The sequence below is a fragment of the Odontesthes bonariensis genome, chromosome 21, assembly GCF_027942865.1.
Source record: "Odontesthes bonariensis isolate fOdoBon6 chromosome 21, fOdoBon6.hap1, whole genome shotgun sequence".
NCBI classification, from domain to species: Eukaryota; Metazoa; Chordata; class Actinopteri; order Atheriniformes; family Atherinopsidae; genus Odontesthes; species Odontesthes bonariensis.
Window position 1 is genome coordinate 5,194,877 of NC_134526.1, and position 55,558 is coordinate 5,250,434.

The 55,558-nt window shown below is 42.7% G+C and overlaps 2 protein-coding genes across 3 annotated transcripts; both read right to left on the reverse strand.

Moving 5' to 3' along the window:
• Window positions 1-551: 551 nt before the first annotated feature.
• Window positions 552-12,344, reverse strand: LOC142372165 (polyserase-2-like). The gene is made up of 10 exons (XM_075455007.1): window positions 12,263-12,344; window positions 8,791-8,811; window positions 8,493-8,661; window positions 7,504-7,772; window positions 5,905-6,053; window positions 4,931-5,222; window positions 4,672-4,843; window positions 3,314-3,567; window positions 3,135-3,232; window positions 552-1,565 (listed from the first exon to the last, which is right to left on the reverse strand). Exons 1-10 carry the CDS (start codon window positions 12,315-12,317, stop codon window positions 1,254-1,256), a joined length of 1,791 nt encoding a protein of 596 aa, XP_075311122.1. The 5' UTR covers window positions 12,318-12,344; the 3' UTR covers window positions 552-1,253.
• Window positions 12,345-23,026: 10,682 nt separating this feature from the next.
• On the reverse strand, window positions 23,027-52,799 carry fus (FUS RNA binding protein). Of its 2 annotated transcripts, XM_075453366.1 has the most exons (15): window positions 52,669-52,799; window positions 51,287-51,311; window positions 50,903-51,069; window positions 49,715-49,865; window positions 49,180-49,400; window positions 47,868-48,051; window positions 37,218-37,252; window positions 35,188-35,238; window positions 29,012-29,121; window positions 28,609-28,738; window positions 28,430-28,528; window positions 26,525-26,648; window positions 26,356-26,453; window positions 26,128-26,272; window positions 23,027-24,235 (listed from the first exon to the last, which is right to left on the reverse strand). In XM_075453366.1, the coding sequence occupies exons 1-15, from the start codon at window positions 52,679-52,681 to the stop codon at window positions 24,196-24,198; spliced, it is 1,593 nt and encodes a 530-aa protein (XP_075309481.1). In that variant the 5' UTR covers window positions 52,682-52,799; the 3' UTR covers window positions 23,027-24,195. The 2 variants fall into 2 exon arrangements, with proteins under 2 accessions (XP_075309481.1, XP_075309482.1); XM_075453367.1 differs by lacking the exon at window positions 35,188-35,238.
• Window positions 52,800-55,558: the final 2,759 nt, after the last annotated feature.

Here is a 55,558-nt window from a genome sequence, read left to right on the forward strand (position 1 = left end):
TGAAACCAGATCCTGATAAACTAATTGATTGATTAGATGTCATTCATGATATATATGTGATGGAAAAAATGACTCACTAAGAATCCAGATTGAAAAATTCTCTAGAATTTGGACCAAGTGGACTGCGTATATTGCATGTATAAGAGAGGATTTTTGTTAGCTGGCGTTATTTTGTTTTATCCTCTGTCTTTTTTTTTCTCTTTCTCATTATAGTAACATTTTCTAGATGTACATATTGAAATGGAATATAAAGTGTAAGCTTCCCATGTTGATGTTCTTTATCTTTCTCTTTTTTCTTATTTCATTTTTTTCATTATATAAAATGTATATATCCATAGGCCATAAGCTAAAGATTGATTGCTGTAATGTATACATTTATTTGCCTCAATAAAAAAATAATGTAAAAAAAAAAAGGGTGTAAAGCTGTATTTAATGTCTTTACGAAGAAGTTTTTAGTTAGTATCATCTGTTACTGTCTTCTAAAGAAACTGGTGGGAAAACATTTAATCTTTTATTACCTGTTAGGCACGAAAAATGAACACAAACACGAGAACAATCATGTGTTTTTAATGGTTTCAATCTGGGAAGTTCTAACATGAAAGAACTCGTTGGCCTGATGTTGATTCTGATCAACGATGATCCATTCGTGTCAAGTTTCCACAAGGAAAACGCTCTCTTTACCTCTGCAAAATATAAATCTGAACCTTCAGTTTGGAATCATCATGGAGATACTAGGAGAATAATACAAGAATAAAACATCCATTTAAGTTCAGTTTTCAAAGACCATCCCAAAGTCTATTAAGAGGAAGTTATTTTATAAAAGCTGGAGCTTTTCCATGAATATTTGTCTGTATATGAGGGCAGGACGGGTCACTGCAGCCCCCTCATGCCTCAGGATTATTATATCTATCCAGCACCAGGAAATGGAAATTAATGTATTTATTTACCTTCTTTTGTCTGACATCACTTTAATGTTCAGATCTGAGGGCATCTTGAAGACTTAATTACTTGCTTTAGTGATAAATGAGAAATTCTACAGTATAAACTACCCTGTTACATGCAAAAACTCCTGATTTCAAAATTTCTCTTGTGCAAAGTTCTGCTTTTTTGATCAACAATCAACTCACTGGATTTAGGTTTATCGGGTCCCGAGGGGTGAAAATTAGCTTCAGAAAACCTGACAGAGTTTAACTCGTTTGTTCACATTCATTTGTGTATGACACGTCGTGTGAATCGGGTACAGATGGACGCCTCTATGAGAAGAGTTGGAGACAGAAGGCAAAAACGAAGAGAAAGAGGCCGAGGGAGGAGGAGGAGTGAGCTGCAGCGCCCCCGGTGGTCGCGGTCGCGTTGGTGGTGGCTGCGGCGGCGGTGGCATTGACGTCTGGTGGAGACAAGAACGCCCCCAATGTGCGAACCAGGAAGGACTGAAAGCGGCTCACTTTATCAAAGACCTTCACTGGATCCTCTCGTTTTCTCCTGGCAGAGCCGTTTGCAGCAGACAACACGGCCGCCTGGAACCACGAGCCGTCCTGCTTACACATGAGCGGGCCGCCAGAGTCGCCCTGAGCATACACATGGGAAATCTTTCATCAGTTCATCTCATTTATTGAAATAACATGGAGGTAGTGGTTAAAATACTGCATATAAAACATAAATTTACAGTTTCCTGCCAGTGTTAATTTCGTCAACCAGGACGATGAGGAAAATATTTTGTTAACGCCCCTTTTTCCCGAGACGATGACGCACAAAATTGCTTCCAGAAAATAAAAATATGACGAGAATAAAAAATGATTTTCGTGAACGAGACTAAGACAAGACGAAATTTACAAGCCATGGACGAATGGACATTAAAAAATGTAATTGTTTATAATAATAATTGTTAATATAAGTGTTTCTTGAACTTCATAGAAGATTACGCGCTGTTGCCCTGTTTGTCCCTGCACGGCGCCTGTCCCACAGTGCCTCGCACGGCTCAATATTAAATAATAGTAAATATTAGTAAATAGTAGTTCATTGAGTCGAGTTCAGTTGAGTTTAGGCCCTTCCCATGTCAAGTAACGTAGCCGGTAGCTAGCTATAACATAACTGTATCTAGTTCAACTTTGCAGTCCAGTCATGGCGTCGGGCTCGGATACCGGTATACGGTTTGTTGGAGCTGGGCGAAAACAACGCCTGGATGTATGGAGCCATTTCGTTTACAACGCGAAGGACAACAAAACAACCTGCAGAGAAGGTTTATTCTGTACAGTGTGATATATGTTAAAAAGAGAAGCAGTGTGCGGAGAAGTTCTATTATGTACAGTGTTGACTAAAATGACTAAAATGACTAAAATGACTAAGACTAAAATTGATTTTCGACATTGTGACTAAGACTAAGACTAAATTAAAAAAAGCTGACGAAATTAACACTGCTTCCTGCTCAGTTTTATGAGAATTCTGATTCCAAGGAATCGCTTCGCTTAGCTTAGCTTAGCTGAGAAAAGGCGGGAAACGGCTAGCTTGGCCGTCGGGTAACAAAGGTAAACTTTAAAGTTTGTGCGACTTTTCAGTTTTTATAACAGCTCAGATGTTCCAACATTTAACAATAATGTGGGGCAGACCGCATTTTCATCTGGTCTGTGTGATCCATTCCACAAGAAGAGACCAGGGTGCTAACTGCTAACAAGAGCTAGCCTGCATGCGTATAAATGATTTAATTTCATCAAATTATTTGTTTTATTTAGATTTCACCAGACATTCTTTGTTTATTTAGTCTTTGTAATCTTATTTATAGATGCATTTATTTCTGTCATTTCCACTTAGAACTTTCTACCCGTCTTTTTATTCTCCCGTCTCTGTTCTTGCGTTCCTGTTCGCATTTCTGCTTCTTTATGCAAATGAGGGCGTCGCCTTTCTCATTAAAAGCAAAGAAATGGCGACATTAAATAGAGGCTTAAATCAAAGCAGTTCCAAATGAAAGCTTTCTCTGGGTAAGTCATGTTTTTCCTTTCAGAGGGAGCCATCCTGTCAGGAAACAGTTTATATGAGAGCTTCCCACTAGCAACTGGATCCAAAGTGTCTCCTTTTTAAAGAGACACAAATGAAAAACAAGGATATATAAACAGCTGGTGGATAATAATCCCATAATGTACCTGCTCCAGTGTAAACTCTCCTGTACAGATGCTGTCGGCTGCTGATGCATTCCCACAGGCTTGTACCGTGGTCTGGAACTCCTGGAGGACTTGCTCTTCTGAAGTTGGAGAAGAAAAAGTTTAAGGTGATATCTGAGAGGTTTCTCTTTACCGTGTCAGTATTTGCGCGGTGGACTCGCCTCCTCCTCGCCCAGAGCTCCAGCCGGCAGCCCAGCACCTGGAGCTCACAGGGAAGCTCCGCCCGGTGTCCAGGCAGATGGGCTGGATGTATACGCTCAGGGTGGGTCGGGCGGACAGCTGCAGCACGGCGACGTTGGACCCCGTCTGGTTGCTCAGAGTGATGTTTGTTACACTTAGTGACACCTCGAAGGGGTTTGATCCGTTCTGCCTCAAACGACCCAACACGACCGTCCACTCAGACGCCACCGGGGAGCTGTGGGTGACAACAGCCTGAGTCCCACTGCTTTCTAACAAATACTGGAACTTTGCAATTTCAGCTACTTGGGATCCGGTTTATTATCATTTGCATATGAATACTTTAAAGGGATAGTTCGCCTCTTCTGACATGAAGCTGTGTGACATCCCATATTAGCAACATCATTTATGAACATCTTCTTACCCCCTGCTGCGTCCTGTGAGCAGAGTTCCAGCCTCGTTTTGGTGTTGATGAAGGTAGTCCGGCTAGTTGGCTGGGGTTTAAAAAATAAAGCGTTTTGCTTCTCAAAACAATATGCGTTCAACAGAGTAATACATTTGCATCACAAAATGGTTCTCCAGGAAAAAGTCAGACCTCACAATCTCTTGGCCCTATTTTCTCTCCCTTCGTATCACTGCCTGCTGTGCAGACCGAGCAGCAAACACCGTAACAGGTGCGGCTGTCGGCAGCAGGCAGTGATACGAAGGGAGAGAAAATAGGGCCAAGAGATTGTGAGGTCTGACGTTTTCCTGGAGAACCATTTTGTGATGCAAATGTATTACTCTGTTGAACGCATATTGTTCTGAGAAGCAAAACGCTTTATTTTTTAAACCCCAGCCAACTAGCCGGACTACCTTCATCAGCACCAAAACGAGGCTGGAACTCTGCTCACAGGACGCAGCAGGGGGTAAGAAGATGTTCATAAATGATGTTGCTGATATGGGATGTCACACAGCTTCATGTCAGAAGAGGCGAACTGTCCCTTTAAAGAGGATTAAACTGTCGATATCTATGTTTATAGTAACAACGGTGTGTAAAGCCAAACCAGCAGTGAACAAGTTTTTTTTTTTGGGGGGGGGGGCTTTTGTGCCTTTAATGGACAGGATAGTTGAAGAGAGACAGGAAGCAGGGGGCAGAGAGAGGGGGAACAACATGCAGCACAGGGCCGAACTGGGGCCAGCTGCAGCGAGGACTATAGCCTCTGTACATGGGGCGCCTGCTCAACCCACTACGCCACGGACCACCCCAGTGAACAAGTCTTTTGAGACTAAGAAGGTCAGGGAATTGGCTGACATTCTTTCATGGCGCGTCCACTACCCATCAGCCTCGGCGGTGACTCACCCTGAGAAGCAGTTTGCATTGCTCATCACCGAGTCCACAGCCACCAGCGTCCCACCGCACATATGCCGTCCGTTCTTCTGCAGGCTCGCCATCCACGGCCACTCGCCGGCCCTCGCCACCGAGCTTCCCCCCAAAATACGAGAATTCATGGGGGCTTGTCCGCAGACCACCGCTGGAGAGAGAAGCCACAGGTAGAGACCATGAAACTGAACAAACGGGCTAAACTTTAAATCCGTCCACGTGTTGACGTGATACTCACGTCCGGAGGGAGGGGCTGTTGGCGTGGGCCCAGCTGTGGTGTTTGATGTGGTGGGGGGGGCTGTAGGTGGAGGGCAGGTGAAGTTGAGGTCGCCGTCAGTCCCGTCGGACGTGAAGGTGACGAAACCCGGCGGGTTTCCGGTCAGAATGCTGCTGATCCACATCTCGTACTGGGACACTCGGGTGTAGACTGTCGGAAAGTTTGGCTGAGCACAACCGACTCCGAAACTTGTGATTCCCGCCTGAATCCAGCGATCGCCCTGCTTGATCACCAGAGCACCTCCTCCGTCGCCCTTTAAGGCCAGAAACAGTCGGTTTAGAACAGGTGAGAAGGGAGCGTATCTATGTTCCCACGGCCCATTGGTCCCACATTGCTAAGACTTTTTTATTCATTTTTAGGCCCATTGGTCTAAAATTTAGAATTTTAATGAAAGTTTTCACTAATCTTTATTGTCACTTAGCACAGTGAGGGAGGCCCATACATAATTTTTATGTGGGGTCTGTATGGGAATGTTCCTCTACATAACTACATGAAGAACACATATATCCAATAAATAAATTTTATTTTATGGCAGCTTACCACCGGGTCATGAATGACACTGGTCAAGTGCGCCACCCCGGACTGTGATGATATTTTATAGGCCACTTTTTTTGGTGTAAAGCTAATTTAGCCATGAAATACATATTATTATTGTTATTATTAGTAGTAGCAGTAGTATTAGTAGTACCAGTGCAGTTGTAGGTGTTTTTATACTTTTGGAAATGAAGCTAAAAAAACAGCTGAGGAAATAATAAAAAATAAAAATAAAATAAAAAGGTTAGCATGTGCAGGCCAAATGTCTTTACACCTTTTTCGCTATTAGTTTACTCAGAAATGTGAGAACATGGAGTTGTGGGACATAGGGCTGTGGGAAAATAGAGCTGACCCCGGTGAGAAGGTGGAACGATTTGATAGAAACGGGAAAAGATGATCACCTGACAGGGGCCCTTCCCTCCAGCACGCAGTCCGGCACACATCATGTTTTCAGTGATATTTTGGATGTTTCTGTAATCACAATCGCACTCTCTGTTTCCCACAACGGGCACCTCCACCTCGGTCAGGTTTGGAGGAGAAAGAAGTGGCACTAAAGGGGCACAAATCCAGTTTTATAAACAACACGTTTGATTCATCTGTGACAGGTGTCCAGGATGTATGCAGCTCATTAAATATAATGGGGAAATATAATTGATTCCAAGGAAGTGGCTAGCTTAGCTTAGCTTAGTGCAAAGCTTAAAAAAGGCGGGAAAAAGCTAGCTTGGCCATGCGTCATGGTAACAAAGATAAACTGTAAAGTTAGTGCGACTTTTCAGTTTTTATGACAGTTCAGATGTGCCGACATTTAACAATAATGTGGGGCAGACCACACTGTCATCTGGTCTGTGTGATCCATTCCACAAGAAGAGAATACAGATGTGCTAACTGCTAACAAGAGCTAGCCTGCATGCGTACAAAAGATCAGATGTTCGTTATGGAGGACTGAAACTGCCAAAATAAATACAATTATATAAATACCTACGTTTAAAAGATAAATGCTACTAACAGAAAACAAAATAGTAATAAATGATAATAAGAATAATTAGAGCTGGGCAACGATTGAAATTTTTAATCTAATTAATCACATGATTTCCCTGATTAATCACGATTAATCGCATTTGTACGCAAAATCCAAAAATAGTCAAATAAATAAATAAATAATAATCAAAAGTAGTGTATAGCTTTTAGCATTTAGCTTTATTTTAAATGTGCTGCCATATGAATGAAAGTGCCATAACATTTGTTGTGCAAACACACTTTTAACATCAGCATCTTTCTGTAGTTTTTATGTAGAAGCCTCGCTCCACTGTCTGTTTCCTTGAATGACTTGCTGCTATCAGTTGTGTGTTTTGCCTTTAAGTGATATTTTAGACTGGAACTACTACGCTGAGAAGACAATTCAACTTGGCAGTGTTTACAGATGACTTTGGTTCTGTCGACTCCGCCGTCTGGAAGAACTTTAAAATGAAAATGGCCGAGTAAAAGTTCCGTACCCTTCTCCATGTTTGGTGGATCCGCCGATTACTTTCTTTTCCGGTTCCACAGCAGACAGCAGCAGACTTTTACAAAATAAAAGCCTGTGAGCAACAGACTTTTACAAAATAAAACCTGAATTAATGCACGCTAAAATTTTTCTCGGCATTAAATAATTAACAAGTTGACGCGATAATAACGAGTAAACTTGCCCAGCCCTAATAATTATATATTAATTTTTATATATTATCGCTATTTATTTATGTTGCCACTCAGTTTTCGATTTAATTTTTTTTCATGGAATATATTGGATTTCTTTCTTTGTTAATTTCTTACTTTTATTTATATATTTATTGTCCTTTGCATCGTATTGATCTATTCATTTCCTCCAAATTATTTCTCAATTTCGATTTCATCATTCATTTTTTTAACGATGTATGTAAATGATTCTGAGGAAACGTTTGTCTGGAGTGCTTCAGCTCCACTTTCTCTTGACATTACTGTAAATCTGTTGCTTCATGACCCACCTTCAAACTGAATGTTTCCCCAGCCGGTGACCCAGGCATCAACACCTGAGTGGAAGGAGCTGTTGGTGGCTGCCAGGCAGACCGGTGCAATGAAGTTGGTAAAGTTCACCGGCGCAGAGAGCCTCAGCATGGCCAAGTCGTTCTCATTAGTTCTGAAGTTGTAGTTGGGATGAATGATGAACCCTGATAAACCCCGAGTGACTTCGTTTGGGTTTGGTCCCGCCTGACTCTGGCGTCCCAGAGTCAGAGTCAGACCCGGCAGGAGAAAGCTGAGGTCGTCAGAAGAGACAGAAAACGGAACATGTGAAGTCCAGATCTGCTCAGGTCGTCTTTTGCCATTTTAGTTTTAAACAATATTATCTGTGTAAACGAGCGAGAGACGGGACAGGATGAAACCACACTGCCATAACTCCAAATAAATACAAAATTATTTCAATGACTTATTGCTCTCAATGCTACATTATTAACTTATGTATAAGGAATGTTCTCTGTGGTGAAACATGGCCTCCATCCATTTTCTGCACCCACTTTATTCATTTCAGGGTCGCTGGGGGGCTGCAGCCCATCCCCGACTCTGCACACTCTCATAAGTTATAGCCGCTAATTAACGACACAGCGTGCTGAGGGGAAAAGGTATGCCTGTATGTATGGCTATGGATATTATATGCACAAAAATATAACTTTTATAACCTTGCTGTCTTGCGCAAAGTGGAAAGTCAAGCACAAATGCATTTAAATACATGATTTCTATAGAATTTCATTTTTTTTAACTTTATTATCAGCACTACGAATAATAACAGGCAGATTATGAATCTGTATAGAGTTTGTGTCTTGAAAAAAGTATGAATGGTCACTATGTGTGTGTTTTATGTGTATTAGATTATAGTTTATCAATCACATTTCATTCTGCAGAGATGCCTCGTAAGGAGAGGACGTTAAAACAAAAACAAGCCGATTGCCGATTGCTTTTCTATGCCCATGTTGCTCACGCTGGGAAGCTGATGCAGTGGGCGCCGGTCAGCACCCACTGATTGTTGATGAGGGATCCTCCACAGATGTGAGTCCCAAAGATGTTCATGCTGACCTGCCAGGGCCAGCTGCCCGGAGGGGCATCCTGGCCCCCAACAATCCTGGAGTTGAGCGGCGCCCGACCGCACTCTGAGGAAACAGTAAAACACTCCACCACGTAAACTCCTGGACGTCGAACTGATTTTACTTTGCCAGAAATAATGATGAAATGTAAAGCTGTAAACACGACCTGAGGAAGTTATTAAGCTGGAAACTTACGAGACAGCTGTGAGTCTGACTCTGAAAAACAGAAAAATAACATTTAAATTCACAGTGATGGGTTCAGTGTCTGCAGTGTTATTAATCCATTTGGAAAAGCACGTTTTTCAGTGACTTTACTGTATTCTGCTTCAGATCTAAAGAAGTAAACCAACCAAAACCATCCCTACCATAAGACTAACCACTAACCAAACCATCCCTACCATAAGACTAACCACCAACCAAACCATCCCTACCATAAGACTAACCACCAACCAAACCATCCCTACCATAAGACTAACCACCAACCAAACCATCCCTACCATAAGACTAACCACCAACTAAACCATCCCTACCATAAGACTAACCACCAACTAAACCATCCCTACCATAAGACTAACCACCAACCAAACCAACCCTACCATAAGACTAACCACCAACCAAACCATCCCTACCATAAGACTAACCACCAACCAAACCATCCCTACCATAAGACTAACCACCAACCAAACCATCCCTACCATAAGACTAACCACCAACCAAACCATCCCACCATAAGACTAACCACCAACCAAACCATCCCACCATAAGACTAACCACCAACCAAACCATCCCACCATAAGACTAACCACCAACCAAAACCATCAATACCATAAGACTAACCACCAACCAAACCAACTCTACCATAAGACTAACCACTAACCAAACCATCCCACCATAAGACTAACCACCAACCAAACCATCCCTACCATAAGACTAACCACCAACCAAAACCATCAATACCATAAGACTAACCACTAACCAAACCATCCCTACCATAAGACTAACCACCAACCAAACCATCCCTACCATAAGACTAACCACCAACCAAACCATCCCACCATAAGACTAACCACCAACCAAACCATCCCTACCATAAGACTAACCACCAACCAAACCATCCCTACCATAAGACTGACAACCAACCAAACCATCCCTACCATAAGACTAACCACCAACTAAACCATCCCACCATAAGACTAACCACTAACCAAACCATCCCACCATAAGACTAACCACCAACCAAACCATCCCTACCATAAGACTAACCACCAACCAAAACCATCAATACCATAAGACTAACCACCAACCAAAACCATCAATACCATAAGACTAACCACTAACCAAACCATCCCTACCATAAGACTAACCACCAACCAAAACCATCAATACCATAAGACTAACCACCAACCAAAACCATCCCTACCATAAGACTAATCACCAACCAAACCATCCCACCATAAGACTAACCACCAACCAAACCATCCCTACCATAAGACTAACCACCAACCAAACCATCCCTACCATAAGACTAACCACCAACCAAACCATCCCACCATAAGACTAACCACCAACCAAACCATCCCTACCATAAGACTAACCACCAACCAAACCATCCCTACCATAAGACTGACAACCAACCAAACCATCCCTACCATAAGACTAACCACCAACCAAACCATCCCACCATAAGACTGACCACCAACCAAACCATCCCACCATAAGACTGACAACCAACCAAACCATCCCTACCATAAGACTAACCACCAACCAAACCATCCCTACCATAAGACTAACCACCAACCAAACCATCCCACCATAAGACTGACAACCAACCAAACCATCCCTACCATAAGACTAACCACCAACCAAACCATCCCACCATAAGACTGACAACCAACCAAACCATCCCTACCACAAGACTAACCACCAACCAAACCATCCCACCATAAGACTAACCACCAACCAAACCATCCCTACCATAAGACTAACCACCAACCAAACCATCCCACCATAAGACTAACCACCAACCAAACCATCCCACCATAAGACTAACCACCAACCAAACCATCCCTACCACAAGACTAACCACCAACCAAACCATCCCACCATAAGACTAACCACCAACCAAACCATCCCTACCATAAGACTAACCACCAACCAAACCATCCCAAGACTAACCACCAACCAAACCATCCCTACCATAAGACTAACCACCAACCAAACCATCCCTACCATAAGACTAACCACCAACCAAACCATCCCACCATAAGACTGACAACCAACCAAACCATCCCTACCATAAGACTAACCACCAACCAAAACCATCAATACCATAAGACTAACCACCAACCAAAACCATCAATACCATAAGACTAACCACTAACCAAACCATCCCTACCATAAGACTAACCACCAACCAAACCATCCCTACCATAAGACTAACCACCAACCAAAACCATCAATACCATAAGACTAACCACTAACCAAACCATCCCTACCATAAGACTAACCACCAACCAAACCATCCCTACCATAAGACTAACCACCAACCAAACCATCCCTACCATAAGACTAACCACCAACCAAACCATCCCACCATAAGACTAACCACCAACCAAACCATCCCTACCATAAGACTAACCACCAACCAAACCATCCCTACCATAAGACTGACAACCAACCAAACCATCCCTACCATAAGACTAACCACCAACCAAACCATCCCACCATAAGACTAACCACTAACCAAACCATCCCACCATAAGACTGACCACCAACCAAACCATCCCACCATAAGACTGACGACCAACCAAACCACCCCTACCATAAGACTAACCACCAACAAAACCATCCCTACCATAAGACTAACCACCAACCAAACCATCCCACCATAAGACTGACGACCAACCAAACCATCCCTACCATAAGACTAACCACCAACAAAACCATCCCTACCATAAGACTAACCACCAACAAAACCATCCCTACCATAAGACTAACCACCAACCAAACCATCCCACCATAAGACTGACGACCAACCAAACCATCCCTACCATAAGACTAACCACCAACAAAACCATCCCTACCATAAGACTAACCACCAACAAAATCATCCCTACCATAAGACTAACCACCAACCAAACCATCCCACCATAAGACTGACCACCAACCAAACCATCCCACCATAAGACTGACGACCAACCAAACCATCCCTACCATAAGACTAACCACCAACAAAACCATCCCTACCATAAGACTAACCACCAACCAAACCATCCCTACCATAAGACTAACCACCAACCAAACCATCCCTACCATAAGACTGACGACCAACTAAACCATCCCTACCATAAGACTAACCACCAACAAAACCATCCCTACCATAAGACTAACCACCAACAAAACCATCCCTACCATAAGACTAACCACCAACAAAACCATCCCTACCATAAGACTAACCACCAACAAAACCATCCCTACCATAAGACTAACCACCAACAAAACCATCCCTACCATAAGACTAACCACCAACCAAAACCATCCCTACCATAAGACTAACCACCAACCAAAACCATCCCTACCATAAGACTAACCACCAACTAAACCATCCCTACCATAAGACTAACCACCAACCAAATGATCCAGGTGTGTGCAGAGAGTCGATTCTTACCCTGTGAGAGGAGAGTCAGCACGGCCGCCACACAGATCAGCTTGTAGAAAGCCATCACGGTAACTATGCATGACCAGATAATCTGCAGCATAAATAACCCTCCCGTCATTTAATCACACCTCCTTCTGACAGTCACCTATCCAACGACACGCCCAACTCCTCACCTGACTCAGGCTGTGTTTTGTGGCCTTTTCCCCACATCAAAGAGGTAGTTTCCCCTCCAAACTTGCTTAATCTCACCTTTACACCGTTAGAATGTGAGTTTCTTCCTCTGAATATTACAGTTTAAGACTGTTGGATGAAGGTTGGAATAGTTGGGACCAACATCCAGGTGGGGTTAATGACGAGAAGAGGGACCGAAAGAGGAGTTTATGCTTGAGTTACATAACTTTTGACTAGGGCTGGGCAACGATTAAAATGTTTAATCTAATTAATCACATGATTTCCCTGATTAATCACGATTAATCGCATTTGTGCGCAGAATCCAAAAATGAATCCAAAAGTAGTGTATAGCTTTTAGCATTTAGTTTTATTTTAAATGTGCTGCCATATGAATGAAAGTGCCATAATGGCTATAGTCCTCGCTGCAGCTGGCCCCGGTTCAAGTCCCGCATCGGACGGCCCTGTGCTGCATGTTGTTCCCCCTCTCTCTGCCCCCTGCTTCCTGTCTCTCTGAACTTTCCTATCCATTAAAGGCACAATTATTTTTAATTAAAAAAATAAATAAATACATTTTAAAAATGCGTTAATACGTGATAAAAATATTTATCGGCGTTAAATAATTAATGCGTTAACGCGATAATAACTCGTTAACTCCTACTTTGGACATATCACGGCCCAGGCGAGGCTACCTTGTGCAGAAAAACAGGTTCAGTGTCGGCATCACAGAGCTCCGACTTTAAGCTTTTGGGGCCAAAACCGTGAAAGTTCATGTGAACCAATAAGCTCGGCTTCAACACATTAATAAAGGAAATTAATGGTTACCTCGGTCAGCATTTACGACCTTTAGGAGTTGGCCCTGAGCCCCATGTCCCCCCAATGTGCTCATCAGTGTAAAAAGAAGTAATTTATGAGTGTAAATGTGAATAAGAGTCGCATTTAAAGTGCTTCGTTGAACAGCTTCACTGAAAAAGATCATTTTACCAGCTGAGAAAAAAGGGAAGTCACAGAGAAAAGTGACAAATTCAACTCAAAACTTACTTAAAATCGTCTTACTGTTAGTTTATGAACGACTTTCAAATGTTGAAATGGTGGATTGTTGTTTACATGATGAGTTCGGAGAGTTTCTGCTTATTATCTGATGTCTTGTCATCAAGAGAGAGTGAATGAGGAAGCGAGGAAAGTACCTGAAACAACAGCCTGGTGCATCACGAGGAAGTCTGTGAATTACAGCCGACCGTTTGCCAAAAAAGTGCGTGATCAGCCACAAGATTAAAACCACCCCCAGCAGAGAAGCCCTGAGGGCGGCCTCAAAGAACAGCCCGAGGTGTTTGTACCGGGAGGGCAGAAAAAGATGCTGCTCCTGTGAACTGTGGCACAGGATTTCAGCAGTTCTTTAACTGGACGGATCCTTCATGCCCACAGAACCATTTCTACTTCTGTGTAACTGCTCATGTTGCAAATACTGAACCTGTGGGGTTAGGGTTAGGGGAGTATACACTAACGCAGGTTTTATTATTGTAAAAGTCTGCTGCTCACAGGCTTTTATTTTCTAAAAGTCTGTTGCTGTCTGCTGCGGAACCGGAAAAGAAAGTAATCGGCGGATCCAGCAAACATGGAGCGAGGCGATTAATCGCAAGTTAACTATAGACGCTCGTGCGATTAATCGCAAGTTAACTATAGACGCTCGTGCGATTAATCGGAGACATTCCTTCTTAAAACACAATGATGTCAGAGACATAGATTTGGGGGAATCATGAAATAAGCACAATCTGAGGAGCATTTTTAAGCTTTAATTCTTTCCCATCTGAAATCCTTCGATCCAGTCGACTCTCCCAGCTCTGCCTGAGCTAAGAGGGATTGTTCGTCCGTCAAAGCAACGTTAGAGATGTTTGTGAACCTTAAAATGCCGAGCTTCTGACCCGGCCTGAAGTGCACTGACCTTTGTCGTGCACATTCCCGGCCTGAATGGGCCCAGCAGTGCCCGGGGGGCGCAGGTGAATAGGATAATATTTTAAAATAATAGATATCACCATGAAACTTCCTCAGTTGATTACTTATACAAGCATGAAAAAAATATATATTACAGGTTTTAGAAATTTGTATGTTTAATTATGCAAATTATCTCATTAAATATGCGTACATTTGCGTATATTTCCGGAAGATAGATCTGAACATATGATAAAGCAAGGTGCAAAATTACAGAGGGATTTCAGGATATCTGCTTTCATTTCCTAGGAAATCAAAGTATACTGTCCATTGTCTAAAAAACATCATATTTTTTTTATTATATTGTCACATAAATGAGGCCAGGAATGATTTATCAACAGATCCTTCTGTAAATATCTTCAGAATACTGCTAAGTGTATAACTGGAAAGTTTGGTGTTAGCAGGTGCTCCATAGGCTGAGATATTGATGCTGGAAAAATACAAAAAAATGATTTTGAGAAAACGGCATTTAAAGATTTAAATAGGGGGGCGAAACGTACTGCTGCGAGTAAACAAAATGTGATGAAATAAACATTTTAATTTATGTTTTCAACGTTTTCTTTATAGCAGGTTGAAAGAACACACAATGAAGGAGTAGATCTAAAATCTAAAAATTGACCACTGCATGAAAAATCCCTGTTTTTGCCTGCCGTGTCTCGTATTAAAGGCTGATCATAAAGGAAGTGTCCTAAACATTTTCACAGCAGACATGTTGCCAGCGCCGGCTCTCAAATTAACTTATTGTATTTTATATCAAGTTCCAGTTCGAAACCAAGTTATGTTTCCATGTGATGACTGTGGGACTTTCAGGGCATTACTGTTGGCCCGAATGTGAAGGCGAACTGGATCCACCTGTTCCACCTCACAAGGAAGCGTCTGGGTTTAATAACATGTGGGATTAGCGGTGAAATATGAGGAAGTGTTCTATGGTTGTGCAGAAGAGGAAAAATAATCTATGCTGGTGAAACCAGATAACTAGCGACAAACAACCAGGAACGGAGCCAATAAAGGCACATTCATCTTCAAATGAAAGCCGCCTCCTGCACCGTAATAACCTGAAAAGTCCCCATCGGTGTTGTTTAGTCACATGAAACTATATTTAGTAACAAAGATTTAATTAAATTCAGAGAAAAGAAGGACGCAGGTGTCCTGAAGAGAGTAATGCTATAAAAATAAAGTCAGTAATGCTGTTATAAATGATAACAGGGTGTATACAGGTATAAACAAGTTAAATTTAAGACTTTTTAAGACCTTTTAATACCACTTCTAAATGAAATTTAAGACCAAACGTACGATGGAAATACCAAGTGATGCGAAAAGATCACAAAAATGTCATCACTGTCCTAAATTAAATTTATTACAATATTTTCAGAACATTTAAGTCCCATGAACAAATACTTATAAAATCAAGTAAATATATATATTAAAAAAAATACTGTTCCTTTAGAGCAAAAAGAAAAATACACATATATTTAAGACCCATGCAATCTGAATTTAAGACAATTTAATACTTTTTAAGGTCTTATTTTCAGGAAAATTGATTTACGACTTTTTAAGTCTTTTTAAGGACCCGCGGCCACCCTGGATAAAAGATCATTTTGAAGTGTTTGTGGTTCCAGCGATGATAAACCTTTAAATCCCTTCTGTTTGGTTAGCTTAAAAGAGACTGAAAGATAAGTTTGGTTTAACCACAAATCAGGCAGAAATAATGACTAAATATTACAAAAGCAGAATTATGGTAAATCGCATAACCCAAAACAGGGTTTCCTTCTGGTCTTCTTCCCCTGTGGAAAAGCATGTTCTTGCGTTTATGTGCATTAAAAGGAAATCAAACTCGGTCCAGAGCTGAACCTCCTGATGCAGGCCTGGTGTTGGTGACCATCCATTAGATCCGAGTGTGACGGGTTTATGGGCCTCAAAAGAGCCAAAAAAAGGCTCACTGCTGCATTTAAAATCCCCCCAAACACCTGATTTCATTCTGACTACAACCAGGTAACTCTCAGATGTTAATTACTCCGCCTGAAGAGGAAAACATGAACTGGAGGAAAATTAACGGATTAATAATTCATGAAAATTCCTCTCGTTGACCCTCGTAGCTTGAGCTCGTGGTTTTAAGATAAAATGGAGAAAGAAAAATTAGGGCTGGGCGAGTTAACTCGTTATTATCGCGTTAACTCATTGATTATTCACGCCGATAAATATTTTATCGCGCATTAACGCAGGTTTTATTATTGTAAAAGTCTGTTGCTCACAGGCTTTTATTTTTTAGAAGTCTGCTGCTCACAGGCTTTTATTCTGTAAAAGTCTGTTGCTCACATGCTTTTATTTTGTAAAAGTCTGCTGCTCACAGGCTTTTATTTTGTAAAAGTCTGTTGCTCACAGGCTTTTATTTTGTAAAAGTCTGTTGCTCACATGCTTTTATTTTGTAAAAGTCTGCTGCTCACAGGCTTTTATTTTGTAAAAGTCTGTTGCTCACAGGCTTTTATTTTGTAAAAGTCTGCTGCTCACAGGCTTTTATTTTGTAAAAGTCTGCTGCTCACAGGCTTTTATTTTGTAAAAGTCTGCTGCTCACAGGCTTTTATTTTGTAAAAGTCTGTCGCTCACAGGCTTTTATTTTGTAAAAGTCTGTTGCTGTCTGCTGTGGAACAGGAAAAGAAAGTAATCGGCGGATCCACCAAACATGGAGAAGGGTACGGAACTTTTACTCGGCCATTTTCATTTTAAAGTTCTTCCAGACGGCGGAGTCGACAGAACCAAAGTCATCTGTAAACACTGCCAAGTTGAATTGTCTTCTCAGCGTAGTAGTTCCAGTCTAAAATATCACTTAAAGGCAAAACACACAACTGATAGCAGCAAGTCATTCAAGGAAACAGACAGTGGAGCGAGGCTTCTACATAAAAACTACAGAAAGATGCTGATGTTAAAAGTGTGTTTGCACAACAAATGTTATGGCACTTTCATTCATATGGCAGCACATTTAAAATAAAGCTAAATGCTAAAAGCTATACGCTACTTTTGGATTTTGCGTACAAATGCGATTAATCGTGATTAATCAGGGAAATCATGTGATTAATTAGATTAAACATGTTAATCGTTGCCCAGCCCTAAAAAAAAGTCTTAAAAGTGCAATTATGTTGTGATTAATAGTGAGTTAACTGGGTAATAATGCGATTAATCGCGATTAAATATCTTAATGCATTTTCAGCCCCAAAATGATTATGAATGATTATAGTCGATATTTGTACAAGAATAGTAAAATACAACTTCAGGAATGGTGTGTTTCCTGCATGCAGTAGGGCTTGTTTGAGGTCACAGCAGGTAAAGTTGACTTAGTTTAACTGAAGAATATAAGCCAGTAACTAATGAAATTAATCGCATCTTTATGTATATTTTGTTTTTCTGAATCAGCTGCTGTTGCTTCTCCTGAAATGTGATTGTTGTTGTTGTTGTTTAGATTAACAGACGTTGAGCAGGATGAAGTGTTTATTTGAACAAACTTTCACTCAGTGGGGTCACATGGCACTGAAAGGATCGGATTATTGGCTAAATTACAATCAGACTGAGTTATTAAGTGCATGTAGACACCTTAATCTGACTATAAATTGGATCGGATTAAGACCCCGAGATAACTGGGTTGAAAGTCACTCTAAACCTGCTTGTAGACGCTGAAGCACGTGGTGAATCAGACTTTGCGTTCTGCGCATGCTCCAGATGTTTTCCCGGGGTCGTGACCCGGAAGTCAAAGGAGACGATATTCCTGTTGTTGTCGCCGTCAGAAAGAAACAAACAACGCGATGGAGAATGCTCCGTTGGGCATCGAGTTTGTGCAACAAGCAGCTCATCACAGACCAAATGTAGAGGGACGTAGCTTCATCTGGCTCTGCGTTCTCCATCTTTCTCCAATGCCTGAGTTTGTTGTTGTTGTTGGTGGTGAAGAGGTCAACAGGAAGTGGCTCTATTAGCAACAGCTGGAATGGGTACAGCGCCACCTATCATACCGGGGTATGACACGCTTTGTGCCTCTGATCCCATTCATTCACCGCCATATATCCAAGGAGAATTACCCTTATAACTCAGTCTTTTTGTAATTTAGCCAATAATCCGATCCTTTCAGGGCCATGTGACCCCACTGAGTGAGTTTAAGCTGAGACCTCCCTCCCATCACTGAGGACAATAGCCTCAGACCCGGAGGTGTTAGTTCTCTGCAATGAAAGCAAAGATTCAAAGTTTCCTAACAGGAAATCCTCCGGCCCTTTGCTGTGCCTAGAAATAAATAAAAGTTATGAATAGAAACGGTGACCAAGGGCAGCTCTGGTGGAATCGAACACACTCCGGAGATGCGTCCGACTTACTGCTGGCAGCTCAAACTAAGCTCTCACCTCTCAGAGGCCTGATGTTCCTGGAACTCCTCCCATAGGACACACGAGGGACGCGGCCCGAGCAGAATATGAGGAATGGTTGGACAAGCTCCCACACACCCTGTGATAAGTTGAGAGGGTAAAGAGCTGCTCCGGTGCTCCACGACCAGGACATCTTCTCTCCAGCTCTACACTTTCCCTAGGAGGCGCGATCGGAAAGTCCCTTAAAGGGACAGTTCGCCTCTTTTGACATGAAGCTGTATGACATCCCATATCAGCAATATCATTTATGAACATCTTCTTACCCCCTGCTGCGTCCTGAGAGCAGAGTTCCAGCCTCGTTTTGGTGTTGACGAAGGTAGTCCGGCTAGTTGGCTGGGGTTTAAAAAATAAAGCGTTTTGCTTCTCAAAACAATATGCGTTCAACAGAGTAATACATTTGCATCACAAAATCGTTCTCCAGGAAAAAGTCAGACCTCACAATCTCTTGGCCCTATTTTCTCTCCCTTCGTATCACTGCCTGCTGCCGACAGCCGTACCTGTTACGGTGTTTGCTGCTCGTCTGTTGCTGATATGGGATGTCATACAGCTTCATGTCAAAAGAGGCGAACTATCCCTTTAATAAAGTTAAATAAGCACAGGAGTCTTAGAGGTGGAAGCAGTCTCTCCTGGTCCGTAAAACATCCAGCTGCCACAGCTGTTACTTTAAAGAACAGATCCATCAATAATAACATTACATTTCTGTGTTTTTAGGGTTAATTAGCTTCACTTCAGACTGTTTAATGTGAATTATTTACGACACATTTGGAAAACTCGCCAATCATTCAGAGATTTTTGTCATAAGATATATTTTCCTACATTTCTTCACATGGAAGCTCTTTTTCTTGACTTGTTTTGTGTAACTTTTGTTGCTGGATATACTCGTCTGTCCAGTTCTTCCTTGTGAGGCCGTGAGAAAATACCAGAACTAAGTTTTGGCAGCCAAGTCGCCAAGTTCCGGAAACCAGACGGAAGAAGAAGAAACTAGCAGTGCCAGGAATCATACGGGGAGTTTCTTTTATTCGGTCCAGAGTTCAGGAGGTGAAAGTCACCAGGAGAACACCGTCAGTAACTTCCTGTTTGGAGCTCCATCAGCAGCAGCCGGATGGTTCAAAGCTGCACAACGAAAGGACTCTCGAGTCAGAAAGAAGAAGACGTGCACTCATTGTTTTCTCAACACTTTCATTTGAAATCCAGCACACGCACAATCCAAAACAATGATAATAAATACAACCATCAAAAACCTTAAATACAGCTTCACATTTTACTGGATCGTGTGACAGGTGGAGGTGGGGCTGGGACAGGTGGAGGTGGGGCTGGGACAGGTGGAGGTGGGGCTGGGACAGGTGGAGGTGATACTGTGACAGGTGGAGGTGGGGCTGGGACAGGTGGAGGTGGGGCTGTGACAGGTGGAGGTGATCCTGGGACAGGTGGAGGTGGGGCTGTGACAGGTGGAGGTGATCCTGGGACAGGTGGAGGTGATCCTGGGACATGTGGAGGTGATCCTGGGACAGGTGGAGGTGATCCTGGGACAGGTGGAGGTGGGGCTGGAACAGGTGGAGGTGATCCTGGGACAGGTGGAGGTGGGGCTGGAACAGGTGGAGGTGATCCTGGGACAGGTGGAGGTGATCCTGTGACAGGTGGAGGTGATCCTGGGACAGGTGGAGGTGGGGCTGGAACAGGTGGAGGTGATCCTGGGACAGGTGGAGGTGATCCTGTGACAGGTGGAGGTGATCCTGGGACAGGTGGAGGTGGGGCTGGAACAGGTGGAGGTGATCCTGGGACAGGTGGAGGTGGGGCTGGAACAGGTGGAGGTGATCCTGGGACAGGTGGAGGTGATCCTGGGACATGTGGAGGTGATCCTGGGACAGGTGGAGGTGATCCTGGGACAGGTGGAGGTGGGGCTGGGACAGGTGGAGGTGATCCTGGGACAGGTGGAGGTGGGGCTGGGACAGGTGGAGGTGATCCTGTGACAGGTGGAGGTGGGGCTGGGACAGGTGGAGGTGGGGCTGGGACAGGTGGAGGTGATCCTGGGACAGGTGGAGGTGGGGCTGGAACAGGTGGAGGTGATCCTGGGACAGGTGGAGGTGATCCTGTGACAGGTGGAGGTGATCCTGGACAGGTGGAGGTGATCCTGGGACATGTGGAGGTGGGGCTGGGACAGGTGGAGGTGATCCTGGGACAGGTGGAGGTGATCCTGTGACAGGTGGAGGTGATCCTGGGACAGGTGGAGGTGGGGCTGGAACAGGTGGAGGTGATCCTGGGACAGGTGGAGGTGATCCTGTGACAGGTGGAGGTGATCCTGGGACAGGTGGAGGTGGGGCTGGAACAGGTGGAGGTGATCCTGGGACAGGTGGAGGTGATCCTGTGACAGGTGGAGGTGATCCTGGACAGGTGGAGGTGATCCTGGGACATGTGGAGGTGGGGCTGGGACAGGTGGAGGTGATCCTGGGACAGGTGGTGGGGCTGGAACAGTTGGAGGTGGGGCTGGGACAGGTGGAGGTGGGGCTGGGACAGGTGGAGGTGATCCTGGGACAGGTGGAGGTGGGGCTGGGACAGGTGGAGGTGATCCTGGGACAGGTGGAGGTGGGGCTGGGACAGGTGGAGGTGATCCTGGGACAGGTGGAGGTGATCCTGGGACAGGTGGAGGTGGGGCTGGGACAGGTGGAGGTGATCCTGGGACAGGTGGAGGTGGGGCTGGGACGTGGCTGGAATAGAGCCATGACAGCAGCCCAGGGTGTAAGGGATGACATAAGGGTAAGAAGGGCCCGAGAAGTTCGGTGGTGTGGAAGTATTTTGTTTTTTTGAAGTCTGACACCAAACAGAGTAGCGTGCACTGCGAGTTAGGCCGAGCGCACGTTCCGACAAAGACGGGGAATACCGCTAACGTATTTTCCGGAGTATAAGTCGCACTGTTTTTCATAGTTTGGCTGGTCCTGCGACTTATATATCAAAATATATATAATTGAACTTGTTTTTAAATGTTAATTTATACTGACTGACATGAACCAAAGAGTAAATATTGCCAGCTCTAGGCTACTGACAACTATACGCTAACAAAGGAAGCTAATCGCCTGCTGAAAGCAAGATGGCCGGAGCTGGAGGGACGAGTCCACAGGTGGGAGCTTGAACAACGTCCCTGATACTCTCCACGGAGATGAATATAAATGATTTTGCAGGCGGGCCTTCATGCGACGCTAAAGCCTCCAAGCCGAGGTCGACAAGGTCGAGTTCATTGAAAACAGGTCACTGAACACAAAATGTCACCGGATCATATCCTCAACAAGGACGAGGTCTGTTCTTGGTCTTGGATTTTGTGAAATAAATTTCTAAATAAGTGCGACTTATACTCCGGAAAATACGTTTTGAGTACCGAGGACGCAAGCTTTTTTGGATTATTATTAGATACTGGATTTTAATTCAAAAACACCCGTTCTGTTTTCATCTGAAACAGTTGGATAGTGTCACATGTCACGTTCAACTTTGACAGAAAATAAATATTTAATAAAAAAATTAACCTTCTGATATCTTCAAATTTCAATTAAGAGAAACAGGAAACATTTAAATTGATTGAACAAAATACTGATTTGTTTTATTTTGTGATATGACTTCCCATATCGCCCAGCCCGAGGTGGAGGTGTGACAGGTGGAGGTGATGGTGTTACTCAGAAAACGTTCACATCTTTTATTTCAACCTTCAGGAGGAGACGCTGCGTTCACGATCAAAACCGCACACACAACCACAAACGGCTGCGACACCACCTTTCTGCTCCACCTGTGGATTTACCTTCAGAAATCAGCTGATAGAAGAAGGGACACAAACACAGAACGAGACAAAGAACTCGGTGAAGAGTAATTTTTCACTATTTTCTGAGGATTTATGGACTAAAAAGGTAAATTCACTGATTTCTTCTGATAAAAAACAACCAGAAACAAACTTCTAAGGAGACGGTTTTAAACACCGTTTTCATTATTTAGTGAGCAGAATATTTAACTTTATAGGATCAAAGTCCAGTTTCTTTCAGATAAGATAACTCCTAAAGTAAGCAGTGCTCTGAATAAAGTTAATGTAATCCTAAACCTCAACAGAAGGCACGAATGGGCCCAGAGGACCGAACCCAGCCGAGCACATTTCTGATGGAAATACCACAGTGGAGCGCCGGCGTTTCTGACTGTGGGATGTTACTGGGAGCTCTGGTTTGACTCATGAAAGCAACATTATCAATGAGCTTCGGGTGAGCCGAGCTACAGTTGCAGCTTGACTGGGATATTTAACTGGACCATCACCTTAGTCCCAGTATACACCAGTATAACCAGTCCAGCTGAGTTCACCGCACAGACGCCGTCTTTAAGCTACTTTAACGGTGATTCTGTGAGAGGAGGCTGTGGCTGTAAAATCAGGATTTTATTAGAGCGGAGCGACAGGCTGGAAACGCTTTAAATGGGGCCGATTTACAGAAAATCTGTGCATTATAGAGCAGCTTTATGTGGAATTCAGCTGCTTAATAAACACTGAGACTTTACTGTTTTCACTCAGAGATGAAAAAGATGGAACTTTGGAGTCTTTATGCAGATTCGATCCCATCGTTGGGTGTTCTGAGAAGCCCAACGTGTTTAAACGCATTTTAAAAGTCGGGTTTTGGTTGAACTAAAACAACAATTTGAGTAACGTAAACGTGTTCAATGTAACTTTTACTTTGGCTCCTTAAAGTAAAGTGAAGAGCGCTCAAAAATATTAAAAAAAGACGATTATCAGATCAGATTTAGCGTTTCTCTCTTCTCATGATATGAAATATAAAATTGGACAAATCTGATGGTTTTCATGAAGATTAAAAATCTAAACGTGTCAAAAGAGTTCAGTGACGGCAGAAATATGACGCAGCTGTAATTTTCTGACAAAGTTCAGCTGCTAAAAACGTGGATATGCAACCAAATCCACACGATTACAGCCCGATGTGTCTCCGTTTTAAGAACTTTGTGTCAACTTTAAAGGGTCATTCCCAACGAATAGAGTTGGTGTGGCTCCACGTGAATCATTTTAAAATGTTTACCTTCAGTCTGACTGAGAGAAAACAAGGAAATTAGCTGCCTGGAACCAACACTTTTCTTCCTGTTTCAAGGTTCTCTGTTTCGTTAGAATAAAGGAAGTTTAATAGTGGAAAGCATTGATGTGAAATAAAGCAGAACTGTCCTTTAAGTTACAGATGTGACTCCAGTCTGCTGGTGAGGACAAAACAACGATCCACCGCACGCCATCGTGTTATCAAAAAGAAGGAGCCGCGTTTGTGAGTCCCAACAACAAACCGAGTGAAAGGGATCAGGAGTCGTACAAAAGGAGAGAGCTGAGGACCGAGCCGGGACGGGGACGCTCTGTCCTCGGAGGATGACTCAGTACGGACGACCCCGCCGCTCCTGCCTGCGATCCCCCCTGAAACAAAAGCACAACGATGACCTCATCAGCATCCGGCCAATGAGCTGCGGGACAGTAATAATCAGGGGTGGGCCGGTCGCGTTCAGCACCAGAAAGACTCATTTAGTCCTCCTGCAGAGCTGGGGAGGTGTTGCCATGGATACAGCCACATCAGACCAGGCTTTTAGCCTCTACTTGTTTACCTTTTGGAAATTTAAACACCTAAATGTGCTCCTATTGATCCCCTTCTGCAACATAACCCTGACCCAACCCGTGGAACGTTTAAACCAGAGATACTCATTGCACGGCTCGCACTCGCATAGTAGCTTATAACAATATGGTAACAATAACAATACATTTCAAATAACATACAGCAAATACTGCACAGTATTAGGTATTTTTATTAAGTTTGCGTTTTTGTAGTATTAGGTGTTTTTATTAAGTATTAATTAAGGCTTAATGGTGTTTCCCAAAGGGGGCTCTGTTAAACCTGGCAACGCAGCCCGCTTAAACCACCTCACACTTGACCGCAGAGCACGCTAGCTTTAGCCAGCGCGAGATGCCGGCACCATGGATCGGTTTTTTACTAAAAAAGGGCAAAAACCAGCACAAAAACCAGCACAAAAACCATGCTCATCCCGAATGTCTCACTATGATTACAACAACAAACTACAAATACAACATGAAGAAAGTCGAGGACATGCACGCCAGCTTCCACTCATCCCAGTATTAAGGTAAATGTGGTCTGAATTGAAAATGTATTGGCTGTGTTGTTTCTTTTTCTGTGGGATGTTTTATATGTAGAAATGCATATTTGCAAAAGGGGACTTTAGTATGTTGTGGTAAAAGTGGCTCTAACCTTGATTTTGCTGCCAATGTGGCTCTTGTGAAAAAAATAGTGAGTATCACTGGTTTAAACGTATCTTTGCTTTACATTTTTAACATCTTTTTAATCTAAATCTTTCTACATCCAAGAGCTGAAGAACAACATTTCACAGTCAAACCTCTGTGGGGGGCACAGGGTTTCCCCATGTCCCGGTATAACGGCTAATATTATCAACTGGTAGTTAAACACGGTAGAATTTGGAGAGCAGATTGGATGAGCAGCGATTCTGCTTTATTAAAGTTTGAATATGTTGTATGCAGGAGGGAAGAGGGAGGAAGTGATGGGTTCAGATTTAGAGGCAGAGCTGCGTCTAACAGTGGAAACAATGGACGCCATGTTTTCTGAATATATTGCCCAGAGGAAGAAGGTAAACGATGAACAGGAGGGGCCCCAGGACAGAGCCCTGGGGCACACCGCTGCTGACTGGGGAGGGCTGGGATTGGCTGAGAACCAGAGCTGTTCATAGTTGTTGTTTATACCAACAGAAGTTAGACGGTTGTGAGATTTAGTTTAACAATAAAAAGCTTAACTTTAATAAACATTTAGACGGACAAAAAAAAAAAACCTGTGTATAACATGCTGTGAATGATTCTTACTTCATAAGGAAAATATATAGCAGCTTTTCTCTGTCTGTATTCTACTTATTTTGAATAAAATAGTCCTTAAGTAACCCCACAAGTTTAGTTTCCCGCCATCGTTATTAAAGCAGCCGATTGAAGTCCGTCTTAAGTTATTAACTTTGTTAATCCGGCGTAAAGTGACCGTGACGGTCAGCATCACAGCAGCTTAACATGCTAATAATCATGATGTGAAACTGTAAAATATGAACTTTTAGAGGCTTAAATCCCTCAACAGTTGGTTTCATTAGTTCTGGGACAAAGAGGTGAACATGAGCCCGTCTCAGCTTTAATAAAACCGGTTTAAATGACCTCATCAGCCTGTTTTCTCTCTCTGTGCTGAATGACTTGGTGACTTTAAGGCGTGCGGCCTCTGATAATCTGCGTTTCGTTTGGGGGTATCAGACCTTGCGTCCATCTTTCCGGGACCGTATCCTCCGTGGTCGCCTCCGTGGTCGCCTCCTCGGCCTCCTCTGAAGCCACCGCGGTCGCCGCCTCGACCCCTGAAGCCACCGCGGTCGAACCCCCCCCGGCGCTCCCCGCCGTAACCTCCTGTAACATAAGCTGGAATGAGCTCCGACACATCAGGAGCTGCGTGATGGCTGTAAGCGGCGAGGAGACAGACTGTGTTTAACCTCTGTCCATGGGGGGCGTCCCACCGCCGTCCTCAGGCTTCGGATCTTTGCACTGATTGCACTCGTTACGCCAAGAGAAGTTCATGTTGCCACAGTCACTGAGGAGAAATGAGCAGAGACGAGTTATTTATGAACAAATAAACTGAGCTGTTCATACTTCCGTACTCACGGGTTTGAACACTTCCAGTCTCCTGCTCTTTGCTGCCCGCCGCCGCCGTTTCCTCCGTTTCCTCCATTTCCTCCTGGGAAACCGCCGCCTCGGCCCCCTCCGAATCCTCCCCGACCCATCGGCCCTACAGAACAGACCCACAGCAGTCATGTGCGTGTTGGATAATCCTTATAAGTAGAGCTGGGCGAGTTAACTTGTTAATTATTTAACGCAGATAAATATTTCATCACGCATTAACGCAGATATTATTTTTTTATTATTTTTATTAAAAAAACAAAAAAAAAAATTTGGGGGGGGCTTTTGTGCCTTTAATGGAAAGTTCAGAGAGACAGGAAGCGGGGGGCAGAGAGAGGGGGAACAACACGCAGCACATGGCCGAACCGGGGCCAGCTGCAGCGAGGACTATAGCCTCTGTACATGGGGCGCCTGCTCAGCCCACTACGCCACAGACCACATCTGTTTTATTAGGGACCGAGCAGTTTCACTGCTGTATCTGTATGAGTTCATCTATATTCTTATTCTTATTCTTTGCAAAAGGTGCTCGAAAACTCTTGAAATTTTGCGAGCGCCATGTGCCAGTCAACGACATGAAAGAATCTAAACTTTATATTTTTGGGAGTCGCTCATTGACTCTGTAGCGCCCCCTACGATGCTTAAAAATGGCCCCCGCATTGGGGTTAGTTTCGCGTAGGATGACGAAATTCGGTACACTCATTCATCATGCCCAGACGCACAAAAAAGTCTCAGGCCGCCATGGTCCCACGTCCACAGGAAGGCGGCCATTTTGGATGGAAAGTGAGTTTTCGTGCCATTTTTGACCGATTCCACGATTGAACTTGTCCTACAGATTTAATGCTACAGACTTCAAACTTCACCAGGTTACTCCTAAGACATGGGGGGAAGAAAAATCTTGAGAAACTTTTCAAAACTCTGAACGGTGTGGGCGTGGCCAGGCGGTGACAATCGTGTGATGGTGTTTGTGATTTGAAAGCCTTATCATCAGCGTAAGGTCATGAAATTTGGCACACACGTCCACCCTGTCGACCTCGTACGTATGTAAAGGGTATCGTGTGTAGGCGGAGCAAAATGGCTCAGTGGTGCCCCCTAGAAATTTTCAAAAACCCCTCCACGTTGGGGTTATTATGTGCTCGTACAGACGCAGAGGGTATCGTGCGTGTGGGCAGAGCTGCAGCTCCAGCGTCCAGCGCATGCCCAACGTGCGCACATCCCAACGTACGCACACCTCGGTCCTGCTCACAGCTGCTTGCAGCTTTCTAGTTATTTATTTTATTTTGTAAAAGTCTGTTGCTCACAGGCTTTTATTTTGTAAAAGTCTGCTGCTGTCTGCTGTGGAACAGGAAAAGAAAGTAATCGGCGGATCCACCAAACATGGAGAAGGGTACGGAACTTTTACTCGGCCATTTTCATGTTAAAGTTCTTCCAGACGGCGGAGTCGACAGAACCAAAGTCATCTGTAAACTCTGCCAAGTTGAATTGTCTTCTCAGCGTAGTAGTTCCAGTCTAAAATATCACTTAAAGGCAAAACACACAACTGATAGCAGCAAGTCATTCAAGGAAACAGACAGTGGAGCGAGGCTTCTACATAAAAACTACAGAAAGATGCTGATGTTAAAAGTGTGTTTGCACAACAAATGTTATGGCACTTTCATTCATATGGCAGCACATTTAAAATAAAGCTAAATGCTAAAAGCTATACACTACTTTTGGATTCATTTTTGGATTCTGCGTACAAATGCGATTAATCGTGATGAATCAGGGAAATCATGTGATTAATTAGATTAAACATTTTAATCGTTGCCCAGCCCTACTTATAAGTGATTTAAAATCAGGCTATGAGATGCGACCTTGGTCACTAAAAACGAGTTTAACGAGATGAAAGTTCACCTCCTCGTCCGCGGCCTCCTCTCATTCCGCCTCGGCCTCCAAAGTCTGCCCTGCGGGTGGCGAAGGACACCTTGATTGGGTTTCCGTTGAAGTCTTTCCCTGAGAAGGAGATGGTTTAATTCACATAAAAGCCGTATAAAAACACCCAAACCGCAGATCAACGAAGGTAAAGAAGTCACCGTCAAACCAGTCGATGGCAGCCTTGGCTGAGGGGGGGTCGTCGAAGGAAACCGTGGCCTCCCCCTTCAGCTTCCCCGTCTCTCTGTCGGTGTACAGGTTGATCATGGGCAGCCCGGTCTTCTTGTTGACCTAAGAGGAAGGATTCTGGATTAAATCAAACAACCCAAACGTTCAGGTTATTCCGGCTAAACAATGTTTAAATGTGTTGAAAATGTCTGAAATTTACTTTAGAAAACGGTCGTTCATGTGAAGGAATCGATTTTGAAAAGGAAATTATGAGCCAAAATGTCTGTTTAACACAACAAATTCATAGAAAAAAGTCCAAAAACGACTTTGATAAGTTCCCTTTTTCACAGGGAAAAGACGAGATAAGGATCAGAACACGAAGAACGAGACGGAAACCTTAATGATGCCGATCTGCTTGAAGAAGTCGGCCACCAATTCCACCGTGTAGTCGTCTCCGAGGCCTTGGACGAAGATGGTGTTGTTGTCAGAGTTATCCTGGTCTTGCACTGATGGAGGATGTAAAAGGAGGATTATTTTAAAAAAAGAAGCTAAAAGAGCATCAGAGTGAAAACTAATTAGGATGACAATCTTATCAGGACTGAGTTTCTCAGACTGAAACTAAAAGGTGAACTCTGTCAGCTTTGCATCATATTTTAGTTGATGTTACATTTGATATGATGTAAGAAACTAGATTAAAACAGCTGATCCTGGAATAATACGACATTTTGTGGAAGATTTTGTGGAAATATTTGGGGTTATTATTGGGATCCAGTGGCTTCAGAAAGTATTCGGACCTTCTTCACTTCTTTTTAAATCAACGCTCATCATGAAAAACTGAAATATCCCTTTAACATAAGTGTCCAACAACACTTTAAATTAAAGCCTCCTGTTTCTGTTGAGTGTTGCTGAGATGTTTCTACTCCCTGATCAGAGTCCAGCTGTGGTAAATCGCACTGATTGGATGTGATGTGGGAAGGTAAACTCCTCTTTACTGAAGGTCAAAGGAGCTGATCTGAGGAGGGCTTCAAAAAGCCCAGCGACCTCCAGAAGAAGAAGAAGAAGCCGGACAAACTGAGCAATCGAGGGCCCTAAGCCTGATTTATGGTCGTCCGGGAAAGGCAACGAAGACCCTCCCGGAGACGCTCTCCGTCGCTTCCCATCTATCCATTGAGGCGGCGGAGACTCGCGGAGACCGCAAGGCCTGTGATCGGTCGGCTAACGACATCATATCCGGAATCACTTTTCCGGTTTAGCTCCTTCCTCTCAGAACAACAACGCCGCCATCTTTGAAAGAGTTTACTGTGTGCCGGTCAACATTTGGTCAAAATTATTTGCATTTCAACATCAACAAACTCCAACTCCAACAACAGTCTTTCTCTCTCGGTCGCCATCGTTCACTGTGAGGAGTGGAACGGAGCCGGAAGGTGAACAACCAATCAAATAGCCTAGAAATCTAGACGCCCCTAGCGACCGCAAATGGAATTTGCTCCCGGGCGCAGTCTAGTCAGTTGTGGTCGTTTTGCGAGGCTGAAAATCGAAACTTAATCGGACCAATCAAATCGTGAGGAGCGGGGTCGGAGGCCGGGCTACCTAATGACGACAGAGGTGCGACTTTTCAGTGTGTAGTTCCAGAGAGAGCTAAACAGTGGCTGCGCCCAGCGAACAGTCTTTCGATTTGGCTTTGGCAGCGACTCTAGAAGATTTAAATATACATTTTTCTTTGCGAGACGAACAGATAACTGCACTTAAGTTTTTCTTGAAAAAAAAGGACGTTTTCGGAGTTTTGCCCACCGGGTGCGGTAAAAGTTTAATTTACCAGCTTGCTCCGTTGGTGGGACGACGCTCTGATTGGTTGTTGCGCCATCCTATTGCGTGGCGTTGAGTGCAGAGGCAACTTAAAGCTGCAGTCTGCAACTCTTTTTCAAGCATAATGCCTGGAACTGTCCGGGGATTCTGAAAGTAGTACATTAAATACCCCAATACAAAAAAAAAAGAGTTCTCTAGGTCCCCTATATGTCCCGCTAGGTCCCTCCAAAGCCAGCAGGTTTGTTTACAAAATTGCAGACCGGACCGGTAAAAGGTAACCAATCAGGTTTACGAGCTGGGCTCTGCTGCCTGTCAATCACCGATTGTGCACGCGCGATACAAGGTAGGCTCGTCCCCACGCTTATTTATCTAGACTATTGAACTTCATTACGGGCTTAAAATGCCAAAAAGTATGACTTTACGTATGACAACAACAAATCTTGCAGACTGCAGCTTTAACAGACAACCGTTTATCCCGCCCACACTGCTATCCAGCGTCACTAGACCCCTGTACAGCTTTTTGCTGTACGGGTCTGGCTTGCTAGGCTACCAATCAAGCACTTTCACCATAGACGTAAGAGATTGGGTCGTCTAACGTAGCGCCGCCTACTGATCGGGAGGTGAACTGCCTTGGGTATCCGACATCCCCGACGGAGAACTTCGAAAGGTTTAACAGCCTCTGCGTGACCACAGAGTCGGATTGACGGATAGAGATGAAGAAGCATACCGAGGCCTTTAGTGGGAGAGGTGACCGAGAGGCCGATGGTCACTCTGAGCTCCAGAGCGGAGATGGGATGAAGGAAAACCATCGATCCGGGCCGAGCGGCGAGAAGCCAGAGAACACATGAACGCAGCTGAAGGACTCTCAGGCTGCGAGGAACGAGGTTCTCTGGTCTGATGAAACCAAGATTGAACCGTTTGGCCTCTTTTTTAAACTTTATGTCCGTAGGAAACCGGGCGCCGCTCGTCACCTGCAGAAAACCATCCCAACAGTGAAGCACGGTGGCGGCAGCGTCATGCTGTGGGGGCGTTTTTCAGCAGCAGGATTGAGGGAAAGTGCAGAGATCTCCTCACCTTCCAGCATGATGATGATGACCCTAAAGCACACAGGAGTGGCTTCACAAATCTGACCTTTAACCCCATCGAGCATCTCTGGAGAGACCTGAACATGGCGTCCACCGGCGGTCCCCATCCAACCTGACTCAGCTCGGGAGGATTTCCAAAGAAAAAATGTCAGAAAATCCTCCGATCCACACCCAAAAAGCCTCGAGGCTCCAAAAAACTTCTATTAATGAGATATTTCAGCTTCTTCTTTTTAATAAACCAACTTTTTAAGTCTTTTTAAGTCTCCCAAAACACTGGAGATTGGACTGAAGACAAGATTCGGTGCAATCTGTTGGTTTCCTTAGCTGGGAAATTGTTTTTGAATTGGCTCTATATGAATGAATTGGATTATTTTATAAATAATTATGATTACAATTAATTGAATTCCAATTGGCTTGAATTGGACTTTATTATTTAAGTGCCTTGAGATGACATTTGTTGTATTTGGCGCTATATAAATAAAAATGAATTGAATTGAACTTTGTTTTTACGATGTAACGAGCGTAGATTAATAAGAACAAGGAAGAATTTAAATGATCGGAGCATCAGGCTGCAACAGAACAAAGAGGAAACGAAAGTGAACGGGGGGTCTGAGAGTTTCCTGAAGCCGCCGTAACATCTGTGGGAGTCCTCTGGTTTCACAGCCCACTCCTAAAGGGAGCTATGTGGGAGGAAGGTGGGAAGTTACCGCTGTTATCATCCAAGTAAAAGGGGGCCAGAACATTTATTTCAGGCATTTACTGTCCGTGAAGCAGAGTCAAAGCATGCACTGTTGTATGGTTACCACACGTGGGAGGTAGCCAAGGTAACCGTTTGGTTCCAGATGGGGGTCAAAAAGGTCTTTATCACCAGGATATAAAAGCTTTAGACTTTAGGGGGAGGTGGGATTTAACCTTATAGCATCCAAGCATAAGAATAATCATTGAAAAAAATCATTTTGGCTCTTCTTGCATCTTTTTGGGGGGGAATAAACCAATATTTTTGGAATTTTTGGAATTGGGCTATTTTTGTTAATTTTAGGCAATGTTGCATATTTGCAACTGTGGGCTTTCCTGATTAATTTTGTAATAATACAATTTGGAGACCAGGGGTCCGTTTCACGTAGCAGGTTCAACCAACTCTGAGTCTATTCCTGATCTCTGAGTTGATCTACTCTGAGATAGAAAACTCTGAGTTTTCGGTTCCAGAAACGCTGATTTGAGTGAGTTTAATCAACTCTGAGTAAGTTCACCTTGAGTTTAGCGCGTGCACCACAACTTTAAAAAGCCAGCATCAATGGAGCCCCGATTCGACGAGTCACCATGGCAACGGGGAAGAGGAGGGGCTACGTTTTTCACCAACCTCGAATTGGAAATCTTAATGCGCTCATACGGCGAGTTTCAATACGTTTTTAGAAATAAGTGCAACACCGTTGCAGCAGCAAAAGTGTAAGTTTAAATGTAGTCCTTTGCAATAACAATAATATTACAGGGAAACTGCTTGAATGGTAGCCCATTCATTTATTTCATTTAGGTGCAATCCCGCGGGGGAGAAGCGCTCTTGGCAGCAGTTTAAGATTAAATATAAAAACATTGTTCAAACAGGTGAGACCTCGGCATGGAGGTACCTCATTCTGATCATGTTTTACACTGTAAAGTAAATATTAAGTGGCTATTTGACTGTGCAGTTATTTTATTCCCAACATAATGCTGTTTTCACACACATAAACTATGTCTTCTCATCTATACCATCCATCCATCCATTATCTATACACCGCTGAATCCGTCAGTCGGGTCGCGGGGGGGCTGGAGCCTATCCCAGCGGTCAATGGGCGAGAGGCGGGGTACACCCTGGACAGGCCGCCAGTCCATCACAGGGCCACATAGAGACAAACGAGACAAACAACCATACACACACACAGTCACTCCGAAGGACAATTTAGAGTCATCATCTATATCATGTTCTGTTAAATAATTAAGCCTATTTAAACTAACACAGACTTCTACTGAGCCAACAGAAAGAAGGCAGATGCCCGTAAAACGGGTGGTGCCCAGCACCGCCACCTCTAACGGGAGGCCAGTGGCTGAGGGAATCCACCCCCAAGAGACAAGTGCCTTTATAAAATATAATAGGCGTAGCCTATATATGTCTTTTTTAAGCCTATTCATACAAATATTTATTTGTCTTTTATGTCTTTTTTTTTTCTTTTGTCCCAACACATTCTGATGGTGCCGCTCAAAAAGATAATTGTCTGTCAATGCAAAAATCTATGCGCGGTCTGATAACCATCTCCGACGAATATTTAATTCTCTGCGCAATAATGCTGCACCTTCATCCACGGGATCGTTGATAAACGGACATGTTCGTGAAAAAAGTCGCCTCCTACTGTGCCTAATGGACTTATAGAAGTAGAAGAACTCGCTCTGCTGACTGAATGAATGAGGAAATCAAATGGCGTGTGTGGCTGAAAGAGGGCGGAGACAGAGAGAAACTCAAGGTTTCTTGAGTAAAACCTGGTCCCGACCAGGTTAGGTTCAGAGAGTCTGTTACTCCGGTAACTGACCGTGAGGTTAAGTTACCTCTCTTTGTGAAACAGGCTAGAGTTACCCCTCTTTCTCTGGGTTGACTTACCTCCCTTTGTGAAACGGAAAACTCAGGGTTTCCCTCATTTCAGGGTTAACCAACTCAGAGTTTTCACTAAACCTGCTACGTGAAACGGACCCCTGAGTTCCCATTAGCGCTGTGAGAGGTGGACAAAGCAGACCACACCAAACGAGACCAGAACCAACTAGAACAGACCACCGCAAAGCAGAGTGTAATTCACTGAGCCGAGAAAATAACTGCTGTGACAACTGTCGGCACATAAAATGTAATGTAAAAAAATATTACACATGAATGTAAATAATGTATGTAAATTAAAAAAAATCAAATAATGTAATGTAAATAAAAATATAAATAAAAATATAATGTAAATAAATGATGTAAATAACAGGGTGCTTGCTCTTTTTCCAAAATAAAATTCAGGACTTTTTCCAGACTTTTTTAAAACTGATACTTTTTTTCCCCCAAGACCTTAACTCTATGTACTTGTAACTTGTCTGCCTACTGCCTACTTCATTGGTTGAGATTGTACCAACTGTGTTTATTAGAAATGTTCATTTTTATAGGCTAGTATTCAATGAACAAATGCATTATTCACAGTAAATTATGCTTTTACTGATGAAAATGTTTCAAAAATAAAAATCACAAGTACATGAATTTCACATCAAACAAGTGTCACAAAAACTATCTATAAAAAAAAAATGAATGGATGGATGATTGTATGTAGAATTCAGTCTCAGTTAGTAAAATGATAGTTTTATAGCCTACCTTCCTATTTCTCATTTCACAATGCCTTTGAGCATACTGTAACATTCTACCATACATTTATTTTCCATACTTTATTAAGACTTTCACACAAAATTCAACACTTTTCAAGGTCTGGAAAACAGTGCTTCAAAATTCCATACTTATTAAGACTTTCAAGACTTGTGCAAGCACCCTGTTTATATAAAAAGCTTGTTGCATATCTGCAACTGTGGGTGCTACGAGGTTAAATGGGGGCTTATCAGCGGCCGGAGGAACACGACGTCACATAAATGGTTTTGTGAGAAGCTGAACAGAAAGCAGAAAAACAAACGTACTGAAGCCGGGTCCTCCGGGTTCTCCGGGTCCCTGTCCCGGGTCTCTCGGTCCTTCGGAGGACAGAAAACAACCGTGAGCCGTTCTGACAGCACTGTGAACCACTTTCACTTATTTCTGCTCAACAGTGACATCATTGTGCTTCTGCTCTGTGTGTGTGATGCGAGCCGTTTACCACGACCAGCACGTGTCATCGCTCATTAAACGGACATTTCGGGGCAAAAAGTGCCCGACGGAGGTCACGGTTACCAGCTTACAAACCAAGATTTGAGCCACTGCCTTTGAGTTAACTCCCTGCAGGTTGGTGGGTTCCTGCAGCTTGTTTGTTCCAGTCCGTGCACACCTGACACTTCCTGTGGAGCCGTGCACACCGGGCTGATGTTGTAAACCACGTCCAACGCACCGAAACGCAGCCGACACAGTTATCCGTGTCACCGATTACTCCGGTGTTCCACTCAGCTCAAAAAGAAAGTGTTTAAGATCCCGAGAACTCGGCTGAACCCTTTATTGGCACCTTGATTCACCAGAACATCTGGATAAATGTTGCTTCTGTTCGTCCCTGTGACTCCGTCACAAACGGGTGAAACACCCGATCGTTTCACGGCTCCTTCTTCTGAAATATGCAGCCGTTCTTCCATCGTCAACATCAACTCAAAGCTTTACGAGACAACAATAAATAAGTATATTTTTAATCAAATTATACTTATTTTTGGTGGGTTTTTACTCTTTTTATTCGATGGTAAAGTGTTTTTCTTGAACACAGTCATGACTCAGCTGTGAGGAAACACCATTTTTATCAAATGTTTTATAAAAATAAACAGCAGAAGCCTCACGGCCCCCTGCCTCCCCCCTGCCTCACCCCTGCCTCACCCCTGCAGATTTCACACTTTCACCCGTGAAACACTCGTTATTTGTCTCTGACCTGAGCAGGTTAAGGTCACACCGTTGTGCATTAGCTCTGCTGAAGTTTTAAAATGTTTTGTTGGATGAAAACACGTTCACGCCGGTCAGTTTCTGGTTTTTAAATATCATAAATATCAAACTTTGAAGTTGGTCATCGTTGGTGTCGTGGAGCTTCCAGGTTCCTTTTGGGTGAGCAGATGTGTCTAAACTTTGACTGGTACCGTTCACCAGCAGCCACACCACAGATTTTTAAGCATTTATTGTGCGAGTTGGGTCCAGAACTGAGGGAAATATCTGGTCTGCCGGGACAACAGAGCCCGACAGAGAGCAGAGGATTATCATGAAGGACCCTCGTCGCTTCGTCACACTATCCCAGCCTCTTATCCACCAAACCGTGGCCACACCACCAAATCAGAGGCTCAGAAAAAGCTTCTGTTCTCTGAACCATCAGCCTTCTCTGGCGGATTATTCAGCTGATAGTTTGCACGTCGGCGTGTTTACTCTGAGCAGGTTATACCCAACATTTAAACTCTGACGGCTCACATTTGGTAACCAGTTACGTCCTTGAACCGGCACCGATGGAAGCCGCCCTCCACCCGAGACACTTTGACTAACTTCGTGCTGTTGGTGGACGAACACACGAGCGTCAGCGTCGTGAAACGCCGACCACACACAAACCTTCACTCCAGAAAATCCCAAACCAGTGTGATTAACAACCTTTGGATGCGGTTTCATTGAGCTTAATCTTAATGTTTTGGTTGGTCGACCACATTGAGAAACCAGAGAGTTCGGTTTAGTTGCACCAGATTCTATCATTCGGCTTGTTTTACACCTTAAATCGGTCATTACATCCCTTTGTCTGGCTGGTAAATACGAGCCACGGTTGATTTAGTCACACTTCCCCGATGAACCAACAGGTTTTAATGACTCAGAACACATCAAACAAAGCTCTGAAGCTCCATTAAATACCAAAAGCAGCTCACAGCTCCCTCTGCTGGAGTACCTGAGGCTGTTATCCGTGCAGGTGACACCTGAGCACCATGCAACAGGAAGCTGTGCGTCATGTACACATGTTTTAGCTTCTGACCTCCTTTTCTTTAGCTTTTTGTTTGTGTTTTTTGTCACTTACCACCAAACTTATTGAATCCTCCACGATCGCCCATTCTGATGAAGAGGAAGAGAAAAACACTGAAGGCTGGTGTTCACAGCGATTTCCCTCAGGGGGTTGTGGGTAACCTTCACCCTCACAGTCTCTTCTTTAAACCCACCCCTCTTCATCGGCTCTCATCCCTACTAAAACCCAATTTGTTCTCATTCGGCCTTCTTCACAGACCTCAGGAACAAAAAGGCCAGTTTTAAGACCTTGTTTTTTGGTTTACAGGCATCTGAAATTTGCAAGTTGAATAAACCTGTTTCTACCATGTTCTTCGTCATATAACCAACCCAAACATGTACATCTTTGACCTCTGGATGGCTGTCGGGTACTTTCAGGTTTCAGACAAACTTTACACTCTCACTCTGAGATGTTTGCAGCTTTTCCACCCAAATTACTGGAATTCAAATGTACGTTTCCTGCATCTACAACAGGACTACAGCCGTCTACAGACTCCCCCTGATTACTATCTCCCATATGATGTTTTTTGGGCAGAAAGCCAGCCTGCAGAGAAGAAAAATCCTAGGAAAAGATTTAGAGATTGATTAAAGCAGAGTATGACCGTGATGCTGTCAGGGCTGGTTGGGATGGTGGTGCTAACACAATGGTTTATTTTATATATATATATATATATATATATAAATATATATATTGTGACTTATTAGTTTGTCAAAGCCATGGAAACACGTCTAAAAGGTTATTGTGGCGGAAAAGACAAACATGGAGGGGAGAACACATACTGGCTTTACTTGTAGAGTTGCTTGATCCCTTAAACAACTTAAAACACATAAAACAGGTTCACTTTTAGGCAAGTTTGTATTTAAGTTTCCCCTGGCTTCATTTCACCTTTAAAACACTTTTGACCCATGAAGAAAACAGTTCTTAAGAGTCTCTGTTGGAGACTTGAAAGACAACAATTTACAAAAGTATTCAGACTTTTTGCTGCAGGGTTGTAGCTTGAATAATCCTCAAAGTGTGGAAGCATCATTTTAGATCTGCTCTTCATATTGAGTCGATATCAGCAGCGATATGCCTTTCATCCTTATTTCCGTGTGTAGGCAGCATGTCACAGACGTTAAAAATAATGATCTATTTTCATCTAATGTCGGCAAATGAATGTAACTGTTGTCAAGTTACAGCTCTGAAGCTTTGATCTTTTCAGTTTTAAAGTCATAACGTAACACCGCAGGCACCTCTGTGGCAAAAAAACGTCCGAATATTAGATCAGATTAGGGATTAGAAAGGCTCATAAAGGAGTATAGAAGAGGCAAAAATGTCTGAAGATTAGACCAGATTAGGGATTAGGAAGGCTCATAAAGGAGTATAGAAGAGGCAAAAACGTCTGAAGATTAGATCAGATTAGAAAGGCTCATAAAGGAGTATAGAAGAGGCAAAAATGTCTGAAGATTAGACCAGATTAGGGATTAGAAAGGCTCATAAAGGAGTATAGAAGAGGCAAAAACGTCTGAAGATTAGATCAGATTAGAAAGGCTCATAAAGGAGTACAGAAGAGGCAAAAACGTCCGAAGATTAGATCAGATTAGGGATTAGAAAGGCTCATAAAGGAGTATAGAAGAGGCAAAAAAAGTCTGAAGATTAAATCAGATTAGGGATTAGAAAGGAGTAAAGATGAGGCAAAAACTTCCGAAGATTAGACCAGATTAAAAAGGCTCTCAGACTGCAGGTTTACTTGAGGTTCCCAGAGTTTCTAAAAGCAGAATGGGAGCAGTTTGGGAGGCAGAGCCTTCAGTTATCAGGCCCTTCTCTGTGGAACCAGCTGCCAGTTTGGGTTCAGGAAGCAGACACCCTCTCTGCCTTTAAGATCAGCCTTAGAACTTAGATTAAATCAGATTAGAGATTAGAAAGGCTCATAAAGGAGTAAAGACATTACAGTAAAAACATGACGCATTAAATCCAGTCCAGCCTGCAGTTCTCTGTGACTTCCAAAGCTTTCAGTGGCTCAGTTAAGAGTTAATTAAAGAAATTTGGGACTATTAGGACTCATAATCTCAGTAAAACTCAGAGTCGAGGAGTTTGAGGTGTAACACGGAGTAGGAGAGTTTGGAGTTGGTCAAACTGCATTTAAACACCAGAAGGATGAAGACTCAACTCCAAACACAGCTGGCTCATACCATCCCAACACTGAAGCACGGTGCTGGCAGTATTATGAGCTGAGGCTGCTTCTCCTCAGCAGAAACACAACAAACAGACGGATCAGTGCAGCCAAATGAAGGCTAAAGTTTGCATTTAAGAACAATCAGAGCAGCTGTGAGACCTGAAGAGCAAAGTTTACAGACGTTTTCATCAGCTCTGATGCTTCCTAAGAGCATCTCTAATAAAAAGGAGATCAGCTGTCCAGGTGTGTAGAGATGGAAGAGAGAAGCCCGGAGACTGACGATCTACAGATTACAGAAGGGTCTGAATACTTTTGTAATTAAAGATTTCACAACCTCTCAACGTTTTCACTATTATGGGTTATTGAGTGTACTGCACCTTTATACTTAAACGCTCCCAAAGATCCCTTTAAATGAAATGTCAGCTGATCAGTTTCAGCTGCCTTACGAAGGCCAAATCACGGTCACAAACCAGCAGACGTTCAAGCAGCTCCATTTATAACACAATCTGAGCCGAAGCTGTACTCTGATCGATCGAAGGTTTCTCACTTCAGACCGGTGGGTGGTGACAAAGTTCTCATCACACAAGCAGACACAGAAACCATGACTTGACCTTTAAAGGTTTCACTCAGTGGGGTCACATGGCTCTGAAAGGATCAGATTATTGGCTAAATTACAATACGAATGAGTTATAAGGGTAATTCTCCTTGGATATATGGCGGTGAATGAATGGGATCAGAGGCACAAAGCGTGTCATACCCCGGTATGATAGGTGGCGCTGTACCTATTCCAGCTGTTGCTAATAGAGCCACTTCCTGTTGACCTCTTCACCACCAACAACAACAACAAACTCAGGCATTGGAGAAAGATGGAGAACGCAGAGCCAGATGAAGCTACGTCCCTCTACATTTGGTCTGTGATGAGCTGCTTGTTGCACAAACTCGATGCCCAACGGAGCGTTCTCCATCGCGTTGTTTGTTTCTTTCTGACGGCGACAACAACAGGAACATCGTCTCCTTTGACTTCCGGGTCACGACCCCGGGAAAACATCTGGAGCATGCGCAGAACACAAAGGCTGTGTTCGAAACCGCCTACTACATACTACATACTACATACTGATCGATCAGACAGTATGTAGAGCGTTTACCCACAATGCATTTCGCTCCTGCCCGAGCCAAAATCAGCCGGCCTGAAGCTGATTTCTCTTAAGCTCTAAACTCTGTAAACTTTAGCAACATTTGAAACATTTTCAGGTGAGAAAGTAGTCGTTTAGATCCCCAACGTGTTGAAAACCTGACAAAATATCGGCTGTTTACAATTTTCTTCCCACGAATTCAGCGCTACTAAAGCTAGCCGCAGTGAGCAACGCACTTCCGGTTATTTTCACAAAATAAAATACCCGTTGCCTTTTATCATAGGGAAAGCCATTACGATACAATTGGTGCTTTTGTTTTGAAAACAGGAAGTGAACCTACCCTCGTTGTAGCTAGCTTGAAACTGCCGTTTTGACAGGAAATGACGATCGGCGACGTCACGTTACGTTGCATCTTGGGTAGTTTGAGTATGAGTAGTGACCTCATGATGCATACCCAACATTTCAGAGAATCTAGTATGCATCCGGGAACTTAAAAAAAGTTAGTTAGTTGAAGAAGTAGGCGTTTTCGAACACAGCCAAAGTCTGATTCAGCACCTACAAGCAGGTTTAGAGTGACTTTCAACCCAGTTATCTCGGGGTCTTAATCCGATCCGATCCAATTCTTAGTCAGATTAAGGTGTCTACATGCACTGAATAACTCAATCTTATTGTAATTTAGCCAATAATCCGATCCTTTCAGTGTAACCCCACTGAGTGAGAGATGACTCGGGTGTGGAAGGAGATTTAAACGGATGAGAAAACAGACAATGAAATGGGAAACTAGCATCTCTGAGTTGGTCAAGAACACTTTGAGAATGAAATACAGTCCAGTCTCTATAAAACTAACTTACCACACCAGTGTTAGCCTCATTCCACCCATTCAGTGGTGTTCATTTAGTTTAAGTCATATGTATCTGATAGATTCCAGTTTGTTCAGGTTCCTCAGAGTAAGCCATGGAGTTCCTCAGGGTTCTGTGCTCGGACCGATTCTTTTTACTTTATACATGCTTCCAGTAGGTAACATTATTAGGCAGCATGGCATAAAGTTCCATTGCTATGCTGATGATACTCAGCTGTACTTATCTATGAAACCAGATGAACCCAATAGGTTGGTCAGACTACAAGCATGTCTTAAAGACATAAAGACCTGGATGACTGAGAACTTTCTGCTTCTAAATTCAGACAAAACTGAAGTCGTTCTCTTTGGATAACTGTCCAGTTATATATTTACTCCAGATGGTATTTCTTTGGCTTCTGGTCCTACAGTGAGGAACCTTTGGAGTTATTTCTGACCAGGATCTGTCCTCTGACTCGCATATAAAACAGCTTTCCAAGACTGCCTTCTTCCACCTTCGTAATATTGTTAAATCCTGTCTCAGAGTGATGCAGAAAAACTGTTCGGTGCATCTGTTACTTCAGGATTGGACTGCTGTAATTCTTTATTATTGGGCTGTCCCACATATTCTCTGAAAAGCCTTCAGTTGATCCAAAATGCTGCAGCCAGAGTTCTGATGAGAACTAACAGGAGAGATCATATTTCTCCAGTTTTAGCTTCTCTTCATTGGCTCCCTGTTAAATTCAGAATAGAATTTAAGATTCTTCTCCTCACATATAAAGCTCTTCATGACCGAGCTCCATCATATCTTAAAGATCTCACAGCTGGATATTTTCCAAACAGAGCCTTCAGTTATCAGGCCCCTCTCTGTGGAACCAGCTGCCAGTTTGGGAGGCAGAGCCTTCAGTTATCAGGCCCCTCTCTGTGGAACCAGCTGCCAGTTTGGGAGGCAGAGCCTTCAGTTATCAGGCCCCTCTCTACCTTTAAAGCGGAATTCACCCTTTAAACAACATCGTGCCCAATCACTATATTTGACCATAATATAATAGTGAATTGTGCTGCCACTGGGTATTATGTCTTCATATTAAATATAAAACCTTTGCATTTTTTAGAAATGGTGATTTGACGCGTCATGAAATCACCGGAAGAAAAAATAACGAACTACAACAATTCTAATTAGTTATAGTTCTACTTCACGCACGTAGTTCTAGCTGCTATAACAACCAAGTAATATCCTGGAACTTGAAATGGAGGGGTACCTTTTTGAGCCCGAGTAAACGGCTGAAGAGGTGAGGCAGAGGAGGGCTGAACGCGAAGCAGAAGCTACTAGCAGCACCTCACAGAGCGGTGCTAACATCGAGTCCTCGAGTAGTTCTACCCTTCCTCGAGTTGACAGCAACTGGTGGTGTTCGTGTCATCATTGCCAACCACAGCAAACCGAAGTGGAGTCACTATGTTGTCAGGAATGGGACCTTGCTGGGTGCAGAGTTGAGGGTCCCGGGGTAAACAGTGGAAGCGTACTCCCGGTGGTCTGGACTTATTGTCCTTACACCCACAAATCACACAGGATCTCGTCATCTCTCTCTCTGTCACACACACACAGGCCTATTTGTCTCACGCTATCACTATATATATATCTATCTAGCCTATCTATCACTATATCTATCTATCTCGCTGTCTCTCCGCTCTGCAAGTTGCTTCGGCTTGTCGCGTTGGTATGGCAACGGCCTGGTTACACGCAATGCATTCTGGTTAGTTGAGCCAATCAATACAGTAGTGAAAATTACGGCTCAAGACGCAATTGTATACAATTTTACAAAATAACGCAAAATCTTTTTTTTTTTTTAAGTAAAATACCAAGTAAGAGTACATTATCCATGTTAATAGTGCACGATGGCTAAAGGTGAGTTCCACTTTAAGATCAGGCTTAAAACTTTCCTTTCTGATAAAGCTTATAGTTAGGGATGGCTCAGGTGACCCTGAAACATCCCATACTTCTGCTGCTATAGGCCCAGCCTGCTGGGGGAGCTCCCATGATGCACCTCTCCTCCCTCTGCTCTCTTTCCTCTCCATATGACATCATTGTTGTCATTAACTTGTTTCTCTCTCTCAGCAGGTATCTCTGGCCTGGTGTTACGCTGCTTGTTGTCCCCTCTTTCCTGTCCTCTCAGCCCCCAGCTGGTCCAGGCAGATGGTTCCTGATTCTGGTTCTGATGGAGGTTTCTTCCTGTTAAAAGTTTTTTCTCTCCACAGTCGCCTCGTGCACGCTCAGGACGGGGGATTGGATCAGAGAGAAGTTAAGATTTTTGGTTCTTTGTGTGGATCGACACACCCACAGAGGAGGGTCTGTGCAACCAAACCCCCGTCTGTTGGTCCTGGGTTGTATTTCATTTCAACACTGATCCGATGACACAGAGCAGGCGTTTCCCACTAAATATTTGCACCTGTAGTAAACTTGTTTATGGCTCCACCTTCTAATTTCTAGGTTGAAATAATGGCAGTGATGTAAATAAAAGCTAAATATGCAACAGAGTGAATTAAGGGAAGCTTTGATTTCCCACTTTGGTGGAGTAATGAAGAAAGTAACCACAGAAACACCACATTTCCATCATTATTTCCTACACCTGTTTTCAGTTTGAGGGCGAACCATCTTCTATTGACAGGAGATTGGAAACTGGATTCAAGTTTTCTTAAAACTTCTCACAAAATCTGGGCGCCCTTTGGGAACCCTTTTCTGTGAGGGGGGCGGAGCCATCGAGTCCGCCTGCCCAGCTGTTAAAAACCTGACTTGAACTATCAGAACCATCTCATCTGAACCTGAAGCGCAGGTGTGATACCTTATAGGAGTAAAACATAGACTTTTATATGCTTTTTAAGCTGAATTCAACCACACAGACCTCACTGTTTGTGGCATCCAGCAGAAAAGGCTGAATTTAAATAAGGTTCCACTAACATGCAGCAGCAGCTTCTTCACAGTGAAACTGCGTGAAGACTCGTATCATATCAATGGTAAATATCATATATATCATATATCATATGGCTGCTGAACAAACAAGCGTCCCTTTATTTAGTGACTGGAGTGAACCGCAGTGGAAGTGTTGAATTCATTCAGCCTTTCAGGATGTGTTTTATGGTCAGTTGGTGGAGCTTAGTTCACCTCCACAGGAGTTTTTATTCTTATCTTCTGTGATCTGTTGTGACTGTTAATGCAGCCGTTTGTGGAACTGCAACCAAATGTCCTTCCTCATCTCAGAGTTTGTGTCTTTTCTTTATTTAACTTTGTGTCTTTTCTAAGTAGTTTGTGCATTTTCTCAGTAGTTTGTGTCTTTTCTCAGTAGTTTGTGTCTTTTCTTTCTCTTTAACTTAGTGCATTTTCTCAGGAGTTTGTGTCTTTTCTCAGGAGTTTGTGTCTTTTCTTTCTTTAACTTTGTGTCTTTTCTCAGGAGTTTGTGTCTTTTCTTTCTTTAACTTTGTGTCTTTTCTCAGGAGTTTGTGTCTTTTCTCAGTAGTTTGTGTCTTTTCTTTCTTTAACTTTGTGCATTTTCTCAGGAGTTTGTGTCTTTTCTCAGGAGTTTGTGTCTTTTCTTTCTCTTTAACTTAGTGCATTTTCTCAGGAGTTTGTGTCTTTTCTCAGGAGTTTGTGTCTTTTCTTTCTTTAACTTTGTGTCTTTTCTCAGGAGTTTGTGTCTTTTCTTTCTTTAACTTTGTGTCTTTTCTCAGGAGTTTGTGTCTTTTCTTTCTTTAACTTTGTGTCTTTTCTCAGGAGTTTGTGTCTTTTCTCAGTAGTTTGTGTCTTTTCTTTCTTTAACTTTGTGCATTTTCTCAGGAGTTTGTGTCTTTTCTTTCTTTAACTTTGTGTCTTTTCTCAGGAGTTTGTGTCTTTTCTTTCTTTAACTTTGTGTCTTTTCTCAGGAGTTTGTGTCTTTTCTCAGTAGTTTGTGTCTTTTCTTTCTTTAACTTTGTGCATTTTCTCAGGAGTTTGTGTCTTTTCTCAGGAGTTTGTGTCTTTTCTTTCTCTTTAACTTAGTGCATTTTCTCAGGAGTTTGTGTCTTTTCTCAGGAGTTTGTGTCTTTTCTTTCTTTAACTTTGTGTCTTTTCTCAGGAGTTTGTGTCTTTTCTTTCTTTAACTTTGTGTCTTTTCTCAGGAGTTTGTGTCTTTTCTTTCTTTAACTTTGTGTCTTTTCTCAGGAGTTTGTGTCTTTTCTCAGTAGTTTGTGTCTTTTCTTTCTTTAACTTTGTGCATTTTCTCAGGAGTTTGTGTCTATTCTCAGGAGTTTGTGTCTTTTCTTTCTTTAACTTTGTGTCTTTTCTCAGGAGTTTGTGTCTTTTCTCAGTAGTTTGTGTCTTTTCTTTATTTAACTTTGTGTCTTTTCTCAGGAGTTTGTGTCTTTTCTCAGTAGTTTGTGTCTTTTCTCAGTAGTTTGTGTCTATTCTCAGGAGTTTGTGTCTTTTCTCAGTAGTTTGTGTCTTTTCTCAGTAGTTTGTGTCTATTCTCAGTAGTTTGTGTCTATTCTCAGGAGTTTGTGTCTTTTCTTTATTTAACTTTGTGCATTTTCTCAGTAGTTTGTGTCTTTTCTCAGTAGTTTGTGTCTTTTCTCAGTAGTTTGTGTCTATTCTCAGGAGTTTGTGTCTTTTCTCAGTAGTTTGTGTCTATTCTCAGTAGTTTGTGTCTTTTCTTTATTTAACTTTGTGTCTTTTCTCAGTAGTTTGTGTCTATTCTCAGGAGTTTGTGTCTTTTCTTTATTTAACTTTGTGTCTTTTCTCAGTAGTTTGTGTCTTTTCTCAGTAGTTTGTGTCTTTTCTCAGTAGTTTGTGTCTATTCTCAGTAGTTTGTGTCTTTTCTTTATTTAACTTTGTGTCTTTTCTCAGTAGTTTGTGTCTATTCTCAGTAGTTTGTGTCTTTTCTCAGTAGTTTGTGTCTATTCTCAGGAGTTTGTGTCTTTTCTTTATTTAACTTTGTGTTTTTTCTAAGTAGTTTGTGCATTTTCTCAGTAGTTTGTGTCTTTTCTCAGTAGTTTGTGTCTTTTCTCAGTAGTTTGTGTCTTTTCTCAGTAGTTTGTGTCTATTCTCAGGAGTTTGTGTCTTTTCTCAGTAGTTTGTGTCTATTCTCAGTAGTTTGTGTCTTTTCTCAGTAGTTTGTGTCTTTTCTCAGTAGTTTGTGTCTATTCTCAGTAGTTTGTGTCTTTTCTCAGTAGTTTGTGTCTTTTCTCAGTAGTTTGTGTCTATTCTCAGGAGTTTGTGTCTTTTCTCAGTAGTTTGTGTCTTTTCTCAGTAGTTTGTGTCTTTTCTTTATTTAACTTTGTGTCTTTTCTCAGTAGTTTGTGTCTATTCTCAGGAGTTTGTGTCTTTTCTCAGTAGTTTGTGTCTTTTCTCAGTAGTTTGTGTCTTTTCTCAGTAGTTTGTGTCTTTTCTTTATTTAACTTTGTGTCTTTTCTCAGTAGTTTGTGTCTATTCTCAGGAGTTTGTGTCTTTTCTCAGTAGTTTGTGTCTTTTCTTTATTTAACTTTGTGTCTTTTCTCAGTAGTTTGTGTCTTTTCTCAGGAGTTTGTGTCTATTCTCAGGAGTTTGTGTCTTTTCTTTCTTTAACTTTGTGTCTTTTCTAAGTAGTTTGTGCATTTTCTCAGTAGTTTGTGTCTTTTCTTTCTCTTTAACTTTGTGTCTTTTCTCAGGAGTTTGTGTCTTTTCTTTCTCTTTAACTTTGTGTCTTTTCTCAGGAGTTTGTGTCTTTTCTCAGTAGTTTGTCTTTTCTTTCTTTAACTTTGTGCATTTTCTCAGGAGTTTGTGTCTTTTGTCAGTAGTTTGTGTCTTTTGTCAGGAGTTTGTGTCTATTCTCAGTAGTTTGTGTCTTTTCTTTCTTTAACTTAGTGCATTTTCTCAGTAGTTTGTATCTTTTCTCTCTGCAGGTATCTGATTTGCAGTTTCTGGTCCGACTAACTGCGGTCTCTGTCTCGTCCTGTCTGATTCTGTACGATTCTGTCCGATGTTTCTTGCTGTTATTTTAATGTACAGACCGTGTTAATAACTGAACTGAGCAGCGTTTTCCTTTTAAAGAGTCGCTATGGAAACAGAAGTAACGTCTCTCATGTTGGACCATGCAGATAAAACGCTCTTCTTTGGCATCTTTTTGGCATGAATAAAACCATCTGACGCAGTAGAAATTATTCCTCATCCTAAATTAGCAGCGTGTTTTGATGCGTCTTGCTTTGGGTTTTTTTGGCTTCAGAACTGAGCCCCACCCTCTGGGCACATATCCTGTGCTGCTTAGCAGGTTTTGGACCGTGGTCAGAACCATGTGCACACATGGCGTGAGACTTTAAAAATAAAGTAAACCAAGGTTTTTGCACTCAGCACTGAGACTTTGTGATAATTGATCAACAATTAGGATGAGCGTCTTTGAAAAGTAAGAGTGAGGGACGTTTCCCCCCTTAATGTAGAGCACTTCATCGTGAAACCAAAGGGCGAACACATCACATCATCACCACACTCAGAATCCTTCCTAACTGCAGATAAGATGGACTCTGGACATTTTTTAAAAACTTACCCCATGCCTCTTCCTCTTGGTCCGCCTCGGTCGAAACCGCGATCGTATCCACCTCCACCACGACCTCCAAACGCACCGCCGCGGCCCCGGCCTCCGCGGCCATCCTGACCGCCATAACCTCCGTCAGGACCACCATAGCCTCCGCCTCCTCCTCCACTCAGCGGCGGGCTTTCGTCTCCGTACCCTGAGAGACGGTTCAGGCATCAACAGAGGAGTCCGACGCACTCATTGGTGTGTTGCGTTGCCCTGATTTTTTTCTTTTCTTTAATTTGACAAAATACTTTGAGGTTTTATTGAGATTTATGCGACAGATTTTTGTCAAAATATCTGGTAGTTTAAGCACAGTAGCTCTCTGTGTTAAACTCAGAGATATTCAACCGACAAGGCTGCAACAAGACGTTGGTGAAGGGTTCGTTAAATGAGGAACTAAATAAATACCAGGGTTGTGTTTTGGGACAGTTTTACACCTGCTGGTGACCTCAGATGCCCTGATATATGCTCCTAGGAACATGAAGAAGGAGTTTTACACCTCAGACGCCCTGATATATGCTCCCAGGAACAGGAAGAAGGAGTTTTACACCTCAGACGCCCTGATATATGCTCCCAGGAACAGGAAGAAGGAGTTTTACACCTCAGACGCCCTGATATATGCTCCCAGGAACAGGAAGAAGGAGTTTTACACCTCAGACGCCCTGATATATGCTCCCAGGAACAGGAAGAAGGAGTTTTACACCTCAGACGCCCTGATATATGCTCCCAGGAACAGGAAGAAGGAGTTTTACACCTCAGACACCCTGATATATGCTCCCAGGAACAGGAAGAAGGAGTTTTACACCTCAGACGCCCTGATATATGCTCCCAGGAACAGGAAGAAGGAGTTTTACACCTCAGACGCCCTGATATATGCTCCCAGGAACAGGAAGAAGGAGTTTTACACCTCAGACACCCTGATATATGCTCCCAGGAACAGGAAGAAGGAGTTTTACACCTCAGACGCCCTGATATATGCTCCCAGGAACAGGAAGAAGGAGTTTTACACCTCAGACGCCCTGATATATGCTCCCAGGAACAGGAAGAAGGAGTTTTACACCTCAGACGCCCTGATATATGCTCCCAGGAACAGGAAGAAGGAGTTTTACACCACAGACGCCCTGATATATGCTCCCAGGAACAGGAAGAAGGAGTTTTACACCTCAGACGCCCTGATATATGCTCCCAGGAACAGGAAGAAGGAGTTTTACACAATATGTCTCCTTTTAAGTGAAACTTGGGGCTAGTAAACGAATAAATAAAACACAAAGCAGACCCTCACCTCCACTCTGACTGTACGGACTCTGCTGACTGTAGCTCGGTGGAGGAGAGTTGTAGCTTGGTGGCTGGTTGTAGAGTCCACTTCCATGCTGAGACGGTGGTGGATGGCTCCCACTGCCTCCAAAACCACCCGTCTGACCTCCACCGCTGCTGTAACCACCCCCACCCTGTCCACCACTGGGTGGCTGGTTAAAGCCAGGGGCCTGCGAATTACCTTCATACCTGCAAAGCAAAGAGAAGAAGTCTTTAAAAAACTACAAACCAACATGGCTGACCAATTGAAGCAGCACAGATGAAAGGAAGAGAAAACTCAACCATGTGAGCAGGATTTGGGAGCATTTTGTGAATCTTTCCCTCGTGTTCTCGGACCGACGCTACAGAAACGTAGCCGTGTACTCAACAAAGATGGGATGTTGGGGATTATTTGTGTTTGTTTCCTTTAATTCTGTCCTGTGAGTCTGATAACGCTGCCTTTACGTCCTCCCAGAGAAACTGTACGTGTGAAAGCAGAAAACGAGGAGCTGGTGGGGTCTTACCCAGCAGAGGAAGAAGGGGGCTGCTGCTGGCTGTAACCAGAGAAGGATGACTGCTGGTTGCTGCTGTTGTATCCCCCAGAGCTGTAGGCCTGGCTGGGGTGATTATAGCCACCACCACCACCCTGATTGGAGGGTGGAGAACCATATCCTCCTAAGAGGAAGCAGGAAGTAACGCATTGCAGATCAGTGCGGGACTAAAACACTAGCTGTGTTCGAAACTGCATACTACATACTACATACTGCATACTACATACTGCATACTGCATACTACATACTACATACTGCATACTGCATACTACATACTGCATACTGCATACTACATACTGCATACTACATACTACATACTGCATACTGCATACTACATACTACATACTGCATACTGCATACTACATACTACATACTGCATACTGCATACTACATACTACATACTGCATACTGCATACTACATACTGCATACTGCATACTACATACTGCATACTACATACTACATACTGCATACTACATACTACATACTGCATACTGCATACTACATACTACATACTACATACTACATACTGCATACTACATACTGATCGATCAGACAGTATGCAGAGCGTTTACCCACAATGCATTTCGCTCCTGCCCGAGCTGAAATCAGCCGGCCTGAAGCTGATTTCCCATAAGCTCTAAACTCTGTAAACTTTAGCAACATTTGAAACATTTTCAGGCGAGAAAGTAGTCGTTTAGATCCCCAACGTGTTGAAAACCTGACAAAATACCGGCTGTTTACAATTTTGTTCCAACGAATTTGGCGCTACTAAAGCTAGCCGTAGCGAGCAACGCACTTCCGGTTATTTTCACAAAATGAAATACCCGTTGCCTTTTATCATAGGGAAAGCCATTACGATACAATCGGTGCTTTTGTTTTGAAAACAGGAAGTGAACCTACCCTCGTTGTAGCTAGCTTGAAACTGCCGTTTTGACAGGAAATGACGATCGGCGACATCACGTTACGTTGCATCTTGGGTAGTTTGAGTATGAGTAGTAACCTCATGATGCATACCCAACATTTCGGAGAATCTAGTATGCATCCGGGAACTTCTCGCTTACTAACTCAAAAAGTTAGTATGAGTAGTAGGAGAAGTAGGAGAAGTATGCGGTTTCGAACACAGCCACTGATTCTGTACTTGTTAGTGAGTCTTCATTTACCTGAGTGAGGCTGACCAAAGCTGCCATAACCTCCCTGGTTGTAGGAGCCGGAGCTGCTGTCGGAGCTCTGGTTGTAGCTTCCGTAGCCCTGCTGCTGGCTGTAGCCCTGGTTTCCTCCACCACCACCACCACCACCTCCACCTCCACCTCCACCATAGGACCCATAACTGCACACACACCAACCACCGTTTTAAATCTTAAACACTAACTGTGAACACTTTTGCTCTAACTCTAACGGGTTCATACTTTATCAAATATTCTCTCTGGTCAGTTTAATCTTTCATTTTCAAGTTTCTCTTACTTGTTTTGACCAACATCTGGATCCAAAAATTACACCTAATATTGAACATGGCCTACATGTAATGATTGGTTGAATAAACCTACCCTTGGGGGGATGTTTGGGAGTAATCTATGGGGAGGGAAACAAAGCAGAGGGTTAGAATTAAGCCAGTCAGTTATCTTAATTATAAGAATAATATTCTAATAAACCCAAGAGCATTAAGTAATACTACATATCTGAAAGACTGCATTTATCAAATAACCAACCCAGTAGCACATCTGTAACTGTTGATGGGATTGAATTAACTGTGAAAACATTATTCTGCTCAGATAAAACACAAAAATGATCCGATTTATTTACTTTTTTCATCTAACTGCTTAAGATTACTTTCACTGGATACCCAGTTTAATCACTTCTGTGAAACATTTATACAAATCTATTACACTTCAATTTGTTTTGTCTTAACTGACTGATCGAAACGAAACTACGTTGATAGATAGATAGATAGATAGATAGATAGATAGATAGATAGATAGATAGATAGATAGATAGATAGATAGATAGATAGATAGATAGATAGAAAGAAAGAAAAATACTTTATTTATATACTGGGGGAAATTCAAATTCATCAAGTAGCTCAACATTATTTTTAATATTTACAATGATTGTATTAACAACAATAATAATACTACTACTAACTAAATAATAATAAATGACTAAATGACAAAATAAACAAATAAATAAAAAACAATCAATCGATAATAATAATAATAATAATAATAATAGATAGATGCCATTTCTTTAAGCTAATTTTTCAGTTTGTGTATTTGTCTTATTTACTTAGACTTTATGTATGTATACATATATATATATATATATATATATATATATATATATAGAGAGAGAGATATATCTTTATATATATATTTATATGTAGTGTAATTTCTTCGTAAAAGCTCTCCATAGCTGCTGCCGATCACCGAAAGACCGAGAAAAAAACTCTCCGACACACAGCGCCTAGTTACGTTTACTATGGCTACTACAGCCAATCACAACTGCCCAACGTACAGACGTACAGCCAATCACAATGTACTCCTATTCAAGCTCACAGGCATATTGTGTGACGTAATCAGACGACAACGGAACCCGAGCCGATCTGGGCTGTGGATCTGGTACCTAAACCGCCATCATTGATTGGGTCAACGGCTAACAGTCAGCCAGCTAACAGCTAACAGCCAGCTAACCAAACACAACGCAGCGGACTGCATCTATTACAATGTTATATTATGTCAGTGTTAGCCCCCGTTAGCTGGTGAGGTTGTCCTCCAGTAGGAAAGACATTACTACGAGGTTCTAAAGAATGCCAATATGACAATAAAATACCAAATCACAATTTCGTGCGAAGCAGCTCACCGCTAATCCGCGTCCAATAACCGTTAGCTACATCTTAGTTAAGATGCTTGCTAACATTAGCCGCATTTCTTACCGTTAGATGCCATTTGTGTGGATAAAACGGGTTACATTCAACCTCAGAATTGATCCAAAAGCCAAACAGGTGAATGACAGAAAGGTAAAACACCGGCCGGTGTCCAGTTCACCGTCCGCCGCTGCGAGTCCTTTATCGGCCACAAGGGGGCGCTGGGAAACACGTTTAGCCAGAGCCGCTTATAGCGATCTCTTTATTTATATTTATATATATATATATATATATATATATATATATATATATATATATAGTTTATAGAGATTTATATCTCTATAAACGGCTCTGCGTTTAGCTCAACGAACAAATTATCAACATTTCAATTCAAAGGTTTATTATCATATGTGCAGTTAGAAACGTGTTTCCCTGTACAATGAAATTCTTTGCTTTGTTGCCCGCCCTGGATGTCCAAATATAATAAAAGATAAGATAAAATAAGCATGCAACAACAATATTATAACAGGATTCTTAAATAAATATAGAAATATAGCCTGTGTACATAAATGTGCAGTAGTGCGCTACATTAACTGTCTTTGTGCAGTAGTCAGCAGTAAGGTGGTTGTGATAGTGCAAAATTGCAAGTACATTCGAGTAGTCACGGTGAGTAACAGTTGCAGTAGGGCCAAGGGGGTCCGTTCAGTCTTTGGCAGAATTCAGTGGGAAAGAAAGAGTTTTTAAATCGGGTGGTTTTGCATCTCACACTCCTGAACCTCCGTCCTGAGGGCAGAAGTGAGAACAGTCCGTGCTGGGGGTGTGTGGGGTCTTTGATTCAAGTTTCAAGTTTATTTATTTAACAAAGGGACAGCATATATTACTAGCATTTAAAACAAAATGCAAAATATACAAGATTGTAGCCATAAGGCTAATTTCCATCTTTACTCCCTTGACAGGTTAGATGTTCCTTAAAAAATAAATAAAAAACAAGTATTGCACACAATTGTAAAATTATTAAAAAGTCTTAGATATCTCACTCATTTTAAAATAAATAATACAAAATACAAATACAAAGTTCAATACAACAATAAGTTAAGAACAACTGCCAGTACCAACTATATTGAATTATGTTGACAGTATTGTTTATCCAGTAGCCATGATTTATTTTACTGTTTACTAAATGAATTTAATGTTGGCAATTCTCTAATTGTGCTGGGAATTATGTTGCTGATGGAGGCAGCTGGTCTGTGGACTCCCGTCGGTAGATGCTCTGCAGAGATGGTTGTGGTGTCCTTGTGATCTTAGATGCAGTCTTTACCACTCTCTGCAGGCGTTTGCGGTCTTTCACGGTGGCGCTGCCGTACCACACGGTGATCGAGGTGGTTAGGATGGATTTGATGACGCAGCTGTAGAAGTTGCTGAGAATCCTGGGTGACATGCCAAATTTCCTCACATCTTGACTCTAGAACACTTTGGTATCCAGAGGAGTTCATGGTGGACTCAGTGGCTGCGAGGTGCCCAGGTCCTGTGGCTGCAGAACCAGCCCAGATCATCAGCCCTCCACCACCGTGCTTGACAGCTGGTGTGAGGTGTTTGTGCTGATATGTTGTGTTTGGTTTCCTCCAAACGTGCTGCTGTGCATTATGAGCAAACATCTCCACTTTGGTCTGCTCTGTCCAAAGGACATTGTTCCAGAAGTCTTGTGGTTTGTTCAGATGCAGCTTTGCAAACCTAAGCTGTGCTGCCATGTTCTTTTTAGAGAGAAGAGGCTTTCTCCTGCAGCCCTTCCACACAAGCCATACCTGTTCAGCCTGTTTCTAACTGTGCTGTCATGACCTTTAACCTTTAACATGCTGACTGAGGCCTGCAGAGTCTGAGATGTAGCTCTTTGGGTTTCTGACCTTGGGGTGACCTTTAACCTTTAACCTGCTAACTGAGGCCTGCAGAGTCTGAGATGTAGCTCTTGGGTTTCTGACCTTGGGGTGACCTTTAACCTGCTGACTGTTTAATGTGTCAGAGCACAGTAAAAACCATCTGCTCCTTCCTCAGTCACATGACATGGTCACACAGTGTGTGAAGAGCTTTTATTTATCTCATTTTACGATGTGGTAAAGAACAGATGATCTCTTTGTTTTTTGTTTGTTTTTTTTAAATGATGTCCTGATAAAAACTTAGAACTGAAAGGAGGTCTTTCTTCTCAACTGTATATTTTCTGTTTCTGTTGGTACAGGAGCAAAGCATGCTGGGAGCCCGCTGAGATTTAGGGTTGAACATATCAAATATTTAGTGTTGGTGTTTCCATTTGTTCCATCGTGTGTAAATTCTGCATTTTCTGTCAAACTTTAACATAAATCAGAGGAAGAAGTTTGTATCTGAAGGTTTAGTGAGTCACAGAGATGGGACCAAGTCACACATGTGCAAGCCTCAAGTCTTAGCTTTCAAATCTCATAAGTTTCAAGTCTTAGCTTTCAAGTCTCATAAGTTTCAAGTCTTAGCTTTCAAGTCTCATAAGTTTCAAGTCTTAGCTTTCAAGTCTCAAGTCTTAGCTTTCAAGTCTCAAGTAAGTCTCAAGTCTTAGCTTTCAAGTCTCAAGTAAGTCTCAAGTCTTAGCTTTCAAGTCTCAAGTCTCAAGTCTTAGCTTTCAAGTCTCAAGTAAGTCTCAAGTCTTAGCTTTCAAGTCTCAAGTAAGTCTCAAGTCTCGGCTTTCAAGTCTCAAGTAAGTCTCAAGTCTTAGCTTTCAAATCTCAAGTAAGTCTCAAGTCTTAGCTTTCAAATCTCAAGTAAGTCTCAAGTCTTAGCTTTCAAGTCTCAAGTCTCAAGTCTTAGCTTTCAAGTCTCAAGTCTCAGCTTTCAAGTCTCAAGTAAGTCTCAAGTCTTGGCTTTCAAGTCTCAAGTAAGTCTCAAGTCTTAGCTTTCAAGTCTCAAGTAAGTCTCAAGTCTTGGCTTTCAAGTCTCAAGT

Coding starts and splice junctions, on each gene's coding strand:
- LOC142372165 (XM_075455007.1), bottom strand. CDS start 12,317: ATGGCTTTCTACAAGCTGATCTGTGTGGCGGCCGTGCTGACTCTCCTC. Junction 5,223..5,904: donor GAGGGAAGGGCCCCTGTCAG/GTGATCATCTTT, acceptor CTGGCCTTAAAG/GGCGACGGAGGAGGTGCTCT. Junction 1,566..3,134: donor GAGAGTTTACACTGGAGCAG/GTACATTATGGG, acceptor GTGTATGCTCAG/GGCGACTCTGGCGGCCCGCT.
- fus (XM_075453366.1), bottom strand. Junction 35,239..37,217: donor AGGATTCAATAAGTTTGGTG/GTAAGTGACAAA, acceptor TGTCCTCCGAAG/GACCGAGAGACCCGGGACAG. Junction 28,529..28,608: donor TGCCATCGACTGGTTTGACG/GTGACTTCTTTA, acceptor TCTCCTTCTCAG/GGAAAGACTTCAACGGAAAC.